This window comes from Lycium barbarum, chromosome 11, assembly GCF_019175385.1.
Source record: "Lycium barbarum isolate Lr01 chromosome 11, ASM1917538v2, whole genome shotgun sequence".
Taxonomy (NCBI): domain Eukaryota; kingdom Viridiplantae; phylum Streptophyta; class Magnoliopsida; order Solanales; family Solanaceae; genus Lycium; species Lycium barbarum.
Window position 1 is genome coordinate 93,714,854 of NC_083347.1, and position 72,089 is coordinate 93,786,942.

Here is a 72,089-nt window from a genome sequence, read left to right on the forward strand (position 1 = left end):
GCGTCTTCAACAACATCCGAAACTGAGCAGGCGCTACTTTGGACCCTTCAAAATCATTAAACGCATTGGTGAGGTTGCCTGCAAGTTGGAGTTGCCCGATGATGCTCGTATACACCCGGTATTTCATGTTTCTTTGCTCAAGCAATGTACTGGAGAACCATATCAACAACATGCACCGCTTCAGCTCACTGGTTTGGCTGATCCGGGTCCAGAAACGTCTCCGAACCTTGAGGACAAGGTTTTTTCATAGGATGGAGGTATTGTTGTGACCCATGTCGCTGACGTGAAGGACACCTCAACCGCTGATGGGGACACACACACTCAGCAGGGGGTTGAAATTAAGAGACGTAGCAAGCGCGTGAGAATTCCATCCACAAGATTAACTGATTTTGTTGTGGGAACAAAGTGATGAAAACGTGGGTGTAGTGCAGCAGAATATATTATAAATAGTTAACAGCAGTTGTATTAGGGTAGGGAATTGTTAAGCAAGTTTCTATTTCTCATCTCTTTAATATCTCTAATCTCATCCCCCTGTTTCTTCTATATTTCTATATATTCCGTTACTATTTGCAAGTTGCAAGTCACTTTTAAGCTTTGTAATTCAGTGAATTGGGTTTATTACAGTCAGTTGATTTCTATTTGTGTGTTGAATTTCTAGTTTGTTTCAAAATCATTCTATTTTTCAATTAGCATGACAATTTCGTGCTATGTTAAAAGCACGCAACGAAATGTTTTTCGCCTTTTTTACCCTTTAAAAATATATTTCACACATTATATAGCCATTTGATTATTCATTTAATATTTAGATATAGATATTCAATTATATCCCTAAAATTTAGTACTTCTTTTGTATCTTTTAGGATTAAGAGTCCTTTTTTCTTCCCCCTACATAAAACAAAACAAAAAAAATTAGTCCCACTTTCAATTTCTTTTAGATGTAGGAGTCCTTTTATTGGTATATTATTGAAATTGTTATGGTATAATTTGAAACAAATTACAAGAAAGAGAAAATGAAAAAAGTGAAAAAAAAAAAAAGGAAAAATTCAGGATCAATGAAACAAGGGAATATTTTTTCATTACAAGTATCCTTACTGAAATTGCAATGAGAAATTTACCTTATATGTAATGAATTGTCAGAAAGTAAATGCTTTAAAAAAGAGTATATGTAGCAATATATAATTTGGCATGTCCCTAACTATAAGTTGAATATACAATAAAGCTTGTCATTTAGTGTAAGAAATTTATTGATATGAGAATTTTCACAAAGACCACAAGATATCGACAAGTTTGAAAAGAAACACTGTGGCGTAATTTGTTAGAATTTATAAAAAAGGAATTCACTCAAACATCATGACAATGGTAAATATGTTTTCTGAAAGTGTTTCAAATAGATTTTCCTCTTAAAACTACAATAAAACTATAGCATTTTAGCAAAGTTTTATTTATTATGAAAAAAGAGAGGAGGACAAGTTTTTTGTTGAATAATTTTTTTAAGCCTGAAAAGCGGCAAAACTAATATGTTGAAAGATCAAGTTTAAGTCCAAATTATTACTTCTATGAGTGAGACTTTATTAACAGTGCATAATACTTAATATTCAGAGGCCATGTAATAAACAATAGTGTTACTAATATATAGACGAAGATATACATCGCCTTCAACTCAACAAAACATGGTGAACATCTTAGAAGTAAATAGTTGATCGACTAAAATGTCTACAAAAATTTCACCCTTTAATCAAACTCTTCTATAATATTTATGCACAAAAAATTAAATATGTATTCCAATAAACTCTATTCCATTTAAATAAATTCTCTAAATCTATCATTATTTTTAAATCGACATCAGATTTTAAAAATATTCACAAATTGGATGTTCAGTAAAATATTGAATTCATCTATCATGTCTGCGTAATAACATGATAGTTTCATCATTTAGATAAATTGTATTATGAAAAATGTATTTTTCTTATAAAAATTATTTATTGATTCATGCGATTACACATAGTAAAATATAAAAGAATACAAAACAAATGAATCCTTGATCAAATGATTAAAATATGAAGGAAAAATTAAATAATAAAACGTCAATTATCGCTAATCCTATATAGTGTTTGTTGTCAAATGAGATACGCGCTTTGATCACGCGCAAAGCGCGTACGCTGTCATTTACTATTTGCTTAAATATTAAATAACTATAATTCTATTCAAAAATATATAGTCTATTTTGGTAAGAAGTGTCATACGAAATAATATTATACAAGTAATTGATTAATAATAGGAGTCTTTACCTTAATTAGATAGGTGGTAGTACTAACTATGGTAATTTAAAAGATATCAAATTTTCTACGTTGATCAGTACGAGTTTTATGAACTTCCAATAACTCCAAATTTACGAGGTAATAACCATTACAGCACATTAATACCTTCTTCTTGCTCTTTGTTTTTGCCCTTCTTGCTCTTTGTTTTTGCCTTCATCTTTTTAACTCCAATTAATATATTTATTATTTTGATGCTCGATTTAATGTTCAATTTTCGTGAATCTTGCTTTGCATAATATCTTATTTTTATTTTATCTACTCTTTCATATTTTCAGATTCTATCACTTTTGTTATTTGTAATCGAGGAGAGTTGGAGATTGGGGAAAGGAAGAGGTGGTGGGTGAAGTGGTGAAAAAAAAATCTTTCTTCACTGAACTATTTTAAAACTAATATTTCCCGTTTTTTCTCTTTTTGTAATCTTTGTAATATCGGGCTTTATGAATTATTTATCTTAATTAAGATATCAATACTCCATCTTATACTTATTTCATTCTTTTTGCTCTATCCCCCAATTTGAACTAGGTAATAAATCCTAATACTTAGGTATTCTTTTAAATTTTGCATGGACTATAACACATAATTCAGCCGCCTCTTACACCTACTTAAAGGAATACATAGTCTCAATAATTGCAGGCTTGCACACAAATTATCTTCTCATTGGTTTAACGAGGGTACGGTTGAGGTTTTTTTTTTGGAGTTTAAGTATGGGTATTTCTCTTTCCTAGTTTCGTACAATAATGCTCATACGGTGTGGTTTTAGAGCTAATTTGTTGGGTTCTGGGTAAGTATGTAATGTTGTGTGCTTGATTCAATTTTAATACCTTTGGTCTAATATGTTATATTGAAATTGTTTAATTTACAGGTATTCTATCAACTGTTGTTGCATGATGCATAGAATATCAGTCCTGCTCGAGGTAATTTAATTTTCTTAATTACATGAATTTTCTTGTTTATTCTAAAGTTGACTAATTTTTAGAAAAATTTCATATGTCCTACCATAAATACTGAGAATAAACCAAACAATGTGCATGGTTTGATCCAAGGTAAATATCAGTAATGGTAGTCAAATTTATGTTTCTTTTTCCTCTTATTTTAATGACAATTTGTTAATGCTGCGTCCGAGAAGCGTGTGCGGATGAGTTTCCGAGCATGAGTACTACCAACTCCATTCAGTAAAGTCATCATTTGCATCCGATCAATGACAACTGGAGATTATTGGGAATAAACCGAACAATACTCAAGGTTTGATCCAAGGTAATTACCAATAATGGTAGTCAAATTTATGTTTCTTACTTTTTCCTTTTATTTTAATGAAAATTAGCTAACACTGTGTTGGAAAGCCGAAGTGTTGTGCAGATGAGTTTCCGAGCATTAGTGCCCCCGACTCGATTCTGAATATATGTAACACATCGCGAGCCAGAAAGTCATCCTATGCATGTGGTAAACGGCAATTAAAAATAACCTTGCACCCTGGTATTCTAGAGATCACGATTTATCCTATCTCAACTTATATCTCAACTTAATCAACTACCTTCGAAAGACCTATGTTGCTAAAGCTCAAACTACCGTTATTATTGGCAAACTAAAAATTTCCGTAGGAATCCTTTATTTGTTATAATTATAACACTAATAAATAGTCGTAGGAGTCCTTTATTTGTTATAATTATAACAATAAACATATATTTCTTGGAAATAAAAACTGCCTTAGGAGTTCTTCCTTGGTTATAATTATAACACTAATAATATAGCCACAAGAGTCCTTTCTTTGTTATAATTATAACACTAAATATATATTTATTTGAAAATTAAAAATTGTCATAGGAGTCCATTTTTTTCATAACACTAATAATATATTTTGACATAATAAAAAACTGCTGTAACTTTAACAAAATAAAACTATCAAGGAGTCCTTTTAAAGCACGAACTTTTTAATCTTTTAAAAATAAATTTCACATTAGGCAATATAGTCATTTAATTATTTTCTTAATATTTAAACTTGTAAAGCAACTAACATATTAATTATTAAGTCTTTTCTTATTTAAACTATATAGGAAATCCGAATATTTAGGATTTTAAAATCTACTAAGATTTTATTTAAACAACAATCAATAAAACGTGACATATATATGGAAAACTCGAATAAAAAGTTATTACTCTCTTGATGAGATTGTAGAGGTAGAACTTGTAGCATGATAAAAGTAATTTTTCCATAATAATTAGTATTCTAAAATCAACTAAGATTTTGCAGAATAGATCATTCCTTATTTAAAAAAAACTACTAAAAGATCCAAACGTTGAAATCGATTAATTTATTATTTTGATTTTAAAATCATTTGAAAATTTCCTTAATTATATATCTTTTCGTTATTTTGAATTATGCAAGGTAACTAACTTTCTCCGTAGATGTAAATATATGGGTAATCTATATATATATATATATATATATATATATATATATATATATATATATAATAGGAGAGGTATAAGCAATGTGGTTAAGCCAAGTGACAAGCTAATAACAAGCCACTTGTCAATTTTAGGACAATATTTAATATGCTTTGTAATAAAAATGAATTTGAAATTTTTATTTGGTAGACAATTTAATTTTGAATTGAAATGAATTATATTCTTTTTGAAATTTGAACGGCAATAATACAAAGTTTTTGAACAGATAAACTTCAAACTTTGAAATTAACTGCGTGAGGTTTTTGAATTGAAGTTGACTTTTAAACAATTATCAACTACTACACCAAAGAGATTGGCTATTTAAAAACAAAATTATATTTTTTTGACTTAATAAAATAACTATTTATATCTACCGTATATCTATTATACTATATTACATATAAGAATATTTAAATTGAAATTAATTAATTTAATATAAAAATAAATGCCATTCAGCAACTTCTAGTGAGAAATATTACACTTCGTCGCGGCTCACCTCCATGAGGAGTGCTTAGGGATAAGAACTCTTATGTTATTAGGACACAGTTAAGACAATTTGAAGAAAGTGAAACTAATCAAATTAAAAGTAGTCTTATCCAATAGGTACTTGACGAATTATATAAATATAATTAGAGTATCATAAGATATCGTTTGATTTTAAAGCCTAATGAATAAGAGATCTTGAAAAGAATTTTCTGACTTCCGTACGTATAAACAAAACAAAAATTGAAATCACAATTTAAAAAATTATTATTCTACATGTATTCAATAAAAAAAATATCTATTAAATTTTGTAAAAAATTGATTTCTTTTTGTAACAAAAGAAAGTAAGAAAGAAAAGAAGATAAAAGAGAGAGAGAGAAATAACGTATGGGAAAGTTTAAAAGCCAAGGATATGGAGTGATAATATCAAATTTTAATTTGAAGGGTCTTATATATTTCAAAAAAAAAAAAAAATTCCAACTAAAATGTATCGATTACAAGATAAGGATTCATGAGAATCTTATCTTTTCAAATATTTATTGTGTTTAAAAAGTTTATTCTTAACAAACTCATTTGAATTTGAATGTAAATTAAATTGAGTTGGCATGAAGTTCTAGCTTCTTAACTCTTATATATATACCCTTTTAGCAAAATATAAATCAATGTTAACCTTTTCCCCTTCCTCTTTCTATTATTATCTAACTAAAGTTGATTTTTTTATATCTGCATATCGCATACTTTCTAAAAGTCCATGATAACAAGCTCTTCATATTTTTTTTCTCAATAAAAAACTTATGTTTTCTTGCGTTACTCTCTATTTTGTAGACACGTTAATTTTCGATAATAAGAACTAATTACTCGCGCACAGTTTTGTAGATTTAGTGAAGAAAAAGTTGCTAATAGTGTATTGTTAATAGGTTTGAACCTCATGTGCTTACATTCTTGGGATGTTTCATGGCGAAGAGGACAGAACCAGAAAAGATACGATATATCGAAGGCAGAAATTTTATACGTGAAATCCCAGGTATATTAGTTTTTGGTCATTTTCTCATATAATGAATCATTATGATAATGTACTTTAAAGATTTAATAGTTTTATACGGGATTTTATGTGTTCATATCTCCTACTTTTATGCAGATTTTCAATTTTGTATGGCACAAGGTAATTAAATAAGAAATCATAAAGGGAATAAGAGTAATACTGAATTCGGTAAAGATATTGATATTTATGTGCATCCGGTAAAGTATACGAAGGTAAAGACTAAATAGCCCAAAGCCTAAATGTGTATAAACTAGAGTGTTAATTTGTTTTATTAACAATAAAGTGCACCTTTTAACAAGTGTGATGAATAAAATAAATATCTAGATTTTCTTACTATTTTTTTTTTAATTTTATGTAATAAAGTTTTTTTTTCTTCTTTTGTTTGTGTGTTACGGAAGAGTAATGACTACAAAATAGTTCGAAGATGAAATGGAGAGACATCTCATATTGACTATTATTTAAGAACAATAGAAGACCACCCCAGTTCTTAGCTACTTAGCTACTCGATGCAATTTTTTAGTTTATTTGCCCCGGTGAAGAAATCGCTTAGATGTTAATTATTTTAATTATTTTAATTAAACTTTTTATGTAGACTGATGGTGTTCCGTAGTTTTTGGTGAGTAGGCCATTGTTATCTATTTATGGTTAAAAATAATAACACTCCTGTTTTTGCATTTATTTCAAAACTTCAGCAGGTGTACCTCTATTGCAACCAACTTTTCTTAACCTCGAATTTAATTTAATTTTTTAAAATTTGTTTGTATTGGATAAATGCAGGGAATAATCAAGACTATAAAGATATTTGTGGACATAGTAAGATTTTATATGTACGTTCTAATTGGAACATGCTTCAAGTCACAAGTACGTATCATTGGTCTTCGTTGTTTAACTTGAATTTTCTTTATTTTATGTTCGACAAAAGTCTTTCTTCCTCATCAAATAATTAATTTTCTTAAAAGTTGCTTATAATATTATATCACATAGCAGTTCATAATTTGTAAGAAACAAAAATCAAATAATTTTATGATGAATTCTTAAAGAAAAAAGATAAACTGGCGGTAGTAGCAAGAGCACACCAAAGACAAATGGAACAAGCAAGGGTGAATGGGACTTCCCAAGGGGCTCTTTAACTTACACGTCTTGTTAGGGTATCTTTCTGGCCGTGAAATCATGATTTGCACTTTGCACGGCTGGTCCGATTTGGAAGAGATAATACTAATTAATCATTCACACGAAGAATAACTGAATGACTAAATATATTATGTATATTTGTACAATAATTTTTTTCTGGCATTATTTACTATCCTAAGAACACTACTCATATAAAACTTGTTTTGTGTTATTTTATTTTGCTTGCTTTTATTTTTCTTTCTGGAGTACTAACTTATATAGCTATTGTGAATGTATGTATCTTTTTAATTGGATAACAATACATGACAGGAAAAAAAAAACATATAGACTTCAAAATAACTTAAATTAGGAGACATGATATGAAGGCTCTTTAAGATATTAAGCACTTGAATGAAATAAATCTTATGATTACATGGTGGTAAACTGCATCAAGAGCAACTTCAACTTCGGTTATTGTAAAGCAGTTATAATTTGTTGATTCTTCGTAAAAGCATAATGTTTTTTTCCTTCTGAAAAGGTATTTTGAAGTTTTATTATTTTCTATTTGATGAGAATTATTTTTGTTAGTGTTAGAAAAATAATTTTTATTTGACCAATCTATTAAAAATGTGCTTTATATCCTCACAAGCTTGACCAAATAAGTCATAAGTCAAGTCTCAAGCTAATAAAAAAGTTCTATCACAGTGTGCAAATATAATGTAGTAACTATAACCAAGAAAGAAAAGAAAAAAATCGAATGATAACACCTATTGAATTGGGATGAGAATTCTTTTCAAAATTGTAATGAGCAAAGTAATTCGGTGGATTGTACCAAGTAACTAATATCTTATTAAATTAGGTAAAGAAAAAGAGTAATGAAAGAATTCCAAGCAACATAATAGAAATATAAAGATACTATTAAATTCTCGTATAAGATAATTTCAATAGTAAAAATAAAGACAAGAGAAACTTCATTGTTAATTGCAATATAACACAAACATAACAAAATAAGAAGAACTTTTTTCATTTCAATCACATCATTAGCGCAATCTGTTAAGCTAGGAACTTGAAGTCAAAATTGTTACCCTTAAATAGAAATTAGGACAAGTATATGAATAAATCTTAACTTCATTATTTTAAATCATATTACTCTCTAAAAGCCATCTTAAATGAAAAATTTTGTTCTACCATTTATCTATTATCACCAATACAAGGAATATAAACTAAATGTGAATGGGAATCGAAAAATTCCAATAGAAGATTAAAAGCACAATAAAAATAATCAAATGCATAATTGCGAAATCTTACAATCAGTTTTAAATTTTTAAAAAAGTAAGTAATCGACGGTTGAAATTAACAAAAAATATTTATAGTAGTGCATGTGTTTTTCCAAACATAGGTGATTTTCTTTAGCTATAACTTTGATAAGATACCATTAGAATATCAACCAAAGATCTGCAGGGAGGTGAATAATGAAATTTTGAAGTTTGAACAATGGTAATCTTACATATTTAATACTTTGACATATAGAATTCGCTGTAATTAATTTTTTTTACATCGACCGTGCATCGCGCGGGTACGAATACTAGTTACATAGTATAAGAGATCCAAACTTTCCACTCCTGACCAGAAGTCGCTACTGAAAAAGAAAAGGCTAAAAATTGTTTATTCCTATTTTCTCTCCAAATTGAATCACACACTAATTACAAGTCCTATATTCATCTTTGCAGGTTCACAAGATACCTAATGTTTTTGAATTCAATTATTGTGTCAATGTAATAATACTTATTTTTTTAATTTAAAATAATGTTGTATCTATCTCGACATCAATTCTTATTGCAAATAATTCGTTCTTATTCTATATTTTATACACTTCTTTATCTTTATTGGTAATCACAGAAGACACGTCCAACACACATACACTAATGCCTCTATACATGTTTATCCCCAAAATTCAATTTTTATCTCCTGAAATGAAGGAATTCCTTTGAAATAAATCTTAATGTGTTTGTTATTTGCAATGATAATAATAAAGCATATTCAATGTTGCATTATATGTGCTACATCATATTTTATACGTGACAAATATATGTTACACTTTCAAAAGTGATATAAAGTTTTATAACAAAAAGTTTCAATCATACCAGAGCACTAAAACAATATAAGGTAACATAACACACGCTAAAATATCGTTATAAAGAGATATTATGTGAGATACCACAAAATAATACATTTGTCTCTCATATATTAAAATATTTGTAGTACAAATAATAATTAATTAATTTTGATTAAATTCACATTTCAGGAAATACTGAATTTAACTATTATGTCCACACTTCAGTTTCATCATTTAGACTATTGTATTTATTTTAATGAAAAATGTATTGTTCACATATAAATTATTTATTGATTCACGCGATACACACGTGCAACGCACATACACTAAAGACTAGTACATTAAAAATTCTCTGAACCGTCACACTTTCGCGACTTACATACCTAAAATATTGTTGTTCTCATTACCCCTTGAATAGCTCCTTATATATTAAAAAACCTCCGATTGAATTATTAGAGATGCATTTAGTACACTCCCAATCTATACTATATTAAAAGCACGAAGGGCTTTAGAAATGTTGATTGAAATTTTTGTCTTTCATTAAAAGACTCCACAATAAACAAAATTGTCATTTACTATTTTCTAAATATATATTCATTTAATTATTTAGGAACTTGAAATCAATTATTATTTTTTTAGTTAAATTCTTCCTTATTTGAATACAAATTCTTCCTATTTGAATACACCATCCTAGATGTTTTAGGTAGAGCTGTTCACGGTTTTGGTTAAAACCAAAACCAAACCGAAAATTTAACCAAACCGGATAAAAAAATCGACATTTGGTTTGGTTTGGTTTGGTTTGATTTGGTTTTAAATTTTAAAAATCGATAATATTTGGTTTGGTTATGGTTCTATTAAAAAATAACCGAATAAATAACCGAATCAAACCGATAAATTATATACATAAATTTTATAATTATTTATATGTATAATATTAGTTTTTCATAAATAATTATAAATATTTTATACCTTTTAATCATTAATTTGATTTTTGGTCTACTTATTTCACATGATTGTTTAAGACCCATGTTTTTAAGAATATGTCCAAGCCCATGTCTTTAAATCTTTTAACTCTTTTAAGTGTTAAGTGTAAACCTACTAACAGAAGCTCACGTTAGAGTCTAATGTGTTTAACTTAAATTTTTAGCCTTTCTTTGTCAGTCATTTGATTTTAGATTGTTTCTTCTCTTTTTTTTTCGAATTTATACCTTTCTTTGTTCTTGTCTGAATGTGTCCTAAACTTCTAATATTTTTCATATGAAAAGGACAGAGGTAATATTTTTCATATGAAAAGGACAGAGGTTGTAGATTTGGAGGTTCCTATAGATGATACTTCAATAACATCAGCATTTGCTGCAACTCAAACACATGGTAATGCCCTAATACTTCTTCTGTGGGTAATCCTCCTAAGAAGCAGAAAAGAACAACTCCTTGTAGTCGAGACCCTACCTTGGGGATAATGATAGAAAAACATCTGAAGTTTGGGATCATTACACAAAGTTTTTGAATAAAATGGGAGAATTGAGGGCAAAATGCAAGTACTGCCCCAAAGTTTGAGACCGTTACAAAAAGTTTTTTTATTTCTAATATTTTCATTTTAATTTTATATAGTCTTTATTTTTAATTAATATGTATGTTTGTAACAACAGCTAAAAGCTCCTGTGCTATACTAACCAATCAAAACTCTTTTTTTTTTTTTTAGAAGCTATGGTTGGTGTGAATCTTTACCTTCATTGATAATCAAATTTCCGTGCTTTAAGATTTTATTAGTATTAAACCTTGATATGGGAGAAATATTATGTGTGTATTCAAGTTTTTTTTTTTTTTTTTTTTGTGGGGTCTGCTACAGTGGGTGTGAATCATAAATTACCTTCGTTGAAAATCAAATTTCTGCGCTTTAAAATTTATTGGGTATTAAACCTTGATACGCAAGAAATATTATTTTTGTATTCAAGTTAAACTCATAGATTTTTTTGTTGGACAGAATAGAAGCTATGATGGGTGTGAATCTTAAATCACCTTCGTTGAAAATTAAATTTATGCGCTTTAACATTTTATGAGTATTAGACCTTGATATGGCAGAAATATTATTGTGATATTCAAGTTAAACTCATGTTAAAATTCTTTTGTCTGCAATTTAGTTCAGAGGTTAAAATTAAAAAGTTATAAATATATAGGAAAATAATGTTCTACTTTTCTTTTACCTTTGTCTTCTTCAATTTATCTATATTAACTATCATTAAAGCACCAAACTTCAAAGAGAAATTGATCGACCCTTTTATCATTTAGAAATAAATGTCACATTGGACAAAATATTATTTAATTAATATTTTCTAATAGTTATGATGTTGAAACTAACTAAAGTTTTAAGTATTAAATATTTAATTCCTGTAAAATTACTCATATAAGTAATTTTCACAAGAATTCGTAATCTTAGGAATTATTATTTCAGCAGGAACAACAATAATAGGAGACGAAAATTTAAACAAATTGTACAGAAATCATACTCAGGAGCTTACAATTATTTTCATAATGCTAAAACTGAGAAGATTTTTAGGTTGCTTATGTTAAAAATGTTAATATCTATTGCCAACTCAAGCTATATTTTTAAAGAAAATGTTAAAATGTTGTGATAAAGTTGAGTGGTTTGTCCTGGTATCGAATATATTAAAAGACGAAATTCCTTAGCGAAGTGGCGTTCGTCATTTTACCCTTTAAAATATTGTTTCACACGAGATTACAAAGCTCTTAAGCGAAATGTCGATCATTTTTTTATCCTTTGAAATATATTTGATATTAGATAAAATCATCATTTAACTATTCTCCTAATATAAAAGACTTTGAAATAAACTGAAGTTTTTACTATTCAGCCTTTTTTTATTTTTACTATATAAAAACTCCTAATATTTTGGAATATTTAAAGTCAAATAGTATTTAACTTATATAAAAACATTCCTTACTCGAATTGGATACAATAACTATTACCCCGTCATTATGAGTATGTTTTTTCCATAAATAGAATAAAGGGATTTTAACTTCTTAAAAAATTAGCTCTCTCACATACGTTAGATAGACATATCGTTTACTTCATAAGTAGGAGCATGTTTCTTCCTCAAAACACAAATAGACCTAAAATCTATAGAACTCTTAAAATATAAGCAAAGCCAAAATTTATTTATTGGAAAACAACCAGGATTTTCGCTTTGAAAATATTATTTAGTGTGGTTTGGAAAATTATTTTTGAAAACTACATATTTGGTTATTGGGTATATCTTAATTTTGAAAAAAATATATATTCTGAAAGTGTAAAAATAACTGCTGAAGTTCTAGAGCTAAACTTAACAAAAAGTAAAAATATTTAAGGTACTTGATACAACCAGGGGCAGATCTACTTGGGGGCCAGGGTGTTCACCCGAACACCTTCGGCAAAAAATTACAGTGTATATATAGGGTAAATTTTCTGTGTTTATGTGCATATATTAACTTTTGAACATCCTCGGCAAAAATTTACAGTGTATATTTAACTTCATTTTTTTTTCGAACACCCTGAATGAAAATCCTGGATCCGCCACTGGATACAACCTAGAAGTTAATGGAGTAATTTATATAAAGCTAATTGTCATATAGTTGAAGGTGGTGGACATATCCACTTATATATATATATATATATAGAATTAAAAAATAATTTTTACAATAGAATTTGTAGTTTGTTAGCTATGAGCAATTTAGCGATGAATTAACGACGAAGTTCGTAGCTAAATCGAATTTTTTTCTGTAATGTTTGTTGTCAAATGAGATACACACGATGAATTAACGACGAAGTTCGTAGCTAAATCTAATTGTTTCTGTAATATTTATTGTCAAATGAGGTACAAACTTTGATCACGCGCAAAGCGCGTACTCTGATCCTAGTTAACTAGAAAAACGTGCCAAGTGGCACTACACGTGGCTAATTAGCTCAACTTAATTTAAATACCACTTAAATTAGGAATTTTAATTAATAATTAAAATTAATTAAATGGGTAAACGTTAACCGGATTAATTTTTCCATCAGACTTGGATTTCAATTTTTTTATTTTTTTATTTCACTATGCATTTTGGTGTATTACAAAATTCGGGATAAAAATTCTAGGATTATGGATTTACCAAGAATACAGGATGAAACAAGGAAACGAGTGTTCTTTTAATAAAATGAGTTAGAAACTAAAAAAGATTAAAACAAGAGAGGAAACATCCCAAGGAAATCAACTCTCCCCAAATATGTCAGATTATGAGGGGCAATTTGCACGATTGTCCATCATACGGGCTGATCTTTAATTTTTGTCCCTCAATTCACTGGTCTTTAATTTTTGTCTTTCGCTTAAAATGGTGGCAAAAAATATCTCGAGATTCTGAGTTCGAAACCCAGTAGAGTCGAAAATTAAAAAAAAAATATTGCAAGGCATAGGTTTCTATGAACCTATGCCTATTCGAGCGAAGTTACATAAAACCTATGCCGGAGACGGCAGACTTTGTCTTGTAAGACAAACTTTTAGTTATGTCTTAAGGCATAAATTAAGGCAAAGTCTGCCGCATAAGGCAGACTTTTTGCAAAAGCCTTGTCTTGCGATTTTTTTTTTTTATTGAGCGGGGTTCGAACCTAGAACCTCGGGGTATTTTCGACTACCTTTTTAATCGAAGGGCAAAAATTAAAGACCAGCAATTTGAGGGGCAAAAATTAAGAACCACCCCAAAAGGAGGACATTCCGCGCAAAAAAAATGGATTATAAGCCGGCTTGGATGGGCTTATGCTTTTGAATTAGGGCAATTCGCAGGAATGCCCTTATTTTGGGGTGGTCTTTAATTTTTGTCCTTCTCCTAATACCATGAGATTTGGGTTCAAACCCCGGCTCAGGCAAAAAAAAAAAAAAAAAAAAAATCGCAAGGCAGACTTTTGTAGCAAAGTTAGGCCTATTCGGGCTAAATTTAGGCCTCAGGCAGAATTTTGAATGCAAAACTCTACCTGTAGGCAGAGGTTTAAATGCAAAGCTCTCCCTGCAAGTAGAGTTTTGCATTCAAAGTTCTGCCTGCAGGTAGAGTTTTGTTTTGAATGCAAAACTCTTAAAGGTAGAGTTCAAAACTCTGCCTACAGGGAGAGTTTTCCATTCAAAATTCTGCTTGCAGGCTCTGCCTTGCGAAATTCTTTTTTTTTTTTTACTGAGCTAGAATTCGAACCCAGAACCTTGAGGTATTAGGCGAAGAGCAAAAAGTAAAGACCCCAATTTGAGGGGCAAAAATTAAAGACCAGTGCTTTTGAAGGGCAATCCGCACAAAAAAAATGTTTGACTTATAAGTCAAAAGCTATAAGTTTGAAAATCTAGCTTATAACTTATTTTTGTTATTTTGACTAAAAATAAATGCTTAAAAGCATTTATTATTTTACGCAAACATACAAAAGTGCTTAAAAATTATTTTAGCTTAAAAGCACCTAAAATAAGCCAATCCAAACACGTCAGATTATTACATCAACTTATTATCGTCAGATACTCACCCCAAATACGTCAGAAAATTATTTTCTTTTTTTGTCAAATTACTATCGTTGAGCTACCTTTTTTCCTGACCAAGCAACACTCACAAAACCGTCGTGTAAAGAGACATAATATGATGCAATAAGCAATTTACTTGGTTCATCGTTCAACTAATACAAGAACTTCAAATATAAACCTGCACCTTCTGTTTTTTTAACGTATACTTCTTTATTTAGTGACCAAATTTTATGTAAAAGCTTCCAATGCTAAGCTATAAAAGGGAAAAACAAAATCCAGACCAAGCATAGAAACCTGAACATTTGTGTCGTCATTCAGCCAAATAAGAAGCTCAAATAGTGTTGTAACATGCAAACCACTTTATAACTGTTCTTGAGATTTCGTTATGTATGCTATTCTCTTCTTTCTCATTACCAAAAAATGACGGAAGAAACATCTGTACAAAATAGGGAATGCAACAACATATTTCACTAGACCAACATTTCAGCCTTGAAACTATGTAAGAGAAAGACAATCCCCCAATATTGACTGAAATTTTCTTAAAGTCCTAGGTCTAGGTCAAAGATCGAATTGTTCTACTATCTTCAACAGATGCTGCCTAGATTTGCAAGTGACCTGTCTCGAGAGAACCAAAAGCCACATGAAGTTGCAAGAACTAGCAAGCGAGAAAAATGAAAATTTACAGACATTATGTAACAGTTGCCAAAGAGATAATTCAACGAAGTTGTTGATCATGAAATGCCTTAAGCTGCTTCACATCATTCAACCATGCAGCAACATTTTGTCCATCAACAGCAACCCAATCAACTACAGTTGATGCTGGTTGTTCCCACCATTCATCTACCTGTAAACATGCAACAATATTACATTTCCATAAGCAGGAAACTTACCAGAACAGAAAAATGAGTATGTGAGAAAGGAAGAAAACAAAAGAACACAGCATCACCAAGATATTCTAGTTACAGAGCTTGAATGTTTGTTTCTTTTTTTCCCCCCATTTTAGACCCTTGTTTATGCTTTCCCCTTTTTGTGCCTAACAGAATTGAAATATGCTGAGTTATCCTTCTAACACCAAACACACTCAGAACAAAACCTTTGGATCAATTAAGATAACTCAATGTTTTCCCAGATATGCGTTCTTGGCCTCACATAAAGTACTTTCTGTTCATGCAGTTGTGCAGAAAGATCTTAAAATTCACCCATGAAGATATGGCCCTTGGGCCTAACTCCAAATGCTAGCTCATGAGGCGAGGACTACCCAAAACTATATAAGCATACCACAACCCATTCCCTCAACCAATGACTTAACATCACCAAAGGAGGCTACGTAAAGATTTCATTTGGCTGACATGAAATGATAAAATACGAAAGAAAATGATTTACAAAATAAACTTTTATCAAGTAAAATAGTCTTGTGTGGCGCGTCCTACATTCTTTTTGGACACTCCCACGACTGTGTCCAGATAGATGCTTGACAGCATGTAATACACAGTTGGTTATTGACAGTTCATCTCAAAGTATAAACCGGTCGAACTTACGAAGACTGAAAGAAATGTGTAGTTCCATTATTTTATCCAACTAAGTTCTAAGATACCGAAGATAACCTTTAACAAACTGGTAAGCAAATAAACAGCGACGAAAATTACTCACCAGGCCCCGAACATACTTGCATTCCTCGTTAAGGCAGTGTTTAGCATTACCAATAGCTACATCCAGTTCCTGTAGCCAATTCTCCGTAGCTGTCTTCTCTTGCTCCGCAGCCAGGTTTAAGCAGTAGTTTGTCGTCCTATAAAGCACAAGCAATAAACCAATCAATCTAAATATTGGTCCAGCCAAATGTCCAACAATCAGGAATACAATATTCAAGGCACTAGAGTCCAATCTAATTTTGGAAAGGCACCCCGGTTTTTGATTTGAATAAAAATTAGAAAAATTTGTGCATTGCAAATAAGCAAGGATCTGACCCAGGAAGAAAAAAAGGAAATATTGATGTGTGGCATTTGTCGCACCTTTCATACTCATTTTGTGCCTTGTTAGCATGATCTAATAAGGCACGACCACTTTCAACAAGATCTCGCCGTGTGTGAACCAAGTTGATTGCCTTTTCCAAGTCTTCCAATATGGAAGCTTCAGAACCACAAAGCTTCACACAAAATCCCAAAGATTCTAAAACTGCTGCTAAGCCAGCATCCGAGGCATCCAAACCTAAATACACAAGTTCAAAGGACAAAAAATAAGATTTACATACCATCATAATTACATGGTATGAATATTTTTGAACCAATAAAATCCAAGAAAGTCATGGTATGAGTATTTGAAGTTCAATAAAAGCAATTGTCTAACAAATCTCGTACATATTACCAAAAGAAACATAACTAATAATGAGCTCAACTATTTATGTACCTTATTGCATAAGTTGGTGACAAGGAGTTCAATCCAGTAAAATGGGTTAAAGAAAAGCAAACGAAAATGCCAAACTTAGATCCATCTCAACAGTGGCGGAGCCACATGTAGTTGAGGGGTGTCAAGCGACACCCCTTCGTCGGAAAATTACACTGTGTAGCTAGATAAATATTTTATTTTTATGTATATATATTACATATTGACACTCCTTTGCTTCTTCGTGAATTTACTTCTTTATATTCTGACACTCCTTAGTGAAAATTCTGGCTCCGCCACTACATCTCAAGACTCATTGATATAGAATTTACTCAGATTGATTAACCATAATTTTAGGTCATCTCTACTGATTCTTTTATGGGACTGAATAATCACAAGCATGCCATAAACCTACACGAGTTTAAGGTGATTCTATCGCCTTAATTGTTTAAGGCTTCACAAAATTATCATCCTTCTTGGTCTCTCATTTTTCTACTTGCTGGTTATATTTTCATGTTGTCTCAAATGGTTTTTAAGGGCATCGATAGAAGCTTAGATGTCTGGAAATCCAATCAAGTCAAAATTCGCCTTACTGCTTCTAACACTCAGATGGCCCTTGGTCCACTTAGGCAACTATAATTGAAACTGTATCCATCCTAAAGTCCCTTTTAACCTGCCAGCTGCACCAGAGACTATTGGCCCATAGCTGTTCTGACCAAAACAGACAAGTCAGAAGACTCAAACTCCGATTAACAGAAATTGAACTTACCATCTAAAACACCACCTCATCTATACAGTTAGGTTTAAACACAAATCGACAAGATTAACTTCCAAATGAATATAAAGCCTAAAGGTCCAAGAACTGGAAACAAGAAAGGAGGATGTATTCACGGGAACAAGTCAATAATACTTATGCTATCTGCTACTGATTTAAAGCCTCCACACGATCCCAAATGCATATTTTGCTTTACATAGAGTTATGACTAGAATAAATGATTAGATTCTTCTAGAACACTAGCTAAGCTAATCGTATTAGTTCCCTTCAATAAAATCAATAAGCTTCTTGATTGATTCTCTACACCTGCAGCCTTCAACAATAGAAAATGATTGTCTGGGCTTCTAACCACTCTTCTCCTTTTTCCACTCTCCGGCTCAAAAAAGCAAGACATGTACATTATGATCTATCATATCCTTATAAAGCAAGGAAGCAAAGTAGCGCCTCTCTGTAGCCCCTCTATACTCTATAAGTCATTAGTGTCAAGTGCATGCACGAGAGAGAGAGAGAGAGAGAATGGGGGAAGTCAGTTCAGGTTTCCCCGAGGAGGCAAAAGATACTAGGTGATGTCTTCTCATCCATCTAAGTCTTGGTGAATACAATTACTCGATACTCGTGCTGGTGGGAGGTAGCAGGTACCCATTGGAATTAGTCGAGGTACGCACAAGTTGGCCCGGCCACCACGTTATCAAAAAAAATACTTTTTTTTTAATAAGTACAGTTATCAAAAAATACTTATGTTAATATTTTCATAATTTGTGGGGAAATTCAGAGGTCTAAAACTTGTATTCATTCACAGTATGAGTTTAGGAGAGAAAATGACAAAGATGGACCCTTATGTTTGATGGTAGGTTCACAATAGTCCTTTAAGTATGCACTGAACAATTTTGGTCCTTTAAGTTTGTCAAAAGTAACACTTTCAGTCTCTGGCAAATATTTAACAATTTATGTTTGTTAGATTTGATGGAAATAGTAGAATAAAAGATGTAACCATAAACACCAAGAATGTCCCATCAAATCCTATGATATGCAACACAAAAAATTGCACTAGACACTAAAAAAAATTAAAAAATAAGCAAAAATTGCACCTCAAAAAGCTACACTAGACTCTAGAAATAAATTGAAGTAGCAGAAACTACAAAATTGTACCTCTAAATGTGAGTTCCCGCTAGTTTCCTTTTTTCCTAGTTCTAGACTTCTAGTCAAATCTAAGAGACAAAGTTCGGTAAATATTTGACGAAGACTAAAAAAGTTAACTTTTGGAAAACTTAAGAGGAGCAAAACTGTTCAGTGCATACCTTAAGGGACTATTTTGAACCTATCTCGAGTTAAAGATATACAGATTTGGCACAGTTACAGCTAAAAGAACGTATTTTCTTTATACTCACTCTGCCACTACTCCCATCTCCATTCTTAAGCCTAAAGCTTAACAAGAATAAAGAGAAAGTTCAACTCCCTGACAACCAAAAGAGAGGCACTCTATCAGCAGGCAAACATAAGCAATCAACAATTTCCAGGCTTCCAGCAAATCTAGATAAATAATAGATCAAGTTTGCCTCAACATCTTCTTGGCTTTTGTTGTGGCTCAGGGGTCATATTCTTGTCAAACTAAAGGGGCTATGGTGGCTAAGGTGGCCGTGGAAAATAATCTAAATTCCAGGTCCATATAAACAACATCTAAGCTCAAAAATCCTTATTCTTAAACAAGTTCGCTTATGCATTTTAACAATGGCTAATGCAAAACTATAGCGGTGAAAACCGGTTTAGAAGTTGGGGAAAAATAAAACTCGCTGCCTAGCAACTGATTCAAGTGAATAATAACACATTGAAATGAAGAAGAAAACTCACCTGCAGGATATTGTAGAGCAGCAGAAATACGGCATATAGATGGAATTGCAGACGGGTCTCTGGCACCAGCCCTAGCCGTCAATATAGCAGCATTCTTTTCAGCAGCAGCAACAGCTTCTGGTCCAGTAGATCCACTGACACCCATAGATTCCAACAGAGCCTATTAGCATGAACAAGGCACCATGAGTCCATGAGAGGAGACAACGCAAACGTAAACTGCAATAGGTTAAGACCATAATATAAAACAGAATAGCAACTGATATTTATTATTCATTTCGTTTGACAAATTTTGAATTTTAGAATAGTGATTACGGGCAGTAGGCACCTTTTTTGGAAAGCTAATGCAGACACACCCGCTCTTTCTCTCTCCTCTGCTCTCTCCCAGATCTGCCCACCCGCCACTCCGTCCAGCGACCATACGTCACCACTGTTCAGGTGACGCCGGCGACCAGGTAACGCCGGCCACTTTTCCGGCTAGATTTACTTTTCTTCTCTCTTTCCTTTTCTTCTTCTCCTCTTCTTCTTCTCTTCTCCTTTTTTTCCCTTTTTTTTAATCTGCTCCTGGCGCTGCCAGTACGCAGCTGCGCCATCGCCGGCGACTTTTTCCGGCCAGCCCTCTCTTTCTCTCTCCTTTTTCCCTTTTTCTTTTATTTTTCTTTTCTTCTTTTTTCCCTCCTATTCTCTTCTCCCTTTCAGGTATTTGTGAACAATTTTCCGGCAGTGAACAGTAACTCGACCGTGAACAGTATTTTCCAGCAACAACCAGGTTCAGTTCGACTGGAGTTGGTACCTCCGGTTGTCATATCCGTAATTTGTCCATACACTTGTAGTTATATTTTGCTGACTTTAGACTTTTGAATAATTTATTAGTTCATACTTATTTTCATGGCTTTGGTTAATGATGGTAGACTAGGGTCATGTTCTCGTTCGGGGACGGGGGCGAGGGTTAGGAGGGGTAAGTGGGCTAAAGGAGCCTCTAGGTTGAGAGTAGGGTCTTGGAACATTGGGACGTTAACGGGGAAGTCCATAGAGCTAGTTAAGATTCTTAAGAAGAGGAAGATTAATATAGCTTGTGTCCAAGAGACTAAATGGGTAGGTCCTAAAGCTAAAGAGGTAGACGGGTATAAGCTGTGGTTCTCTGGTAGGTCGAAGTATAGAAATGGGGTGGGCATTTTAGTAGATAGAGATTTAAGGGACCAAGTGGTAGAGGTTAGGAGAGCCACTGATAGGATGATGTCGATTAAAGTGGTCGTTGAAGGGCTCACTTTGAACATTATTAGTGCATATGCGCCGCAAGCGGGCTTAGGCGAGGAGGAGAAGAGGCGCTTTTGGGAGGATTTGGACGAATTAGAGGGAGGCATACCGCCTACTGAGATGTTATTCGTGGGAGGTGATTTCAATGGGCACATCGAGCCTATTTCGGGAGGTTATGATGATGTGCATGGAGGCTTTGGCTTCGGGGACAGGAATGGAGGAGGAGTCTCACTTTTGGATTTTGTAAGAGCTTTCGGGTTGGTGATAGCCAATTCGAGTTTCCCAAAGAAGGAGGAGCACTTGGTAACCTTCCGTAGTTCAGTGGCTAAGACCCAAATAGACTTTTTACTCCTTAGGAAGGACGATAAAGGTCTGTGCAAAGACTGTAAGGTCATTCCGAGCAACTATCTTACAACCCGACATAAGCTCTTGGTGATGGATTTAGGGATCAAGATGACGAGGAAGAAGAGGGTCGTGGATGACCGACCTAGGATCAGATGGGGGAGTTTGACCACGACTAGTGCCGTGGAGATGGGAGAAAAACTGAAGGTTATGGGGGCCTGGGATAGTAGTGGGGATGCGACAAGTATGTGGGATAGGACGGCTAGTTGCATTAGGGCGGTAGCAAGGGAAGTGTTGGGGGTCTCGACAGGTAGTCGTGGCCAGCATCGAGGGGACTGGTGGTGGAATGGAGAAGTTCAAGGGAAGGTGGAAGCAAAGAAGGTGGCGTATGCGAAGTTGATAGAAAGCAAGGATGAGGTGGAGCAGTAGACGAATAGGGAACTTTATAAGATGGCGAGGAAGGAGGCGAAGTTGGCGGTTGCGACGGCAAAAACGGCAGCTTTTGAACGCCTTTATGCTGAACTAGAAGAGAAAGGAGGGGATCAGAAATTGTTCAGACTAGCCAAGGCGAGGGAGAGAAAGGCACGAGATGTGGTTCAAGTGAAGTGCATCAAGGACGAGCATGGCAAAGTATTGGTAGAGGAGACTCTTATTAGACGGAGATGGCAGTCATACTTCTTCAAACTCTTAAATAAAAAAGGGGACAGAGACATTGTGTTGGGAGATTTAGAACATACAGGAAGGTGTCACGATTTTGGGTATTGCAGGAGTATTAAGGTTGAGGAGGTTAAGGGTGCTGTTCGTAGGATGCGCAGGGGAAGAGCGACCGGACCTGACGAGATTCCTGGGGAATTTTGGAAGAGTGCGGGCCCGGCAGGTTTGGAGTGGCTAACTAGGTTGTTTAATGTCATCTTTAAGACGGCAATGATGCCTGAAGAATGGAGGTCGAGTGTAATGGTCCCTCTATACAAGAACAAGGGAGATATCCAAAGTTGCAACAACTATAGAGGTATCAAGTTGCTAAGCCATACTATGAAAGTGTGGGAGAGGGTGGTGGAGATAAGGGTGAGGAAAGGCGTGTCTATTTCAGAGAATCAGTTCGGATTGATGCCGGGACGCTCAACTACAGAAGCCATCCATTTTGTGAGGAGACTGGTGGAGCAGTATAGGGAGAGGAAGAGGGACTTACACATGGTATTCATCGACCTAGAAAAGGCTTACGACAAAGTTCCAAGAGAGATCCTATGGAGATGCTTGGAGGCTAAAGGTGTACCTGTGGCGTACATTAGGATAATCAAGGACATGTATGAGGGAGCCAAAACCAGGGTAAGAACAGTAGGAGGAGACTCAGAGCACTTTCCAGTTGTGATGGGGTTGCATCAAGGATCAGCTCTTAGTCCGTTTTTATTTGCCTTGGTGATGGATGGATTGACGCGGCAAATTCAAGGTGAGGTGCCATGGTGTATGCTTTTCGCGGATGACATAGTCCTGATCGACGAGACTCGTAGCGGAGTTAACGCTAAGCTGGAGGATTGGAGACAAACTCTGGAGTCTAAAGGGTTTAAGCTGAGTAGGACCAAGACAGAGTACTTAGAGTGTAAGTTTAGTGAAGCACCTCAGGAGGCTAGCTTGGAAGTGAGGCTTGGTACCCAAGCCATCAAGAAGAAAAGTAGTTTCAAGTATCTTAGGTCTATTATGCAAGGCAGCGGGGAGATTGACGATGATGTCACACATCGTATTGGGGCAGGGTGGATGTAATGGAGGCTTGCTTCCGGAGTGCTATGTGACAAGAAGGTGCCACCACAACTTAAGGGCAAGTTCTACAAAGCGGTGGTTAGACTGACTATGTTGTATGGGGCGGAGTGTTGGCCAGTTAAGATTTCTCACGTTCAAAAGATGAAAGTTGCTGAGATGAGAATGTTGAGATGGATGTGTGGCCACACCAGGAGTGAAAAGATTAGGAATGAGGATATTCGGGACAAGGTGGGAGTGGCCTCGGTGGAAGACAAGATGCGAGAAGCGAGATTGAGATGGTTTGGGCATGTGAAGAGGAGAGATACAGAGGTGTGAGAGGTTGGCCATGGATGGTTTCAGACGAAGTAGGGGTAGGCCAAAGAAGTCTTGGGGAGAGGTAATTAGACACGACTTGATGCAGTTACAGCTTACCGAGGACATGACCTTAGATAGGAGGGTTTGGAGGACCCACATTAGGGTAGAAGGCTAGTAGATAGTCTCATTATCCTGTCTTATTAGTAGTCGCATTATCATAGTATAATTTCTTGTGCTCTGATTTATGCTATTATTTGTTATTTCCTGTGCTTAGATTATTCTATGTTATATGTGTCACTTGCGTTACTTCATTTCCATATCGCTTTGAATCTCTTAGCCTTATCTGACCTCCTTTTATGTTTTTTATTGAGCTGAGGGTCTTTCGGAAACAGTCGTCCTACCTTGGTAGGAGTAAGGTCTGCGTACACTCTACCCTCCCCAGACCCCACGTTGTGGGATTTCACTGGGTTGTTGTTGTTGTTCGTTTGACAAATTTTAAATTATCATTTTAGGTAAGACCACCATCTTTGTCTTCCATCTTTTGGCTTATCTTAAATATCCAGAGAAAAAAAAAATAGAAAAATCCTTTACTTTATTGTGTGCTTGGCAGGGAGGTTCATTATTTCCAGGTGGACGACCCACACATACATTCATATATACATTTATCTATATATACAACTTTCAGAAAAGAAAGAAAAAACATATATCCACATATCCTACATATATACACATTTTTTTTGTATGTATATACCATGACCTCGTACAGGATGCCCCTATTATTAATAAATATTTTGATAATTACTCATGGTAGGAGTTCTCATCATGAGATATACGTCACAGTGAATAAATATCAAGGCCAATGCTGAGAAAATGGAAAAGGTCCCCTCATAGAATTGTTAAAGGATTGTTTGAAAAGCACTTAAACCCTGTAGTTCAGTTGAAACCGGGTTTTGAACTCCGCCTCACTTAGGTGGTGCTTTACTTCAGGAGTTAAGGCAGTGTTGTCAAAGGCACGCTTAAGCCCTGAAGCGAGGCTCAAAACATGTAGAGTACTTCACCTCGCTTAATGTGCGCTTCAGTGTTGTCATCAAGGCTCTAATACATACTTTTCCTTGCCAATGAGCGTTTCTTGAACAGGCAACACTAAAAAATTGATATTTCACTTTACGTATTTGTTTTTTCAACTTCTTTGTCCATATATTTGTTATTCATGCTTATACTATTAGTCTTGGACTAAGCATGTAAATATTTATACTTTTTCTCCATTTGCGCCTTTTTTCATCAAAGGCCACACTTTATTTGTGCTTTGCACTTAAAGCCCCAAAAGACTTAGGGTTTTTAGGCCTTTCGCTTTTGTTAACACTGAGTTAAGGTGCTACAGCGCATGCAAATCACCTACGAACTATGTCTTTAAAAGCACAGAGAATAATAAATACAATTGATAAAGTGATTTTAATTGTTAAAAATCTGTTTAAAAAATTTAAATTTTAGTGTTTTTGAGATGATTAGCTCTGGAAAATTTAAACCTACATCTTGTGATCTCAAAAAAAAAAAAAATTGTTCTTAAACTTGATTGACATGATTTTGCTTCATATGGTTTGATTTGTCCAAACAGAAAAAGCTAATTGTGGCCTAGAATTTTAAGGAAAAGAATCACAGGGGTCTCCATTTTATCAAGTTTAATTTGTAGTAGTATTAGCACTTGCATCAATTGTTGACAAAGATCTATCTTTCTTTTTTTTTTTTTTTTGAGAAGGTAACATGTTGTATGTATAAAACACAGAACAGTACATGGGTTGTACTGAAACCATATTTACAAGTGAGCAGAAGAGAGCAAAAACAGTCTACAGTTCTAACAGGAACCTATTGAGTCTAGGATAGATATAGTATCCTCTGGGTAGATCTGGTTACACCAAAAAGAACAAAGCTTAATACAGTTAAGTTTGATCTCCTGCATTGTGTTGCTGCTGTTCTCAAAGCAGCTAGAGTTCCTTTCTTTCCAAATTGCCCACCAAATGCAAGCAGGGACCATCTTCCATCTGTTTATGTCATCTGCTCCATCTCCAGCTGCCTCCCAACTAAAGAGAGCTTCAGTAATCTTTCTAGGCATTGTCCAGGCTATGCCTCTGAGATTAATGAAGATCTTCCATAGCTGATCAGTTATCCTGCAGTGCAAAAATAAGTGACCAACTGTCTCTACTTTTTCACAAAGAAAACATCTTGAGCACATAGTCTAGTTCCTCTTCTTTAAATTTTCATGTGTGAGCACAACTTCCTTTGCCAGTAACCATGAGAAGCATGCAACCTTGCGTGGTATCTTGGTCTTCCAAACATGCTTCCAGGGCCAGTTGGTGACTTGAGGTGTTGGTTGGTTTATCATTTTATAGGCTGCATTAACACTGAATTTTCCACTACTATGTCCCTGCCATCTCAATGTGTCATCCCCGTTTTGAGTTCCTGTGAAATCATCCAGTTGTTTGTAGAACTCAACCATTCAACTTATCTACCAATCATTCAGGTCTCTTCTGAGTATCAATTCCCAACCTTGAGGTGACCACATTTCAACTATAGATCTCTGTTGGTGATGAGCTAAAGCATATATGTCAGAGAATAGATCCTTCAAAGCTCCATTCCCCAGCCAATTATCATTCCAGAAGGATGTCCTGTTACCATTTAGCACTCTGATTGAAACTTGACTCTTTAGAGCTGGCCATAGTACCCTTATAGACCTCCAAAGACTAACTCCATAAGTTGAGTTCACTGGTTTAGTCATCCAGTTGTCTTCTACTTCATATTTGGCTTTGATTACCTTGCTCCATAAGCATTGAGGGTCTTGAGAGTACCTCCATAACCATTTCAACTTGAGGGCTTTGCTGTGATTCTTCAAATTTCTAATTCCCAATCCACCTTGAGCCTTGCTGAGAATTACCTCTTCCCACTTGACCAAGTGATAGGCTTTTTTTTCTTTTTCACCTTGCCACAGGAAGTTCCTTCTTATGCTGTCCAATCTTTGAATGACCCCCACCGGAATGGGAAAAAGGGATATCATATAGGTTGGTAGAGAGTCTAATACAGAGTTAATCAGAGTGAGCCTTCCTCCCATTGACAAATATTGACACTTCCATCTTGAGAGCTTCTTTTCACATTTCTCCATTTCTCCAGGACATTGTTCCATATACCAGTAGATTTTGACTTGGCCCCCAGTGGCATGCCAAGATAAGTAGTAGGAAGAGTCCCCACTTCTCCCCCCAAGATCAGTGCTAGATCTTCCATGTTTGTTACTTCATTAATTGGGAAGAGAAGACTCTTTCTCCAATTAATATGCAGCCCAGAAATGCCTTCAAAAAGGACCAGTATAATTCTCAAAATTCTCAGTTGTTCCATTCTGCATCACAAAAAATTAAGGTGTCATCAGCATATTGAAGATGTGTAATCTCCTGAATGTTGTGTCCATTCATAGCTACCTCAAAGCCTTTAATCCACCCATTAAGTTTGGTTGTTTTGACCATGTTGTTTAAACCTTCCATGGCTATTATGAAAAGAAAATGTGACAAGGGATCACCCTGCCTGAGACCTCTCTGAGCAGAGAAGAATCCTTTTGGAGAACCATTGATGATGACTGAGAATCTGACAGTCGATATGCAAAATTTCATCCATTTAACCCATTGTACTCCAAATCCCATTTGTTGTAACATGCTTAGTAAGAAGTTCCAATTCACATAGTCAAATGCTTTCTCAATATCTAGCTTGCAGAGGATGCCAGGCTTCTTCTGTTTCTGTCTTGAGTCTACTGCTTCATTGGCTATTAGTATGTCATCCATTATTTGTCTTCCTTTTATGAATGCCATTTGTTGAGAATCTACCAATTTTTCCATCACCTTTTTCAGCCTCTCAGTCAAGACTTTTGCAATAATCTTGTAAATGCTGCCTATTAGGCTTATAGGTCTGAAGTCCCTCAGCTCCTTTGCACCATTCTTCTTAGGGATCAAGGCAATGTAAGTTGCATTGAAACTCCTTTCAAATAGGCCATGGGAATGGAAGTTGTGAAACACCCCCATGATGTCTTGTTTAAGTACCTCCCAACATTTGATAAAGAATCCCATGGTAAAGCCATCAGGTCCTGGTGCCTTGTCCGTAGCACACATTTTCAAACACCCCAAAACTTCTTGTTCATCGAATCTGCTTTGTAGCAAATTCTTATCTTGCTCAGTTATTGTTGGACAATTCCCAAAATTGCTTGCAGGTCTCCATTCTTCAGTCTCCGTGTAGAGTGTTTTGTAGAAATCTACTATCTCATTCTTGATTCTCTATGGTTCTGTGATTAATTCTTCCTGGATCATTAAGTGATCAATGTTGTTGCACCTTTTGTGAGCATTGGCAGTCTTATGAAAGAACTTTGTATTCTTGTCTCCTTCTTTGAGCCAGATGGCCCTGGACCTTTGTCTCCAGGCCACTTCTTCATTCTTCAGAAGATCTTCATACTTCAGCAATAGTGATGCCTTCTCCACCATTTCCCCTTCAATTAGAATTTTTACTTCTAGTACTCTGTCCAGTACTGCCAATTCATTAAGCATGTCTGATTTTTGTACTTTTAGGTTGCCTTGGCTGCTTTTGCTCCACTCTCTTAGTTTACCTTTCAAAGCCTTCAATTTACAAGCTAGAACATAATCAGGTTTCCCTTCGAAGTCAAATGTTGTCCACCAACTAAGATCTATCTTTCTTCATTGATACCTCTTGTGAAAATAGAAGAATTTCCCATTGACTTAATTAAAAATGTAGAAGAGGTGCTCCTTGTATGAGAGTCTTAGACTATGTATAACATGGTAAGTAATCAATGCCTATACTAATAAGGTAAGTAAATACTATACATTTAAATATAGAATATCCTCAAGTACTATAGAATATTCAATATGATTTTCTTTTTCAAGTACAATGAACTAAACACATATTCACTTGATGCTCCCCAAATTCAAAGTGGGGAAGCTTGAGCTTGGTTACTTTGCTAATTCTTGATTCATGAGTTGCTCCTCATCTCCAAAGCATTAAAATATAAATATTTAAAAAAAAAAAATAGAAGTAAATAATTAGTAATCAACGTAGCAACAGATTCTATTAACATATCGTAAAAAAAGCTGATTTCACAAATCTTCCTTAAGCCTAGCAGTGTAAACAATTCTTTTAAATTACTTTCTCACTGGAAAAAAAAAACACCTTTAGTATATTTGAGGATTAGTGAATATCAACAAACCTGGGGTGTTGATGGAAGCATGTAAAGCGTATTATCAGGAGTTTGATAAAATGCTGAAACTTCTTGCTCAATAAGATCTTTTGCAATGTGTGATAAATCTACAAGAACAGTGCAAGCAGGAATTATAGAACTTGATGAATACTCCCTTGCAGCTAATGGCTGCTGACTCCAAAATGCTGCAGCATCCTACATAGCAACAAGGAACTTTTATGTAATCAAACAATCAATAAATTTCACCTAAATAGTTCAGGATTCAGGCATAGTTGTTGTTATCATCATTGTAGTGGTAAACAATCAATAAATTTACCATATTCTCCAGCTTTAAAGCATAAATATATCAGTAGAACAGCTAATTTCTTAGCAATTGGAAAATGTTCAGTGAAGACTCGGTTAGATGTACATATATTGAGATGGACATACATCAAGTTGCACATCAATGCAAAAACCTACTCGTTCCACCCCATTTTGTTAAACCAAATGCTGACCAATATTTAATCCAGTAAACTTTTCAAACTAGGTCAAACAACGCATATGTTAAAACTTCAGTATTCTAACATGTACACCATTTTTGTACTGCACCTTTATACATATCAATCAGAGTCTTAGATAAAGGATACATGTCTAAAAGAGTCTTTGATGAAAAACTTTTCACAAGCCTCATACCTATCGTAACTCATTTCTCACACGTAAAATGGGACAGAACTAGTACTTTACAACTAGGTTGGGCTGCTGAAGCCATGTTAATTATGCCAAAAACTTCATCATACGGTCCCTTCGCTTCCATTTAGGGATGTCCTAGAATATTTACACAATTCCATATCTATACACTTTTTAAAAGTTCAAATTCATTGTACTATTCATTTAGCTTTTCAACCATAACTTTATTTTCTTTCACTATTGATAATATAAAAATGAAAGTCAAATTAACATCTTCGACTTTGTGACCAGTCAAATGTTGTCATACAGAATAGAATTGACTATTGAGAGAGCAATAGATAGTGACCATCTTGGTAAGTGATCATCATAATTGTGAGCCCTGGGAAATTTCACTTCAGTTACCAACAAAAACTATTTAGACTATGTATGAGGCTACATATGATCATATAGTAAACTCAAACATGATTAAGGAGTCCCATTGCATGACTATCTGGTTAAGTGGTCTAAGAGTTCATGTCAAACATAGCCACAGATCAAAGCAATTCAAGTCAGTAGTTCCAACACACTCATTAAATAAGTTGGAATGGATTGGTGTGTCATGACAAAAAAACATAGTCCCTAGTGGGATTTATTTTATACTTACCAAAAGGTCCTAAATACTTTGGAGAAACCCCGCAAAAAAGAAACAGAAGACTGGTATATTATTGCTCTGCATAGACACGCATAATTTTCAGTCATACCATGCTTGCCTTAAGTAAGGCACTATAAATAGATTCCAGCTCTGATCTGCGAGCATCAAACTCTTCAATTTTCTTCCATTTCTTTCTCAAAGAATCTTCAGCTTCTTTTCTCTCCGCGCACAATTTATTTAAACGTTGTATTTCAGACATCAGTGTGTTCACGCTACCTTTTAATCCTACTGCTTCTCGTTCCTTTGTCCAGACCTCCAACTACAAAAAGAAGAAGAAAATTACATCCCACACTACAAAATCATTAAATAGGTTTCATACAGGTAAGTTGAGCCAGAGAAGATTATCAGATTACACACAAGACCAGCATGTTTGAAACTACCAAGAGAAAGCACTATATAAGTACACAAACTAAAGGATCACACTGTTTTTTCAATGGTGGTGTCTGGACCAGCTTGCCAAACTATTTCACAGGGTACCTACTACCTCCCACCAACAAAGGTAGGGGATAACTCCACCAAGGGTTAGGTAGATGGGGAGAATTCTTTTCCTCTGTGAGAACAAAAGGATAGTGTCTTCTAAATGTAAAGCAGCATTTTTGGAATAATTGAAAAGCACCGGTTGTTGAATACCGAAACACTCCTTTTAGAGTACTATTCCTCCAAAAATAGATTTCATAAACCTACCTTTAAAAGAAAAAATAGATTTAGCCTTGTTGAAGTCTGTGACCTCATCTAAAAGATTAAGCTATTAGAAAGAGCGTTCAAATCCTATTGGACGCAATTTATTTCCATATATTTTTTTTTTAAGATTGCGATAGCAAGAAAGACTGTTTGGATATTTCAATCCAAGACGCTTAATTCCTTTTTTTATTAAGATTAAGACAAAAGTGATCAATATTTCTTTAATACTTTTACTTAATTATGCCTTCAACACACCCCTTCAGGTAAAGCTCTGATTCTTTTTATGGGAGTATAAATTCTTTCTGATAATGGGTGGCAGTGAGACTCGAACCTAGGATCTTTGTCTGCTCTGATACCATGTCGAAATTTGTGACCATCTCATTTAAAAGCTTAAGCTATTAGAGAGAGCACACTTTTATTTTTTTGATTACATCTGCAACAAATCTAAACCTCTTTAACAAGCTTTTCAAAGAAAAAGGCAGAATATTGGGGAACAAGTTAGAATAAAAATTTCATCCTACACTAAAACATAATCTAAACCAAAATGTGAAAGAATCTGACAAACCCAAAACCTTAAGGTCATGGGTAGAGTAGCCCACGACATTATAAACACCTTTAAACCCTTACACAATCGATGAGGGGCAAGTACTTCACGAACACCTTCTTGCACGTGTAACCCAGCTCTTAGATTTACAAGTGGACTGATGGACTGGAGATCTTTTTTTTTTCTTCCTTTTTTCTTAGAAGATTGAAGAGTGGACGGTAGAAAGAGAGATCAAGCTCAACAATTTAAGTGGGCCTAGAGCTAAGAGGAGAGTAGGCTCAATAAGCTAAGGCGTGGCCCGGATCAAAGTTTCTGGCTCGATGGGCTGAATTGAAAGAGAGAAGGTCAGTGAAACTCTATGGGAGAGCGAAGCTCAGAGCAATAGAACATGAAGAGATAATGTGGTTGTGCACGCAGTTTCACCAAGTCTAGCTCTAATACCATACGAAAGAATCTGAGCATCCAACCCAAAACCTTAAGGCTATGGGTGGAGTAGCCCAGGATATCATGAATCCTTTTGGAAACCCTTGCACAACTGATGAGAGACAAGTATTTCTCTAACACAAGAGATCGTAATTTTCTCCATTTTCTATCTACCCTACAAGTCTATTACGTCACCTCTTTCGAAGTTCAAAAGTTAGCTATGTACGTTCTCTTGGAAGAGAAGATACATTTGCCGTGAGTTTATTAGATATAAACTTGGTACAAGATTTCACAAAATTTCTCAGTTCTAACCATAAGCTAAAATGAATGTTACCTGGATCTTCTTTCCTTAGAGATCATCAATATATAATTATTTAAGTCATTTCTCTTGTAAGTTGTCTACTCCACAATATTCAGAGTCTCATATTTAGTGCTTAAAAGATTTACATTTAACCAGCAACAACCAAGTACCATATATAGTAAGCTAATAATTTGAAGCATACATAGTACCTGTTGTAAGGGTCATAATAGCTGTTCTCTACAGAGAAATGTGTGAAAGAGGAAATAGCAGTAGCAAATATCAGTACTGAGGCAACTATTTAACACCTCGAAAAAGACAATATGCTCAATATTTACATCTATAAATTTAATCAAAAAAAGAACACTAGTGTAACGACCCGTTTGGTCGTTATTGTGTTTTTGGCCCATTTACCCCCGTTGACCATTACCCGAGCCCTGTTAGTATGATTTTGACCCGCGATGATGGGTGGCATGGTTCCCGAGGTAATCGGGGCGAGTTTTATGATGACTTATGAGAAACAGAACCTTAGATTGAAAAACGGTTGACCGATAGTTGACTTTTGGGTAGATGGACCTTTTTCGGAAATCCGTCGATTCCGTGAGGTCTAGAGGGTCGATTATGACTTGGTGAGATGTTCAGTTCAGTTCCCGAGGCACTCCGGAGTACTTTGGGTTAATGGTTGGAAAGTTGATATTTGGCCATTGAGTGTTGACCCAGTCAAATAAACCTCTGATGGAAATTCCGAGACCACGAGTGAGTCCGTAGCGTGATTTTATATGTGTGCATGTCTGGTTTGTACCTGGGAGGTCTCGGGTGATTGTCGGATTTGGGAAGGACTTGGTGAAAAACTAGGAAATTTTGGTTCCTGGTGTCTCGACCCAGCGAGACTGGGTGCGCCCCAGCGGACCTGCCTCAGCGAGGCCTGATCCGCGGGCCCGAAAATGTGGATTCCATGGGAATCCGCCCCAGAGGATGAAATTCCGCTGAGGCGGATGCGCAGTTGCAGACCGTCTTCCGCTTGAGCGGAAGACGCTATTACAGAATCATTAAATGCTTAAGTTAAACCCTTCAATTCCCATTCCCAAAATTATTTCTCCAAAGTGTCTCTCTCAAGGGCGATTTGAAGTGTTTCTGAGTGGATTCTTCTTGGGGTAGGTCTCTCTAATCTTGCTATCCATTATTTATCTTTCCTAAGCTTGAATCAATGGTGGGAATCTAGAAAACTAATGGAAGAAGATGGGTCTTAACCATAACTTTGTTATTTGAATTCTAGGAAGATGAGTCTTAATCTTAACTTTGTTATTTGAATTCTAGGAAGATGAGTCTTAACCTTAACTTTGTTATTTGAATTCTAGGCTTCAAATGTGAGATTAATTGATGGATTTGACTAATCTAAGCATGGAATTTCATTAATTAGTAACCAATAGGCTTGAATCTTCCATTTAAGTTAAGAAATTGAATATGGATAAGCTAGGGTTTATGCCTAATTAGGGGGTTTTGCTTTGAATGATAAAATTGATCAATACTTGAGCTAAATTAGCAATTGGAGAGTAGAATTGGACTTCTAGAACGGGTTACCTTTTCCATCTTTGAAATACCCGTTTTACCCTTGTGGGCCCGATTTCCATCTTTTCCTTAGTTGATTTTGATTCAAACGAATGTATAGCAATATGGGTACCATTGTTTCCCGTTTCTAACTTAAGATTCGATAATGGCTAGACTTTGAGTATTCGGAGGCTCTTTGGAAGGTCAAGGCTCAAATCTGATTGTTCGTGGCACCAGTAGGTTACAGCTTACCTTTTTGTTAGACTCCAGTTAGCGAAGCATATGTAGAGTTAGTTATTGACGGAGAAAGCATGTTACGCCTTCGGGTATGAAGTTGGGATGGAATACTTAGGTTGGTATTGTTGTTGATTTTGTGGACTGTGTCGTGATTGTACTTGATTGCTAGCATGCCTATCTTCAGTTCCTTTCTCTATATATGTTATCTAACTGTTGTCGGCCTATGATACCTACCAGTACATAGTGTTTGTACTGATACTACCTTGTTGTACTCTTTTTCTGAGTGCAGAGTTCGTGACAAGCTCCACATCTATCCCTCGAGAGTGATCCCGAGGCAAGGCTTACGAGTGTCCAGGGTGAGCATCTGCTGAGTCTGCTGCCCGGAGACTTCTCTATCCTCTGTCTTTATTATTCCTATTCTCAGACAGATACTTATTTTAAGACTTGTACTTCCTAGACATTTGTACTTAGGTGCTCTTGTACTATTCAGACCAGATTCAAGGGTTGCATATTTAGCTTCCGCACTATTATCTATTTATGATTTTAGACTTCTATTACTTCTTATTTACTATTTATGTTGTTTGGATGATTGAGTAAAGGACGGGCTCGCCTACCAGGTGGGAAAGGGTAGGTGCCCGCACGATCAGTGATTTGGGTCCTGACACTAAGCCTTTTAAAAAGAACACAATTCGATTGATAGTTGCCAGGGCATAAGTTCAGGATGTTCTCCAAAGAAATACAGAAAGGTGTGGCATCTTATTTTACCACAGGTCCACAGCCTAGACAGTATTTTAAAGTTTAAATGAGAGAAAAGTCAAACCTCAAGTTGCCTAAGGCTGCTCATACTCTTTGATGTTCCTCCAATTACTAGTGACTGTGAAGAGAGTGCATCACCAGTTCCTTGCAGACGCTTTAAAAGCTGTTGGCTCATATTTCTCGCCTCTGCGGCTTTATTCAATGCATCTTCAGTAGCCATGAATTGCTGAACATGTGCTTTCTGCATAGGACAAAAAAAGCAGGCCGTTCAGAAAATATACCAAAATAACCAAATCTTCCTGCATTAAAAAAAAAAAAAATGAAAGGTCTTACATATGTAAACACAATTCCATATCTAACAATCAATTCATACCATCCATATCAGGTTGACAGGTGTGAAGGAAGTGCAATAGACAGGAAACACTCAACTAATAACCAAGTTAAATTGAAGATTCAATTCAGATCGAAGGGAGCAACAGTTTACGAAGAGTTCCGAAAGGGTTTTAAGAAAAAGAAAAAAAAAACCACAAAAAAGTCCAAGGAACTTTGCGAAAGTAACAATTTGAAGGTGGCAAACTATTATAAGGAATGAAATAAAAAGGACCTGTCTCTCAAGAAGTTGATTTTGACTCCCTTTTGAAGGCGTATCACCTCCAATTTTCCCATTGCCATAAAGCTGATAGTGTAAAGGTGATGTTACATCAGGAGAAGAGGCATCCATTACTCTCTCATTCTCATACTTGTACCTGTTTCGAAGGGTAAAATTGACATCAATGAATAGGTGCATCATCATGCCACAATTATCATAAACTGAGTTCATGCAGATAAAACAAAAACCAAGTGGAAGCAAAAGGCCTCCATCCCTTTCAAATCGGTTGCCTTGTCGGAAATTACATGTTTTATAAAATACATAAATTGAATTAGTTTTTCCGGCAGTGAACAGTAACTCGACAGTGAACAGTACTCGGACGTTGAACAGTGTTTTCCGGCGGCGACCAGGTTCAGTTCAACTGGAGTTGGTACCTCCGGTTGCCATATCCATTATTTGTTTATACACTTGTAGTTACATTTTGCTGACTTTAGACCTTTGAATAATTTATTAGTTCATACTCATTTTCGTGGCTTTGGTTAGTGATGGTAGACTAGGGTCATGTTCTCGTTCGGGGACGGGGGCGAGGGTTAGGAGGAGTAAGTGGGTTAAAGGAGCGTCTAGGTTAAGAGTAGGTTCTTGGAACATTGGGACGTTAATGGGGAAGTCCATAGAGCTAGTTAAGATTCTTAAGAAGAGGAAGATTAATATAGCTTGTGTCCAAGAGACCAAATGGGTAGGTCCTAAAGCTAAGGAGGTAGACGGGTATAAGCTTTGGTTCTCTGGTAGGTCGAAGTATAGGAATGGGGTAGGCATTTTAGTAGATAGTGAATTAAGAGATCAGGTGGTAGAGGTTAAGAGACTCGCTGATAGGATCATGTCGATTAAGGTGGTCGTTGAAGGGCTCACTTTGAACATTATTAGTGCATATGCGCCGCAAGAGGGCTTAGGCGAGGAGGAGAAGAGGAGCTTTTGGGAGGATTTGGACGAGTTAGTGGGAGGCATACCGCCTACTGAAAAGCTATTCGTGGGAGGTGATTTCAATGGGCACATCGGGTCTATTTCGGGAGGTTATGATGATGTGCATTGAGGCTTTGGCTTCAGGGACAGGAATGGAGGAGGAGTCTCACTTTTGGATTTTGCAAGAGCATTTGGGTTGGTGATAGCCAATTCGAGTTTTCCAAAGAAGGAAGAGCACTTGGTAACCTTCCGTAGTTCGGTGGCTAAGACTCAGATAGACTTTTTACTCCTTAGGAAGGATGATAAAGGTCTGTGCAAAGACTGTAAGGTCATTCCGAGCGACAACCTTACAACCCGACATAAGCTCTTGGTGATGGATTTAGGGATCAAGATGACGAGGAAGAAGAGGGTCGTGGATGACCGACCTAGGATCAAATGGGGGAGTTTGACCACGACTAGTGCCCTGGAGATGGGAGAGAAATTGAAGAATATGGGGGCCTGGGATAGTAGTGGGGATGCGACTAGTATGTGGGATAGAACGGCTAGTTGCATTAAGGTAGCAAGGGAAGTGTTGGGGGTCTCAACAGGTAGTCGTGGTCAGCATCGAGGGGACTGGTGGTGGAATGGAGAAGTTCAAGGGAAGGTGGAAGCAAAGAAGGTGGCGTATGCGAAGTTGATAAAAAGCAAGGATGAGGTGGAGAAGTGGAAGAATAGGGAACTTTATAAGATGGCGAGGAAGGAGGCGAAGTTGGCGGTTTCGACGGCAAAAACGGCAGCTTTTGAACGCCTTTATGCTGAACTAGAGGAGAAAGGAGGGGATCAGAAATTGTTCAGGCTAGCCAAGGCGAGGGAGAGAAAGGCACGTGATGTGGATCAAGTGAAGTGCATCAAGGACGAGCATGGCAAAGTATTGGTAGAGGAGACTCTCATTAGACGGAGATGGCAATCATACTTTCACAAACTCTTGAATGAAGAAGGGGACAGAGACATTGTGTTGGGAGATTTAGAACATTCAGGAAGGCGTCACGATTTTGGGTATTGCAGGAGTATTAAGGTTGAGGAGGTTAAGGGTGATGTTCGTAGGATGCGCAGGGGAAGAGCGACCGGACCTGACGAGATTCCTGGGGAATTTTGGAAGAGCGCGGGCCCGGCAGGTTTGGAGTGGCTGACTAGGTTGTTTAATGTCATCTTTAAGACGGCAATGATGCCCGAAGAATGGAGGTCGAGTGTAATGATACCTCTATACAAGAACAAGGGAAATATCCAGAGTTGCAACAACTATAGAGGTATCAAGCTGCTAAGCCATACTATGAAAGGGTGGTGGAGATGAGGGTGAGGAGAGGCGTGTCTATTTCAGAGAACTAGTTCGGATTCATGCCGGGACGCTCAACTACTGAAGCCATCCATCTTGTGAGGAGACTGGTGGAGCAGTATAGAGAGAGAAAGAGGGACTTACACATGGTATTCATCGACCTAGAAAAGGCTTACGATCAAGTTCCAAGAGAGATCCTATGGAGATGCCTTGAGGCTAAAGGTGTACCTGTGGCGTACACTAGGATGATCAAGGACATGTATGAGGGAGCCAAAACCATGTAAGGACAGTAGAAGGAGACTCAGAGCACTTTCCAGTTGTGATGGGGTTGCATCAAGGATCAGCTCTTAGGCCGTTTTTATTTGCCTTGGTGATAGATGGATTGACGCGGCAAATTCAAGGTGAGGTGCCATGGTGTATGCTTTTCGCGAATGACATAGTCCTGATCGACGAGACTCGTAGCAGAGTTAACGCTAAGCTAGAGGGTTGGAGACATACTCTGGAGTCTAAAGGGTTTAAGCTGAGTAGGACCAAGACAGAGTACTTAGAGTGCAAGTTCAGTGAAGCACCTCAAGAGGCTGGCTTGGAAGTGAGGCTTGGTACCCAGGCCATCCAGAAGAAAAGTAGTTTCAAGTATCTTGGGTCTATTATGCAAGGCAACGGGGAGATTGACGATGATGTCACATATCGTATTGGGGCAGGGTGGAGGACATGGAGGCTCGCTTCCGGAGTGCTATGTGACAAGAAGGTGCCACCACAACTTAAGGGCAAGTTCTACAAAGTGGTGGTTAGACCGACTATGTTGTATGGGGCGGAGTGTTGGCCAGTTAAGATCTCTCACATTCAAAAGATGAATGTTGCCGAGATGAGAATGTTGAGATGGATGTGTAGCCACACCAAGAGTGACAGGATTAGGAATGAGGATATTCGGGACAAGGTGGGAGTGGCCTCGGTGGAAGACAAGATGCGGGAAGCGAGATTGAGATGGTTTGGACATGTGAAGAGGAGACACAGATGCCCCAGTGCGGAGGTATGAGAGGTTGGCCATGGATGGTTTCAAACGAGGTAGGGGTAGGCCGAATAAGTATTAGGGAGAGGTAATTAGACACGACATGGCGCAGTTACAACTTACCGAGGACATGACCTTAGATAGGAGGGTTTGGAGGACCCAGATTAGGGTAGAAGGTAGTAGATAGTCTCATTATTCTTCCTTATTAGTAGTCGCATTATTGCAGTATAATTTCTTGTGCTCTAATTTCTGCTATTATCTGTTATTTCTTGTGCTTTGATTATCCTATTTTATCTGTGTCGCTTTCGTTATTTGCATTTCCATATCGCTTTGAATCTCTTAGCCTTATCTGACCTCTTTTTATGCTTTTTATTGAGCCGAGGGTCTTTCGGAAACAGCCGTCCTACCTCGGTAGGAGTAAGGTCTGCGTACACTCTACCCTCCCCAGACCCCACGTTGTGGGATTTCACTGGGTTGTTGTTGTTGTTGTCGTTGTTGTTGAATTAGTTTTTTTTTTGTTATAAAGATGGTAGGATAAATTTTATTAACGAAGTACCAAGCTGGTACACAAATTACAGCAGAAAGAAAAACTCGGACACATAAATTGAATTAGTTTACCTTTTCATTTCATCAATTATTCAAGTACTTGTATTGTATTACTTTGGGTTAAGAGTTAAGACATCGGGCTAGCGATCCCACACACCTTCTATAGCTGGTCATATATGCCACATAGCAGATAGTGACTCTAAATTATTGAGTGCTTAACGGATAAGATGGTTGGTCGATGCACTGCATCAGGCGGGTCAGACAGGTGGCCAACGTAGAGAAGATGGGTAAGACATGTGGAACTACACTTCAAGACCAAAAAAATTGGATCAGCTACATGAATCTTTAGTATGCATTCTGCTCTCACATCCATCTAACTCTAATATTAAATGATTTATCTTGCAAGGCAACCCAGGGATCCTATAAATTAGATTTCTAATCTTGCACTGACCCCTAACGGGTATACAAGTCTAACCAGAATAAAAAAACACCACACAACTCCGAACCTAATATAAGCATAAGATCAACTAATTATAATTCTAACTAGTTTGTATCGACTATAGTTGGTATGAAGTATATCTCTGATTGATTTGCCTTTTGATATGTTAAAAAATATGAGGAAGTGCAACATCTAACCAATTAAACTAAAAAAAAGGGCAGCCCGGTGCACTAAGCTCCCGCTATGCGCGGGGTCCGGGGAAGGGCCGGACCACAAGGGTCTATTGTACGTAGCCTTAAATCTAACCAATTAAACTATTGGTCATAAATAATAAGAATCAGAATTCCCATTCCTGAAAGTGGACATGTATTTCCTATAGAAACAAAATTAACCAAATCAGGTAACAACTGAAAAAAGAAACTCGAAAGGAAAAATACGAGTTAAAGTAATTTCAGTTGTTCATTCATATTAGCTGAGAAAAGAGCGATCAGAAACCAAGGTAGATGGAATCCATAAATGTAAATTTAGAGATATTTCTAAGAAGATCAGATTACCTTAGAATCTCTGCATCAGCTCTAACGTCAACTTTCTCTGTTTCTCGAGTAATTGTAGTCTTCAGCTTTTGAGCATAGGCATTGATTGCCTGTAGCAACTGCGGAGGACTTTTCAGGCAACCTACAATTGCTTGTCTTACTTCATCGGGTAAATCACCATCAAGGTCAATACCCAACTTGGCAGCTTGTGACAGAGAATTCATATGGATTCCGTTTCCTTCATAAGCAGGAAAAGAGTTGCGAATCTTTTCAGCCATCTGCATAGCAAGACACTCACATGCCTTCCTGATATTTCTTTCCCAGGTTGTTTCAATGAGAATGACATCTTCCGCACTTTTGGTTCCTTTAAAAGTTGAATAAACATCTTTCTCATTTGCCTGAAAAGTAGTAACCACCTCAGCAGAAGAATCAACACTAGACCGCTTAACATTCCTTGCTTGGTTAACATAATAACTTAGACGTTTATGGTACTCGGAAAATATTTTTGCAGCTTCATCACACTGTTGATCATAAGCCTCCAGCATTACTTGTTTATGTCTGCATTTAAAAGTATTAATATCAGCTGTACTTAATGCCACTCATGCTAACCAATCTAGACACAGGTTCTTGTTGCTTAGGGACAGAAAATGCCAAGTTTAAAAATGAAAAAAGGAATAATCCAACCCATTATTCCCGCCATCCACACCTTCAGTGAATCAGTTGTTATAGTTTAGAGTCAATGAAATTGGAGTGAATCAAAAGGTTAACTCGGATTCATATCATCAAAGTGAATCAAAACTTTAGAGTCGATGAAATTGGAGTGGGTATAGTTTATTATATATACACGTTTCCTTTCTTCTTTTTTTCTGGGTAATGTATACATGGTCCGAGCAGAATATAGTGGATTCAGTTAACTTCTAGAAGAGCTATATTTACCACAGTGAAATACCTCAGTTTTAGTGAACAGAAGTCCAGTTGGGTTCTTCTCTCCACAAAATGGTATTAGACAGGGAGATCCCTTATCTCCCTTTCTTTTTATCTTAGCAATTGAAGGTTACCAAAATGCTTGACAAAGCTAGCCAGCTGCAGTAGATTCAAGGTTTTAAGGTGGGCACATCATTAGGTGGTTGTAAAACAGTGTCTCATTTGCTATATGCCAGATGACGCATTGATAATTGTGAAGCAGACAGGTCACAAGTGCTATAACTCAACCTCACACTTCTTATCTTTGAAGCCATTTCTGGGCTACATATCAACATGTTAACTTATATACAGTAAAAGAAGGATACAGCTATCTTTGTACACAAAACCAGATTATAGAGTTTTGCCCATGGAAACTAATCTGGAAAACTAAGCTACCCCCAAAGATCAAATGTTTTGCTTGGACAGTCCTAAATGAAGCGTGTTCAACTCAAGACAACCTTAGTAGATGAAGGATTCAACTGGTGAACAGGTGCTACATGTGCTTAAACAACTCAGAGAGTATTAGTCACCTTTTTCCCAGTGTTATCAAAAGCGAAAAGCGCAAAAAAGCTCTAAGGTTAGCTGGGGCTTTAAGCGCAAAGCGCAAATAAAGCGTGGGCTTTAAAGAAAAAAAGCGCAATGGTGCAAAAATACAAATATATATATGTTTAGTCCAAGATTGATGATAATAAGCATGAATAACAAATATATGGACAAAGAAATTGTAAAAATATTACGATAAAGTGAAATATCAATCATCTAGTGTCACCTCTCCAAGAGAGGCTCATTGGCAAGGAAAAGTATGTCTTAGAGCCTTGATGATGACACTGAAGCGCACATAAAGCGAGGCGAAGCGCACATAAAGCGAGGCGAAGCGCTCAACATGTTTTGAGCCTCACTTCAGGGCTTAAGCGCGCCTTTGATAACACTGCTTTTTCCTACATTGCACTGTCGCAAAAGATCTGTGGAATATGTTCTATTCTCTCTTCGGTCTAAATTGGGTCGTGCCTTTTAGAGTCAAAGATACTTATGAACGTTGGTTTTCATGGAGAGTTAAAAGAGCCATCAAGAAAGTCTGGATCATGATGCCTGCAAGTATTTTTTGGTGTGTTTGGATTGAGAGAAACCGCAGATGTTTTGATGGGATATCATCTCCAAACCACTCACTAAAAGCTAGGTGTCTTCTTAAATTATTTAGCTAGAACAGTTAACTCCTGTAAATAGTTCAGTTTTTGAATTTTGTTGGCTCTCTGATTCTGAGAGTCTACCAGAAACAGTCTCTCTACCTCCCAAGGTAGGGATAAGGTCTGCGTACACTCTACCCTCGCAGAAAACAAGTAAAAAAAACCCACTTGTTTTCCAAGAAAACATTTTCCTTCATACCAAACACAAACAAGTAAAAAAAACCACTTGTTTTCCAAGAAAACATTTTCCTTCATACTAAACACACCCTTGAAGTAACATATTCTTTTATACATAAGCTCATCACAAGAATCAAAATAAAGAACAACACAAAGCTTGTAGTTGCTAAAAGATGAGAGATATTCAGTACTATTTAGAAATTATGCAATGTATGTTATTTAATACAACAAATCAGGCAGTCGATAAAAAGTTATCCCAGTATAACTGATCTCAGCATTACTAATACACTCTATTAGATATTATTCTTATACACCCTACCAAACGACCCCTTACAACTTTAAAATGAAGAATTGAAGTACGACTTTCTTCTATAAATAAGCTCATCACAAGAATCAAAATAAAGAACAATGTGAAGCTTGTATTTTCTAGTAGATGAGATATAATATTACAATAGGCTGATTCTAGTTTGAAGAACCTGTAGTTAGACCTCTCATCAAATTGCTGATATGTAACGACGGAAAACGATACAATCTATCAAAATGTTGCATCAATCAAAACAATACAGTACAACACAACACAATATAATACACGCATTACTCTCCTTCCTCCTAACATTTCCACTGCCATTTCCATTTTCATTATCTAATAATCCTATTTTATCTTTTAATATACTTCTTTTATAATAGCTCTACCCCGTACCCTACTTTTCTTGTAGGTTTAACCTTCAAATTACTGATGCACGACATTATATAATGATAAAAAACGATACAATAAAAAATACAATACAACACAATTCAATATAATACAATATAATACAATACATTATGAAACAATACGTAGCAACCATCCAAACAATATGTACTAACGAAACTGCAGTTAGACCTCTCGTCAAGCATGCGTTTACGCTCACCCTCTATAATAACTCTACCCCCTACCCTACTTTTCTTTATAATATTGTAGGTTTATCATTCCGATTGTTAATGTGTGACACTATGTAACAATGGAAAATGATACAATCTACCCAAATATTGTATTCATTAAAGCAATACATTATAATAACACATTATGAAACAATATGTAACAACCATCCAAACAAGCTGACGTACCTGCAGTTAGACCTCTCGTCAAGCATGCGTTTACGCTCACCCTCCTCCCTCGACACCTCCAACATTCTCGCCTTCAACTCTTTCCTTTGACGCCTCACTATCTGCCTTAGCCTTTCCACTTCTTTCTCAGCCAAATCTCTCTCTTGCAAAGCAAATTCCCTACTATTCTCACCACTCGACGACGCCCCCAAACCCGAACTACCGCTCTCCTTCCTCCTAACATTTCCATTATTACTACCATTATCGTCTCGACCGTGTACGAGGATATTACGGTGGACTTTTTCGACAGTTTTCTCAGATTTAACTCTATTTAAAAGAAAATTCCATATAGGTATCATGTTACCACGGCAAATTTTGCGAAGCGAATCGATTGTGGGCATTGTTGCTTTGCTTGAAGCTGCATATGAACCTAATGGTTGGTATCCCATTTCTTTTTGTAGCCATTCTAGTATTGCTTCTGGTTGTATGGACGACGATCCTGCCATATCAAAACCTAGGGTTTCCAATTTTCACAATAAATTGCAATTAATTGATTAACTACTCCAGTTTGAAATTAGGAATAGTTAATTGATTGATAGCCTCAAAACAAACTGATCCGAACTTGGAGATAAAAGCATAAGTTAAAAAGTATGTTTTAAAATGAATTTTGAATATAAATATTGACAGATCTGAAGAATGAGATTGATAATGGAAGGGTGGTTAGAGTAGAACTGTAGAATTAGTGTGGCTGCAAGGGATTTGTAGCTCACTCGAAGTGTACACAAATTGGGAAATTTGGAAAGGGCAGTGGATCCACACTCAAAAGACAAATTAGGCAAAGTTCAAAAATCAAAATAGAAGGTCCCGCGTCCTTTAAGGACTTGTTTGCCATCAGAATTTTTCACTTTTTCCGAAAAATTATTTCACTTTAATTTAAAAATCAACATTTGGCTATAAAAATACAAATACGACTTCTAGTTTAGCCACGAAAACTAAATATTTTTCACTTTATTTGGAATTCTAAAGTTGGAATTGGATTTTGGTTATAGTTTTTGCAATGAATATTTGGTTGTTTAAATGTATTAAAAGTGAAAAAAGTAAAAAAAAAATATATGAAAACAGGTTTTTTAAGTGTTTTTCAAATTTCAAAGCAATTGTCATAGCCAAACGCTGATTCAAAAAAAAAGTGAAAATAATTTTCGGGAAAAAGTGAAAAATTCTTGTGGTCAATTGTTAGAAAGTTTTTGAAAAATATTTTGAAAACAAATTCTCACATCCCCACCCTCAACACACCCAACACTCCATTTTACCAACAACAACATACCTAGTGTGATTTTTGGTTACTAAACATAAGAAAATAAGTAAGATACTCACTTATTTTTACTAGGAAACGTTTTCTAAAAAAGCATTTCTCATGAAAAATATTTTCCTTCATACAGAATACACCTAGAGCCTGTTTCAATTAGCCTATTGTAAATGACTTATAAGCTTTTAAGGATTTGTTTGGACAACCACGTTATAATTGGATTTGGTGCAATTACTAAAATAGTAATCTATATATATATATATATTATAAAGCTAGGGATGTGGCATCTCTCTATGGCCTCCATTCCTATTTATCTTTTTTCTCCATTTTTTGCATTTTTCTTCATTTTTATGCATAATATAAACTGCCTAAATGGCTCAACAAAAGCCTCAGAATATAAATGATGTAGTAAAGCTAGCCCACGTAGTAGTATCTTTAAGACACAATTACCTTCCCAAAAATAATTGTCAGGTGCATTGATATATATTGTAATTGCTCAATCTAAATTGTCTTAATTACACCTCCCTCTCTTCCTCTTCTATTGGTTTCTTCTCCAAAAATTGTAACCGTTGAAAGTTAGTATTTATAAGATAAAAACCCACTTGCCTACTACCAACAAATTCGTGTGTGAGATTTGTTACAAAAGAACCTGCTACATGAAGACTCGTGGTACCAGATCATTGTTTCGATTATGAAACTGTATTTTCAAGGTAATGATTTGTCCACTTATGTCCTCTTTTGGCTATTTTAGAAGTAGCATAGATATGTATTATGTAACGTTGTGGACAATGTTTTGAAAACGAAAAATTATGATCTTTGGTTTTATCTTTTGTGCATTTAGTTCATGAAATACTATGCACGTGCGCTTGCAATTGAAGTTTTAACTTTTATTTTGGGAAGAGTATTAAGGTAAAGAGTTGATGTTTTGTTGTATTTATACTTCGTTGAATTCAAACAATTCAACGTAAATGGACATTTTGAAAAAACTTATCTTTCTTGAAATGTGAGTCTCTTAAATGATCAAATACTGAAAATTAATTCAATTATGTATAGACTTAAGTTCCCTTTAGAAATACAGATATACTTTATTTATTCTTTTTACAAGGGTACTTTTGTTTTAGAGGCTGCACCAAGCAGGATCAAATATGCACAAGGCAAAAAGTCCGAACTTACTTTTTTAATAATTATCTAAAGAGTTGAGTAACTATATAAGAGAAAAATAGATATAATTTTTGGACAATCCAAACTATTATTAAATGGCGAGAGGTGAAGTATTTTTATGTTTCACAAAAAAAAATAAAAAATTATGCTATGTCATACTAATGGTACTGTTTGAAAAGAGTTAAGTATGTTAATTGAATTGCATCTATTTGTCATGAATGTTTACCTTCGTACCATATTGTTTCTTTCCATTTTTTGTCATTTTCTCATTTCGTAAACTAATGTATTCAATAGTTTAATATAAATTTAAAATTGATGAAAACTTTTCCAGGTTATAGTATCATGTGATTTGTATTTATTATATGTTCTCCGACAGAAAATCATTCCTATCAATTTGATCAAGGTGACTCCAGGAAACGAGAGCACTACCACTATTACTTTTGTAATATGATCTATTATGTGACACACTAATGCCCTTGGATATTTTAGTGGGATCAAATTAATTCAAAAACTCTACTTACAACCTCTAGACTTCTAGAGCCATTGCTTGCTGTAATCTTGGTTGGTGATGAAAAGTTCGGGAAAAATATAAAACTGATGAGGTTTATTGAAGACTACAAAGATCTTTAATATTTGAATATTAAAAAATAGTGTAGTTTATAAATTTGATTAGGTTTTTTATGACCACGCGAAGCGTGACCAAGTGGAAAATAGAATAATAAGGAATCCTTGAGGGAGTCATGAGCGGTAGGATGATGAGGATTGAGGACTGTAGCCCGCGGAAGGGCGAAGTAAGATTTAAGGAACTCCTTAAGGAAATATATGCGAGAAGATTTGAAGTTGAAACGGACTTTACCAGAGTACCCAGGTGGCTTATTAACTTTGTTCTGGTTATAATGGTTTGGATTATCTTTATTTCCAAGGCTAAGCACGGGAAAAGAAAAACTACACAAGGTATGCTTAATTAAATTTTTATTCTTTCCCTAGAAGGATGATATCTAAAATTTGCCAGCTCATCTTTTATATCTTTGTTAATGTTTTTAAGTCATGCGCGAAGCGCGGGCAAATTCACCGGTTAAACATAATTACCAAGACTTTGTGTGTCGTAATTACATTGTAATTAAGGCTGATTGCACAAGTGTAATTACATAGTTAGATCTTTTAAAAATAAAAGTTAATTTTCAAAACATAAAGGTTAATATATGATACTAAATTTATTTATTGCTATTCTAGATACGTATTATCTTTTGAAAATATAATATTAAATAGTTATATATTTGTAACTAATATTGTACAAAATAACTAATATATTAATAAATAATATTTAGTTGATCTAACTAATTAAAATTATAACTAAGCACACATTTTTCAAGAAAATCATGGACTACATCTTGATTTAAAATATAAAAAATTACCGCCATAATTTCATAAAATTGTTCAAATGTTTGATAAAATGTAATCAATTAATTCTGACATTACTTAGTATAAGTCAAGTTTGTCTATAACTTCACTTAACCAGAAAATCCAACTGTAATAACATCACTCTTTGTAAGACGAGTTTGTAGATTACTTGTTCTTTTTATGATTAGGAGGTATAATTTAAAAAGTATTCGTTAATTAATAACGGAGTAGTGGTTAATTGATTGGACAATAGACCCAAAACGAATTGATCAGAAATTGGAGATAGCATAAGTTAAAATTATGTTTCAAAATGAATTTTAAATACAATATCAACATAGATCTGGACAAAATTACAAATTGGAAAGGGCAATGGCAATTGGAACAAAGACAAACTAGTGAAAGTTTAAAATAGAAGGTCCCGCTCGAAAGCTACGTGGTACCAAATCTTTAGGCGTGCTTTATTGCCGCCCGGCCCGAGAAAAGCTCCAGTAAAATTCCAAATAAACCTGTTCTTTTTTCCTAAAAATGAAAACAAATAGTTGTACCCTGTTAATTCAAATTGAATAACTTTCAAACAGTTCAAAGAAAATTTTTTCAGCAATTTCATTTATTGAGCAGTCTTTTCTCCCTTATAATTTGTCTCATTTAAAATCGATTTGAATTCCTGTTTCTTTGTTCGGAGATCCTTTATCTTTGTTTAATTTTAAATCATTGGGTTTAGACATTATTTTGGTGCTTTTTAATTCTTTCAAAATGGCCGAAAAATACCCTTTTGCGGTTTCTACAAAAGAATCCTACTAGATGATGGGTTCCCGCGTGAAACACTTTGGATCAAAAAGTTTGAGCCTGTTTGGTTGCTTGAATTGGAGAATTAATCTCTCTTCCTTTTTTTTTTTGGGTAATTAAATATTTTTATTTTTTTAAAGTAATTATGTACAAATTTCAACTAGAAAAAGTTAATCTTGGACAACTGCCTCAAGTATAAGGAGGTCTTTGTATTTTGCACCCTTAGGGTCGTTTGATACGGAAACAAGTTATGTAGATATATACGGGGATTAGTTATACAGAAATTATTTTTTATCATGTGTTTGATTCACTATATTAAAATCGAATTTACTTCACATTAATTTTGCAAGCCTTGAGTAGTGTCATTTCCTTCGTGAGTTCTAGTTAGGGGTGGGCGTTCGGTTCTTCGGTTCGATTTTTCAAACTTCGGTTTGGTTGTTTCGGTTTCGTTTTTTTTAAAGTGGACACCGAACACCGCACCGAATTAATTCGGTTCGGTTCGATTTCGGTTTTTCTAATTCGCTTTTCTACTTGTAAAATGAACTTTCTTTAACAGACGGCATGCCATTAAGCTCCTCAATATTCTGCTTTCATTCTGCATTCACCTTCTAGCTGGCCCTATAACATTGTTCCTCAAATGATATGGAAAATTATGACCTGCTGTACATATCGTGATAAGCAACACTAAGCCACTAACAGTAGCCAACAATTCATTTTTTCTAGTGATGGGCAAAAAATCATTTTTTTTTCTAGTGATAAGCAACACTAATACAACAATGTCACTATGGAATATCCCAGCCTTCTGTTCTTCCCGATCGTTATTTACCAGACATCTAATTATGGGAGAACTGAGAGTGTCAAAAAGGAGGAACAGGAACTACGACAAAAAAAAAAAAATCAGTAGCAGCAGCCCACCCGAAAATTCACTCTATACATGCCCACCCGAAAATCTATACCCTCTATACACGCCGACCCGAAAATTCAATAATTGTGCCCTGCTTTTTTCTAGAACTGGAACAATAAAGCCAACAACATTAAAACACTAGCAGCCAAGTTGGCTGAAAAATCAGTAGCAGCAGCTAGCAGCAGCAAAACTAAACCATCAGGCTCAAAGCCTTCAACTTAAAACAATAACAACAGCCAGCCAGCATCAGCAAAACAACGCACAAGGCAAACACAAGCAACACAAATAACATAAGCTTAAAACAAGCAGCAGCCAAACTGCCAAACAACATAAATAAACAACACAAATGTCTTAAAATTTAGCTCCAAATACAAAAAATTAGCTGTCACAAACTATGTCTTAAATCCATTGTCTTAACACAAAACTAGCAATCACAATTCGGTCCGAAATTCACCAAATTCAAAAGACATGCTCAAATTTGAAGGCGAACTTTCCTCTCTTATTGACGCTCAAGACATTTCCCAATATGTTTCATCAAGGAACTTGTGTCATTCACTCTTAAATTATATTTAAGTATCATACCACATGTCAAGCACCTTAATTTACGCCCTTCTTCATTGTCTTGAACTACCGCAAAATATTACCAAACATGTGAACGAGCATTAGAAGGCATTGTTGAACTTGAACATAATAAAAAATAAGACAAAACCAAAAGTTAGAATATTACTTTCAAGGTAAAAGAATAGAAATACAAAATAAAATATTAAACTTACCACTAGTAGCAAATTGCAATCAAACTCCCTAAATCAAACATCAACAATGCAAGGATCTCTTCCACTATTTGCTATCTCTAAAGGAAATTTAATCAAATATGTCATACAACATAAATAAGTATATGATTTTTGCACTAAAAACCACAAAGAAATATAAAATCTTGCCAAGCTCAAGAGTCTCAAGATACTCCAAACTTTCTTCCATATTAACGGATTTAGTCTCCTCTATAAGCCAATCTTGGGCACAAATAAGAGATTGCCCACATTTAGGAGTCAATGAACTTCTAAATGGATCAAGAATACGTCCACCGGTACTAAATGCACATTCCGATGCCACACTAGAAGCCGGAATAGCCAACACATCACGAGCCAACTCTGAAAGAACAGGAAATCTAGGAGCATTTATTTTCCACCAATCTAAGACCTTAAAGTCAACACATTCATCTTCAGGCCCTTGTTCTTCACTAATGTATCTATCCAACTCCGATTTAGCACCCCTACATCCAGAATCTTCCTTTTGTTTCTTCAACTGAAGCTTAGTTCTCAAAGCTTTTGTTCTCAAAGAGGTGTCAGAACTAGAAGATACATCAGATGAGCATTGAGATGAAGAAGATGCAGATGGAGATGATTTATGATGAAATTCTCTTGAATAATTTTTTAGATACTCTCCAAACAAAGATTTCATATAATCATACACTCCTTTGCTTACTTTCTTTCCTACTTCCTCCCTAAATAGCTCTTCAAGCCCAAAGCTAACATACACACACTTTATTACGAGGATCCAACACGGAAGAAATAAAAATCATTTTGTTCATCTTTTCAGGATCACCCCAATACTTTTAAAACTTTTCTCTCATCCGCTCAGCCATTTTACTCAAATTAAGATCTTCACTTGCTAAACACACTTTCAAATGCACATCAAACTCACATATATCCTCAAAATGAACATTAGAAGTAACATAATGTGAACCTGAAACCTTTACGGTGAGCTCGTGAAATCTTTCAAGAAACTTTATCACATTCCTTACATTCACCCATTCATCAGATTGGAGAGGACCTGCAACACTTCCATCTTCAAGAACATGAGTAGAAAGATAATTATTAAAATTCTCATAAAAAAGATCAAACCTATCAAAGGCCTTCTCAAAGTGTTATGCCGTATCCAATATAAAGTAGGTGGAATTCCACCTAGTAGGCACATCTAGCTCTAATGTTTTAGAACAATCCACCCTTTGAACTTCACAACATTTCTTAAAGTGACTTCCTTTTGCCGAAGATGATCTAACATACCTCACCATTTGCCTAACACGTTTGACAGAAGCATCAATTTCCTTCAAACCTTCATGCACAATTAGATTAAGCATGTGTGCCATACATCTCACGTAAAGATGCTTACGATCCATTATATTAGTTCCCCATATATTTAACTGTTTAGACAATTCTCTAACTGTAACATCGTTGGAAGAAGCATTATCAATAGTAACAGAAAAAACCTTATCCAAGTTTCAATAAAGCAAACAATTACTAATAGCCTCTGCCATATGCTCACCCTTATGACTATTGATAGGGCAAAAATTCAGTATTTTTTTATGCAACATCCAATCTTTATCAATATAGTGAGCAGTCAAACACATATAATTAATTATTTTCAATGATGTCCATGTGTCAGTAGTAAGGCAGGTTTTTTATTTTGCTTCTCTAAAATTCTTCTTCAAATCTAGTCTCAATTCGCCATAAAGTTCATAACAATCTCTTGTTATTGTTCTATGGGAAGGAACTTGAAATAAAGGTTGGGCTACATTCATAAACTTCTTGAAGCCTTCCTTTTCTACAAAGCTAAATGTTAGTTCATCCGTAATTATCATCTCAACAAAAGCCCTCCTAATTAATTGTTGATCAAATTCCCAAAGCGGCTCATCCTTAGATGCAAAATTTATCTTTTTCTGAGTGCAAGTTTCAATCTTGGCTTTATATACTGGGCACCTCAAAGTTATATGTTGTCTCAATCTCGTTGTCCCATTTACAGTTGTATTAGTGGCATAAAGATTTTTACAATGTCTACACCTCGCTTTACCAATACCATTCGCAACAACCTTATCAAAATGATCCCAAACCGCTGATCTAGAACTTATTTCTTTTCTTTTCTTTGTTACCTAGGTCTGGGTGTCAAATGACTTGTCAATGTCATTGCTATCATCTATATTAGGTACGCTATCAGTTGAACCAGCCGCACTTAGTCTAGTTTCATCCGCCATCTATGAAAAATTAAAAAGAGAAACTATAAGATAGAAGCTCTATAGCAACATTTACTAGTTTCAAAGAAAAGAAATAGAGCTCTATAGCAGTAGAGTAGTTCAATAAACACTCAACAAAACCGAACAAGAAGCAGCAAATATGAAGTTATGCACCTAAAGAAAATCTAGCAATTACAGTATAAACAATTCTTGCCCAGATTTCTCCAAAACTACAAGAACAAATGTTATCTTCTTCTTTTCTTTAAAATTCTAAAGATACCCACTGATAATTTAAGAAAATTTAACACCCCATAATAAAGATTTAAACTTTACTGAAAAGGAAAAGAATTTGAAACAAATCCAACCCAATACTTACAAATTCAGTGATTCTTTATCCAAACCTAGTTAGGATTCGGTGAAAAAAGAAATTAAGGTTCAAACTTATGAAAAAAAAAGAACAATCAAACAAAGAAATTATAAGGAGAAAATGAAATTACCACCGTTGTTGGTGCCTAAGAACTCCCGCCGCCGTTGGTGTGAGGACTGAGGACTGTTAGGTGTGAGGAGTCGAACAGAGCAGTGTGAGGACTGTTAGGTGTGATCGTGTGAGGACTGAAGAGTCGAACTGTTAGGTTAGATGTGAGGTGGAGAGCAGAGGAAATGAAGTTAGGGTTGGTCCGTTGGATTTGGATAGCTGGTATACTAATTTGGGTCAGTTAGGGATGGGCTTGGATAGTTCATAGTTGGATATATTAAGTTGGGCCTTAGAAAGTGGAGTGGGCTGAGTGATCTGAGGGTGAGGGGTGTAAAAATTATTTACTAAATTTTTGGTTTAACCGAATATTGAAGAACCGGTGAACCGGAACCAGAACCGAACACCGAATTTGTTATTTAAACCGACCCGAAAAATCAAAAAACTGAAATAAGTTGGTCCGGTCTGTTTTTTCGGTTTTCGGTGTTTATGTCTACCCCTAGTTCTAGTCGAGGTAGAATTCTTGGGTTCTTGATTCTGGTGCAACTTTCCATATGTGTCCACATAAGAATTAGTTTGCCACTTACAAGCAGGTGAGTGGGACTGTCTACTTGTGTGATGATAATCTATTAGCGGTAAAGGAGATTGGTAACATCAGATTGAGAATGTTCAATGGCATTATCAGAAACATTGAGTGTTGTCATGTTCCTTGAATGAAGAGGAATTTAATTTCTCTTTCGACTTTGGATGATCAAGGGTATAAGTTTCACTTAGAGAATGAGACACTTAAAGTGTGCAAAGGCTCCATGGTGCTCAGAAGGGTAAGTTGCATTCTAGTATATATTATGTTCAAGCTAGTGTAGTTGAAGGAGAAGTAGTTGTAGCTTTTGGAAAAAGTGATTTGAATCAGTCTCAGTTGTGTCACTTGCGACTTGGTCATATGAGTGAGAAGGGATTGTCTTTGTTGGGCATGCAAATTTTCTGGAAGGGTACAAAAATCAAGCTTTGAATTTTTGTGAGCATTGTGTGTTTGGTAAGAATACTAGGATGGAGTTCTGCAAGAAGGCAGAGCACAAGACCAAAGACAAGTTAGATTATATACATTCAGACTTGCGGCGTTCAAAACCGTTTCCTCCAAGAGTGGCGCCAGATATCTAATGCCTTTGATTTACTATTACTCAAGAATGGTATGAGCGTATTTTCTGAAAATATAAAGATGAGGCATTTCCTACATTTGTTAAATGGATGACGATGGTTGAGAGGTAGGGAAAAAGATAAGTGAAGCGTCTTCAGACCGACAATGGGTTGGAATTTTACAATTCAAAGTTCAATAATATATGCAGCAGAGAGGACATAGTGAGACACTGCACTTGTGTCGGAATACCACAACAGAATGGTGTTGCAGAATGTATGAGCAGAACGTTTTGTGATGGGCACGAATCATAATTTCACACATGTGTTAGCAAGGTTTTAATGGGCTGAAGCAATCAATACAGTTTTTTATTTGGTCAAAGATTCTATCCACAACTATTGAGTTCAAAACTCCTTTTGAAGTATGGTCTAGTTTACTTGTTGATTTTTCAAATTTGAGGATATTTAGTTGTCTTGCTTATGCTCATGTGAGATAGGGATGGAAAACTTGAGATGAGGACAAATAATTGCATATTTCTAGGGTATGCAACTAGAGTAAAAAATTACTGGTTGTGGTGCACAGATCATAAGACTCTAGGGTTAATTATAAGTAGATATCTGACATTTAATAAATCTTCCTCAGTGGCAGTCTGAGGGAAAAGGCAATAGTCATTGACTGTGTAGAGCTAGAAATTGAATCTCCACTAACTCAGCCCAGTAGTTTAAAAGTAGAGGAAACGGATGAGGTGCAAAACCTTAATCATGATGATAATATTGATGCACCTATTCAACAGCAGCCATATAGCATTGCAACAGGAGAGAGTGATAAACCGACCATAAAGGCTTGCAAACATAATTGGCGTGAATCTTCTTGGATATGCAAATTTTATGGAATTTGTTTTGTAAGACTGTTAACGTGTTTGAGCCTAATAGCTATAAGGAAGTTATAATTATAGTTAAGAAGTAGATCAGTTAGTTAGTGTTATGGGTGAAGAGACAGAGTCTCTTCAAAAGAATCAAACATGGAAGCTTGTTTCATTGCCAAAAGGATAAAAGGTTGTAGGCTGCAAATGAGTTTTCAAAAGAAAGGAGGTCGTTCCGATGGTTAAAGCACCAAGATGTAAGATAAGATTGGTGGTTAAAGGTTTTACATAGAGGGAAGGGATAGATTACAATGAAGTGTTTTCACCTGTAATGAAACATAACTCTATCTGGGTCGCACTAGCTTTGGTGGCTCTTCATAACTTAGAGCTAGAACAATTAGATGTGATAATTGTATTCTTGAATGGTGACTTGGAAGAATAGATATATATGAGTCAACTTGAGGGATTCATCATTCCATGTACAAAAAACCATGTTTCTTGGTTAATAAATCTATATATGGTCAGAAATAATCGGCTAGGCAGTAGTATAAAACATTTAATACATTTATGATTCAAGATGCCTTTCTCGAAGTACATATGATAGTTGTGTGTATTACAAGAAGCTTGAAGAATGCTCTTTTGTGTATTTATCTTTATATGTGGATGACATGGTTATTGATGCTAAAAGCATGTCACATATTGTTTGATTGAAAAACAACTAGGTAAGGAGTTTGAGATGAAGAATTTAGGTTACAAAAGTAAGATATTAAGGAAGGAGATCATTCGAGATAGAAAAGTTCGACGCTATTCTATCTCAACCGTCCTATATTGAGAAGGTTATCAAAAGATTTAATATGACAGGTGTTAAACATGTGCCTTTGTTCCTGTGCTTCCAATTTAAACTTGTCTGCAAACATGTCACCAAAATAGATAAGGAGATGTAATAGATGTCTAGTGTTCCATATTCGAGTGTTGTTGGTAGTATTATGTATATTATGAATTTTAATCGCTCCGACATTTCACATGTTGTTAGTATTGTGAGTAGATACATGACATATCCTGCTAAAGAACATTGGTAGGCAGTGAAGTAGATCTTGAGATACTGCTATTGAAGATGTGGGCTTAACTTTTTGCAAAGACAAGCTAAGCGAATCAATAGTATCCTATGTTGATTCAGATTATGTAGGGGACTTGGATAAGAGAAGATCTATGAGATTTTCTGGTATGTCATCAGTTGGAATACGACTTTGCATTATGTTGTTGCTTTGTTTACCATAGAGTCTGAGTATATGACAATTACGGAAGTAGTGAAAAAGGTTATTTATTTATCTACAAGGCTTGGTAAGTGATCTTGGACTGGCTCATAAGAAGACTTCAGTGTTTTGTGTTAGTTAGAGTGTCATTCATCTTACCAAGAATCTGATTTTACATGAGGAGATGAAGCATATTGAAGTAAGACATCATTTTATGTGAGACATTGTATCAAAAGGGGTGGTTGATATGAAGAAAGTGTCTACACATGATAATCCAACTGATATGATGACTAGGACAGTCCCTGTTAATAACTTTAGACATTGTCTGAACTTGATTAGTGTGTGCATTACTCAGTAGAGACCTTTTGAGGGTTGGGGCAATACAGAAAGACACGGTTCCTGTTGATGAAGAGAATTCAACCCTTGGGAAAGATTTGTCAATTATATCTAGAATTTTTCTTTTGTATATTTAGGAAACTCGTAATCCTTATAGGTTTAAGAAACCCATTATTCTAAGAGATTTGGGAAAGGAAAACATATCGTCCTTGTAGGATTGGGATAACCTTCTCTTATAGGTTTGGGATTACTTGTAATCTATATATATGGGTTATTTGGGATTCATTATATTATACACATCTTCTCTTTCATAGTGGAAAAATCTCTTTACTTTTGCTTCGAGGATTAGTGTAAGGGCCTGCTCGGTCATTTTGAGCATTAGGTTTTTTTTTCCTTAAAAGACCCTTCCTAATACAAGAATGGATACGCGGAAACAATAAAATAATAAGGAAAAAAAGAGATAGATTGACACAAAAATAGGCACAACTAGACAACCAAGATTCTATAATAATAATCAAGACCTCCTAATTACACTCTATTAAGCACCTAATCTCTTAAGATGACCTCAAGGGAACTAATGTCCCAAGCAGTCAACCCTCTCAACAATGTGGCAAGCATAATCAATGTCTTCAACAAGCCCTCAAACTCTTAAAAGAGTATCAAAATATCATTTATCAAAATAGTCTAATGCAATGTTTAGTCAACTATTTATACTAAGATAGAAAATGAAGACTAGCTAGCTATTACAATTTTACCCTTAATAAAGTAAGGGCCTTGTTTTGTTGATCTTCGTTTGTGAAATGATGGCTTTGCATTTAAGTAATAACCCCTTTTTCATGCATAACTGTTACACCTTGAAAATTTTCGCGTCGATTACGTCGTAAGCAAACTAATGTAAGTCCAGAGAGGCTATGATACCCCTATCAGGTTAAAGAAAGACTTTTGACAATTATTAAGCATGTACCCTAAAGGTTACGAGGCTAAGATAATCGAAGAAAGTACTTTTCATGAAAGTTTGTTGACTGGGCAGAGATACGGCCCAACATATGGACCGTAAAAGTGACATACGGACCGTCTGTCATGCCTGAGAGGCGTAAAACAACATCAGAGAGTTGTGCAGAATTTTGACCAACATACGGTCAGACATACGGACCGTAAGTATGACATACGAACCGTATGTCTACCGTAAGTTTTTGTCGGTGAAAAAGTTCCAAGTCATATATATATTTGGCCCACTTCATTTTTCTCCCATTTTTTCATCACCAACAGACCCTAAATACTCCTAAAACCCCTCTCCACACCTCTAGAAACTTCTCCACACTTCGTCTACAAGAATCCAAGGTAAATCAAAGATCAATATCATAATTTAAGTGAATCAAGCGCAAGGAAGCTCCTTGGGGTTGCTAGAAGTCAAGAAATTCTTTGGAAGAGGAACTAGGGTTTTCTTCAAGTGGATCCTTTCTATCCAAAACCCAGTCCTACGCAATCAAAGGTGAGTCTTATGATCATTCCATGCTATTTAGAATATTGAAGGGTTGAAAGACTTAGATTATGGAAGAAAGTAGAATATGGAACTCAAATGTGAAAAAATGGTGTTGTTGAGTAGTAGCTTCACATGATTTATGATTCTTGACATGTTACGGGTATAATTATGTTATAAATGCTATTAAGAATATGGGAGAAACATTATATGAGGATGAATGTGATGTTGTATTATGACCATGATTATGGATGACCTTGAGAGGAAATTGTGGGAAGTGGATAATGTCGAACTTGACAAAGTTATTGATTATGATATTATGAATGTTATTATTGATGGTTGGGAGTTGTTATATGATATGGAGAAAGTTGTAGAAACAAAGGAGATGCTGCCTAATTTTCATTAGCTTTAGTTCAAGCATACTTATGTTATCAATTATCTAATTTTAGTACAAACTCTTTTGAATGTAGAAATGTGAATATTGGAGGGAAGTGTTCAAGTGATAGAGTTAACGAGACGTAAAGGTATGTAAGGCTTGTCCCTTTCTTTCATAAGGCATGACCCCCTGTATTGTATCTCCCATGTATTCCATGACTTTCTTACATTCCAAAAGCTAAAATGTTCATGATTATTAAGAGTTTTCATATGAGCCAGATATGAGATATGTTCTATGATAATGATGATGATTCCATAGTTGTTAAACTACATACGACACTCATAACGCTCCTAAGCCCAGAAACACTAGAGATCCACAATTTTCATAAATCTTGCGATATAATTGACAATGATTCTTATGATGGAAATTCCTATGTTGTGACCCCACACTTGTTTTCCATATTGCCCTCACTCCTAAGATGCTAGGTTTCCATGCTTCTTAAAGCCCTCATGATGATGTTGATGAATGCTCTTCATGACAACGATTACGATAATAATTCCCCTCCTAGTGGTACCCAAAGACTAAAGTTCCACATGTCCTCATGGGATGATTGAGCTTACCTTATGAGTCTCCATCACATTCATGATAGTTGGCCTCGTCTTATGTCATTGCTTTCTTCAAAAGTGAGACACGACAGTAATGATGATCATGATAGCGAAAATGATTGTGCCTTCCAGGTGATATAGAAGCATAATTCCCTATTTACGAATTCAGTTAGGATGTCTGAAATATCCTACTCCTAAGAAAAGCTAGAATTTATGACTTCCAAGACTCTTAATATGATATTGATAAAGGACTTCCATAGTGATGATAATGATGATGACGAGATATACCGAGCCTTGTTATGGTCGGGTACGAATGACATGTATATGAATCTATCGAGCCACTATGTGGCCGAATACGGATGCTGTCGAGCCACTATGTGGCCGAATACGGATAATGTCTAATGTGCAAGAGCAGATACAGTATCATTATATGTATATGCGTGTGCATTCCTTGATTCTTGAGAAAAGGTAAAGTAAGTATGACGAACACCTCAAAAGGTATACTTGGTCTTTATTTTATGCTGTCCTTCACGTTTTATTTATGTTACTACTCATGCCTTACATATTCAGTACATATTTCGTACTAACGTCCTTTTCTTTTTGGGCGCTGTGTTCATGCCCACAGGTAGACAGGGAGGCGGCCTAGATTCCTAGGAGCCACTCAGTAGGCTTACAGGAGCACTCCATTACTTCGGAGATGCCGTTTTGATATATTATTTTGTGCATATATTTGGGCACGATGGGGTCCTGTCCCGTCTTTATGTCTAGTACTCTAGTAGAGGCTCGTAGATACATACGTGTGGTAGTAGATGTCCCATGATGACTACGTTGTAATTTTGTATATCATTTTCATAGCCGGAGGGCTTATGTATATAAATGTAGATATGTTTTGAAAGTGAAAATGATTCCTCCTCATGGCTAGCTGTGTCAGGAATAATAAATCAAGGCCGGTTAAGTATGATGAGGAGTATAATGAGTGGTGCTCGGTAGTTTGCTCCGGGTACCCGTCATGGCCCCTAGTCGGGTCGTGACAAAGTGGTATCAGAGCAGTTCCGTCCTAGGGTGTGTCTATGAACCGTGTCCAGTAGAGTCTTGTTTATGGGTGTGAAGCGCTCCACACTTATAAACAAGAGGCTGCGGAGCATTTAGGAATAATGACCGTCTTTCTTCTTCATAGATCGTGCAATATCTCATGCGTTATGTTTTCAGCAAAGTCGATGAAAGGAAAAGCTACAGTAGCCCAGAAGGGCAAGATAGTGGTTGAAGAAGGGCTTGAACGGGAGCTGTCTATGGATATAGAGGAGAGCAAACCCCAGAATAAGGCCCTATCTCGGTTTTCCCATACTTCGCCCATTTTGGAGGATCAAAGGGGAGCCTTAACTTTAGCTCCAGCACCCCCAGTTCCTCCACCAGATGCCTTGGGCCAAGAGATGAGACAGGCCATTCTTTTGCTTACTCAATTAGTAGCCGCTCAAGCTCAGCGGCAGGATGTGGGCCACGGTAACAGGGGTTGGAGAAAGAGAGTTCTTCAGGGTTTGATCATGAGTTTAGGGGCGCTCCGAGGCAACAATTCTCCTGGCACTCAGTTTGTTCAACAAATAGTGCTCCTCCACAGTTTCCTAGACCCAGGTTTGATAGATCTATTTTTTCTAGGCCACCCCAGAGTCTCAGAGTTTCCAGTTCTCGGATTCGGAGTTGTTCCAGTCAGGCGAGGTCACCGGTACCACGATGTACTCAGTGTCGTAAGTTACATTCTGGACCGTGCCGCTTGGGCTCGGATGTTTGTAATGCCTGTGCTCGGCCAGGCCATTTTAGGCGCGATTGTCCATCGCTACGTGGTAAAGATAAGGTTCGCTCTACGGGAATAGTAGTTGGCTCTTCATCATCGGCACGCCCCCCGAGGCAAAGGCCACAGATGTTAGTAGGCAGTGATAGAGACCGAAGAGGAATGCCCAGTCCAAGTGGATCCCAGCATCATACCTATGCAGTAGCTGGGCGACAGGATCTTGAGTCTCCTCCTGATATTGTCCTAGGTATATTGTCAGTATCCCCTTATGATACGTATGTATCGATTGATTTGGGTTCTACGCTGTCATATATTACTCCTGATGTTGTTGACTGTGTTAAGGTGAAAATCTGAGCAAATCAAGCAATTTGAGATTTCTATGCTTGTTAGTGACCCAGTGATAGCTAGAATCATGATTTGTGAGTAAATAAACCTCCCCGAAGGGAGTTGATTGACATAGTGTGTGGAATATATATATATATATATATATATATATATATATATATATATATATATATATATATAATGGAATTGTAGAAAGAGTGGGCAGGTACAATTTATGAGACAAGCTTTATTACTTATGTCCTTTTATGGTAAACAATTTTGTGCTGCCGAGTTGCGTGTTATATGTCTTTCGATGTGTGTCCTATTAAGGCATGGAATGTGTTTTCTGGGCTATGCGCAGGTTTGGGATTGTTATGTTTACAAGGGAAACTCTACCGAAATTCTCCCAGGAATCTAAAGGAAATTGGGGGAAATGTAGATAGAATTGCCGTGGGAAGAAGAGAGGACCAGCAACGAGTGATTAAGGAGGGAGCGAGTAGTTAAAATGCAGGGTAAACATAGCAAGTATGTATTAAACTAAGGGAATGACGAATAGGTTAGGATGGAATAAAGACCATGGGAAGGGAGAATGATGTGCCTGAAATAGAAAGATTTTTTTTTACATACTAAGGAGAATCAAAGAGATAGGCATTCTAGAAGAAGTCGTAAGTTAGAAGAATTTGGTTAGCCCTTTATGCTTTGGGAGAGCGAATTATTAAATGAGCTTGATGTATACGTATAGGCCAATGCATGTAATACCGAATTTGATTATTAAGCTAGGCTTTACCTGATGATTATAGTGGGAGAAAACTTTTATGCCACCATCAGCTAGCCTTATTGACCTCGGTAAGACCTCGAGGAAAGATATTAAAAGAGATGTGTTCACAAAAGCTCCTTGTCGGGAGATTGGTCGATAGTATGACCATAGTTGTATTCTGCGTTGTAGTTCAGGTTATTTATCCAGGAATTTACTCGAACGGTTACATGGTAGAAGTTTGTTATTACTGATATGAAGGGAAGCGAAACCAAAATAAGGTTGATCAACGAAATAAAAGAACTATAAATGACGAATGCCCAGTATGTGTGATGTGTGTATAGTAGGGAGAAAAGATAAGAAAGACAGACATGTTGGAAACAGAGAAGGAAGGGCATAAGTGAGGCAAATAGAAGAAAGGTCTACTAGAGCAGAAACCCGATAAACAGAGGGTGGAAGAAGATCAAACTTTGTGGATATCCTAACATTAAGTAGGAATGGTAATAGGTGTCATGAAGTGATTGAAATTTTGGATCTTACCGTGGGAATGGTGTGGCTAGTTATGTTATGACGGGAATTATAGAACCATTTGTTGAGCAAGATATCTTATGCGTGAGGAGCGAGTTTACGTGACATCCATATAAAGAATTTTAAAAGGGCCAAGCGTTACCCTATTATTAAAATGTTGAGGTGGCAGGGGACAATGCTCCTATAGCGGTGTGAACTGATCAGAGAAGAGGAGGGGTAGTCAATGGTACTCTGAAATATGCTTAGAACGATTGTCCTGTGGATGGAATCATCTAAGGAAGGGGATGAGAGGTAAGACGGAAGAAGAAACAAGGTTTGATTGTGAACGATCAATGGACTGACTTCATATGTATCTAATTGCACCCCCGGTGAGTTACACGGTAAAGGTCCCAGGGAGTGACTATTGAGGAAAGGTGAGCCAAGAGAGGGCGAGTTTATGGATGATGCGGTATAGGGAATATAGAGCGAATATGAGCTATATTAGTGGAAATGGCGAACATACAAGATGGTCTATGGGTATTGGTAGAGGTATTGAGAGAAATACTGGGGTAAAGACAATCCTCTTATGGTCTGATAGTTGTGGCAACTAGACGGTAACCAAAAGAGACCATCAAAGGAGTAGTCTTCGACTTTTCGAGGCAACATGGCCACCGGAGGCATAAGGATGAGATAATACAAGATATGGACCATAGAATGTAAGATAGACGGAGGATTCAACATGGTAGTCGTACAACAATAAGGTGGATTATGAGGTAGAATTAAAAGATAGGTGTAAAAATGGAAGAGCAGTATTAACTTTAAAAAGATACCTCATGTGAGTATTATGGATTCTGTTCAGACGTAAGATGAATAAGGATGAGACGGTATTCCCATACAACAAAGGGTTTATACAAATGATTTCGTAATGGATGTATACCGGTAATAATTCTATGATTAAGATCAAGGGAAGAAGTAAATAATGGGCTAAGATAAGAAGTCAGGTGAAATAGCCGCCGCGAGCTAGTTGGATGAATGCGGAGCTCCAATGTCGCATACCGGTTGGGGAAGCATTGTACAGGGAGAGCCTTAAAAGCAAACGCTTGAGTCGGAATTTTGTAATGTCTTTGCTAAAGAAGGGATGCAGAGTTAACAATAGAAGAAGATTGAAATGGAAATGGATTATTTGAAAGCATGGGAGTACTTGACAGTGTCAACCTACGGTGAAGAAGAATAAATGTGTAAGATTACCTAGAAGAGGAAGCTTATAGATGATATGAGAATTTCGGACATAGAATAGTTAAGATGTAAAAGGAATTAAGGCCACGTTACAAGTAAATGGAGTAAGATGGACTATAGTAAAGGATCATATAAAATATCTATGAAATTCTCCGGTTAAGATATTCAGTTCCCTACTAGCGCCCGAGGATCAGCGCATTCAGAGAGACTTGGAGAATATAGGTTATCCCAGTAAAGCCCTCCATAGTTGTACCAAGTGATGAAATTCAAACTACAGAACAGTTATCGTATGAGAAGTTTCTACTGCCCTCTCAATAACTTCGAGGTGGTGAATCAAGAATTAGAACTGTTAGCTTGATGAAGGTATTATGAAAGGATGCAAAAGTAAAAGAGATGACTTGGGAAGTAGAGGAAGATGCGAAGTATGGGTACCCGTAATGACCCCTAGTCGGGTCGTGACAATAGCCATCATCTTCACTTATTTGGCCTTCTTGATGCTCCCCTTTCTCCACTTCATCCTTCCATGCAATCAGCCACAATTGGAATCCCTAGGAAGGTTCTCGAAATGTCCTCGAGGACACTCGGATTGCATCATTCTCTCCTTCTTGAAAAAGATTCGTTCTCGAATCTAAACCTCGCAACACCATAAGAAAGACAAACAACAACAAAGTCCTCAAAAGAAGAGGGTTAATGTTAGAGTGGACCAATCTACCACCATGCCAAGTAAGCACAAATTTGTGATATAAACAAGTATCAACCATTTTAATAAAGAATACGCGCTCAAGTAAAGCACCAAGAACTTGGCTATCCCAAAGATCATGAAATGAGGATATATTAAAGGAACCAATGGCTTCTAAGTACTGTTACACCCCTCGTGTTCATAGTAGTAGAACCTATGGTTTTCTAGTCGGGTATGCCCATGGAATAGAGACCCGAGCCCGAGTTTGGAAGTAGAAAGTGCCTCACCCCGTGTACGAGGGTACCAACAGATATTCCTGGCAGTTTATAGAGTTAGAAGTTGAACGAATCGAATCGACGCGATCTGAACTGAATTAGAAAAATCTGCAGAACACCAGTCATCGGAGACAGGTCGTCGACATGGTCGACGGACCGTCGATGTGCAGCATCGATAGGGTCCAGCAGCCTTGCATCTGCAGGCGCAGGTCGACGGAGTAAGTCGACGGACCGTCGACACGTCGATGGGCCGTCGACCCGCTCGTCAAACCGGACCGCTGTAGCCTTTTTGGCTTCCAAGTATAAATAGGTGGTGCACGACCCTATTTCATATTTTCCTCATTTCCAAATAAGAAAAATCCTAATATATTCTCTCCCAATATTTTCCATCATATTAGTGGAGATTTGACAAGATCCGGACCCCGTAAACCCGAGCTTGTGAAGGAGAAGGTTGTTTCTAGGGTTCAAGTTTATGAAGCTTAGGGAGTTAAAGTTGAAGTGATTCTTGGGATTTTGACCCCTCAAGGTGTGTAAATGATTTCTACTCTTGTATTTGAGTTTATTATCAAGAGTTTTAGTGAACTAAGTAAAGAGAAAGTATTTGTGGTAGTGGTAGGTTGATGAAGGACAAGATGGTGACTTGGGGTTATTTTAAGAGATGATTGGGAATGGATATAGGTATATTTTTGATACATATATATATGTGTTGTCATCATGTTGTGAGTATTGTGGTTGATGTTAGATCGAAGGAGAAGTTGAAGAGTTGTTAAGCTTATAAGGAAAATGTTGCCCATAAATTGTCAAGCTCTATTCGTGTTTAAAATGATTAGTAAGCGAGGTAAATAGCCTAATTAAGACCTATGTTATCTTAATTGTAGACTTGCAAGTTTGAGAGGTAGAAGTTGGACGATTGAGTATACTTCAAGGTATGTTAAGGCCATTCTTTACTTCTTTTGGCATGATCCTATGATATGATCCAACAAGCGAGTAAGCGAGCTTCCATATTACTCTACTCTTAGAAGCATTAGAAGTACTTCAGTCTTTGATGTTCGTGTACCCCGTTTATGAGTGATCCTTCTATTCATGGGTCCAGTCTTATGTATCCAACACTGTGCGTACAATTTATTCAAGCATTACATTCATTATATATTTATGTTCATTGATTCGTGACCAGAATGAGTTATATACGCGAATATTAGATATATGTAAAGTATGAGAAGAGATATAGGCGTTATATACGCATTACCACTATGATGATGATATTGATTATGGCCACAGAGGAGCTGATATGATATGATAAGATGTCATAGAGGCTTTACAGGCGTTATATACGCACATACATAAGCGTTATATACGCACATATATCAGGCGTTATATACGCACACATATATAGATGAATGACCATCATTGATAGGCACGAGCATGCATATTTTGTGCCCACAGAGGCGTTGTCAGTTATACAGATTTATGTAAATTTAGGCAGATACTAGTTCATACAAATACATGCAGTCAGTCATTTCAGTTTATGAGTTCAGATCTTATCCATGATTCTTATGTATATATGTTGTTCTTATGCCTTACATACTCGGTACATTATCCGTACTGACTCCCCGTTTCTAAGGGGCTGCGTTTATGCCTGCAGGTACAGGGAGACAGACAGGTGGTCTAGCTCAGTAGGACGTCTAGATCTAGTAGTGGTCAGTATGCTCCATTCGATCCGGAGCTACAGTCAGTTTTTGTATGCCACCCTTTTGAGATGTGTATGCATATGGGTATGACGGGGCCCTGTCCCGTCCTTTCTATAGCTTTCATTCTAGTAGAGGTCTGTAGACAGTTGCTTGTAGTAGTTAGACGATGTAGCCTTGTCGGCTTCTATTCTTTTGTGTACAGTATATGTAGCAGCCTAGTTGGCTTGCACTGTTCTTCCGCATGTTGTGTATATATATGCAGATTATACAGAGTTCCGATGTTTCCCTCTTATGAGATCAGTTTATGCCATTTATGGGCCTTTGATGTTCAGTATGTTTCAGATACGAGTTTAGGGGTGTTTGGTCGCTAGAGGTCAGACACTCGTCACAACTCATCGGTTTGGATCGTGAAAGAAGTGGTATCAGAGCAGTTTCGTCCCAGGGTTGTCTACAGACCGTGTCTAGTAGAGTCTTGTTTATGGGCGTGTTGTACACCGCATTTATAAAAAGGAGGCTACGGGACATTTATGATGATGTCATTCTTTCTCTCTTAGATTGTGCGACAGAGCCCTGTGTTAAGCGTTCGCTTTCTAATAAATTGTTCTGATTTTAGCGATTCCCCACAAGAAAGCTACAGCTGCCCAGAAGGGCAAGAGAGTGGCCGGTGAGGCCACTAGCCGTACTCGGCAGGCCAGGAGGGCCCAGGATGAGATTCAGAATAGGAGGCCGTCTGAGACGTCACATACCCCGCCCCCACCACCTGCTCCAATTCCTCAGCCGGATGCAGAGGGCCAGGATGTATGGGATGCTGTACGGTTGTTGACCAGATTAGTAGCCGCCTAGGCACAATAACAGGGAATTGGTGTTGACCCAGCAGACAAGGCCAGTAGTTCGAGGGTTAAGACCTTCCTTGGGTTAGATCCTCCCGAATTTTCTGTGGTAAAGCAAAATATGGACCCCCAGGATTTCATTGATGGTATGCAGAGGACCTTGAGGGTTATGCACGCGGATGAGGTTGAGACGGTGGAGTTGGCTTCATATAAACTCTAGGATATTTCGATACAGTGGTATCAGGCATGAGAGTTATCTAGAGGAGAAAATGCCCCTCCAGCTGTGTGGCGAGAGTTCTCAGATGCTTTTCTTCGCCATTATCTACCTCCAGAGATCCAACGGGCCTGAGCAGACAGGTTCCTACGTATTGAGCAGGGCAGTATGAATGTGCAAGAGTATTGTGTACACTTTGATTCCTTGGCTAGATATGCCCCAGCCATGGTGGCTGAGATGGAGGATAGAGTTCATCGCTTTGTGGCCGGTCTTGGGCCACACTTGATAGATGAGTGTACGACTGCTGCATTACAGCCAGGCATGGATCTCTTCCGTATACAGGCGTATGCACAGAATTTGGAGTATCGTAAACGTCAGCGGAGAATAGAGCGCGAGCGTGACCGGAACCGTGGTAAGAGGGCTAGATCTTTTGATATGGTTGGTGAGTTCAGGGGAGGATAGAGGCAGCAGCATTCCAGATATTGTTATCAGCCGGCAGGGAGTGCACCTCCGCGGTTTCCAGGTCTGAGGTTTGACCGGTCTTCTTATTCCGGAGCGTGCCAAAGTTTTAGAGCGTCAGGCGCTCAGTACCGACTAGAGTCAGGACCGATGAGGCCCCCTTTGCCGTGATGTACCCAGTGTGGAAAGTTACATACAGGTCAGTGTCGGCTGGGCTCAGATGGTTGGTATACTTGTGGGCAGTCAGGCCACATGATGAGGGAGTGCCCGATGGGAGTTGGTACAGGTATGGTTCAGCCTATAAGGTCTGTGGCTGGCTCTTCTTTTGAAGTGCGCCTTTCAGGGCAAGTTTTTCAGACGCCAGCAGGGCGAGGTAGGGGGATGAGTGGAGCATCTAGCTCGAGCGGTCCTCAGTATGCATTAGCTGGTAGGCAGGACCGCTAGACGTCTCCTGATGTTATTACAGGTATATTATCAGTTTCCTCTCGTGATGTTTATGCACTGATTGATCCAGGTTCCACTTTATCGTATGTTACACCCTTTATTGCCGGCAAGTTTGGGATAGAGCCCGAGTTGATTAAACCTTTTGAGGTGTCTATGCCAGTTGGTGATCCGGTTATAACTAGGCGAGTATACCGAGACTATGTTGTTATAGTTTGTGACCGCCATACCGTAATAGATCTGATTGAGTTAGATATGATTGATTTTGATGTTATTATGGGCATGGACTGGTTGGCTTCTTGTTATGCTAATGTTGATTGTAGAGCAAAGATGGTTCGATTCCAGTTTCCAGGCGAGCCAGTCCTAGAGTGGAAGGGTAATGCTGCTTCGCCTAGAGGTAGGTTTATTTCCTACCTTAAGGCAGAGAAAATGATTAGAAAAGGGTATATTTTTCACCTAGTTCAAGTTCAAGATGTGCAAGCAGAGTCGCCGGCTCTTCAGTCTGTTCCGGTGGTTAATGTGTCACACCCCGACCTTACTAGGGTGTGATGGGCACCGGACCCCATATACGGAGCCGAGCGAACCCGCTGACTCATATTACATACTTAACCTCTTTAGACTCGTACATCAACAAGAAATAAAATATAGCTAAACCTTCAGATTTTCTTTTCTTTTCTTTGTACTCAATTCAAACAAAAACTGTAATCATATGAAACTTATATCATAACACAAATGACACATCGGCTGGTAGAGCCACTTCAGAACTGACAACCAACACCCACGACTCTGTCTGCAAAGTCTCTAACATCAGTCCAGAAATCCTAGCATACAAGCTCGGACTCGGCAACACTCCAGGAGCAAGTGGAGCTTGCCAAATTCGCTGGAATATCCTCTAGAATAACTTCAGCTCATCTGGGTGTACCTGCGCGGCATGAAACGCAGCCCCCGAAGAAAAGGGGTCAGTACGAGTAATGTACTGAGTATGCAAGACATGAATACTAACTAATAAAGGGATGTACAGTATGAATAATGACGGAATAGACATATAGAGCTTATCCTGGGATAGAAGTAACCTGTATATATGAATGCCTTTTAGGCGGATGCTATGCATGCTTGGTCTCTTTTTCAGAAAACGGTACTTCTTATTCACATATATAGAAAACAGAACATTTCAGAAAACGGTATCCTTTATTCACATTTTACAGACGCCGAGTACATCGGCTCTCCCGCCCCCTCCCCAACGGTGTCCCAACATATCATATCATATCATACATATCATACAACACATATATAGACGCCGTGTCCGGCTCTCCCATGTCCCGCGTCCGGGCATCCCGCGTCCGGGACGAAATCCAGCTGAATCAGGTGGTAATATAACAGTTGCCCTTTCCCTTTTCCCCATATACATATACATATACATATACATATACATATACATATACATATACATATACATATTCATATACATATTATATACATAGACATATATCATATAAACAGCATGCATGAGAGCCCAAAGAAAGTCATATACCCATCGGAGTGACGTAAGGTCGGTAACCTCCGATTACATTATGGAATAACCATGGTCACTTTGTCTCACCTTGAAGGGACAATTCTCATAAGTTGAGACTATCAAGGAAGAATAGCATTGAGAGGACATAAAGTAAAATAATCATCCCATAGGGCATCAATTCATACGCTTGAAACCTTTAAGAAATAATTGTCGTTCATGAATAAAACTGAGAAGTCAAGAAAATAGCCCCACATTCTTGTATCGTCATTGAAACGTAAACTTGGAACCTTTCAAACATAGAATCATCATCATATCCATCATAGGAAAACACTCTCATTCTTAGCATTCACTGTTATCATGATCAAACATGTCCATCATCGTTATCATAAAGCAGTACAAAATCGTAAACCTCCGTTTTGGAAAAATATAGACATTTTGGAAAACATTAACGATTTTTGGAAAGGTAATCATGCCTTGTAATTATAAATGTCCAACGTTTGAACACAAAGAGGATTGTGGAAACGTTCATGGAATTAAAGTCGTAGGAATCATGCCTTTGAAAGAAAGGGACGAGCCTTAACATACTTGTTCCGCCTCTTATTAGCTACGCTTATTTGTCCGAGCTCGTAAGTCTACATTTAAGATAATTCACACTAATGTTAGCCCCTTCAATGCACATTTATACCATATTCCAAATTATACTATTTTATATTCTACCAAAAATCGGGCAGCATCTCCCCTGTTTATATGCCTAGCCCGAATTTTCAATTCAGCAACCAACAACACAACAACAACACCAACATCAATAATATCAATTTTCGTATCAACATATCTCATAAAACAGCCCACACGCTGTTTTCCAATTTTCCACAGCTAAGTAACTCGGTATACAATCATTTAATCACGCTTTCTTCGTAAATAAACCGGTATTTGCACAAATAGAAAGAGATTCATACCTTTCTCCCTTTAATACTGCTTAATCTCCACCTTTTCACGCTAACTTTTGGCCACCACACGCCCGTCATATGATTCTGCAGCGAAAACTATACGGTATCTAGACCGGAATTGGGAGATTATACCTGATCCGGGCTAAAATTTGATGTTGTAGGGTTGTGGAAGGTTTTTTTCAGAATTTTAGGGGTCTTTGGGCATTTTTGGATGAAGAATGGAGGTTAAGCCCTCCTTAAATAGAGTTCCAGAAGCTGCCCAGACCGACATAAAATTTGGTCAGCGCGTTCGCGCCACCTACAGGCGCGTTCGAGCTGAGTTGGCCAGTGGCCTCTTGCGCGTTCGCGCCTAGATGGGCCGCGTTCGCGCTGGCTTAATTTTCTGCCTGCGCGTTCGTTCAGTAAAAGGGGCATAACTCTCAATCCCGATATCGTATGAGGGCCCACGACCTATGGTTGGAAAGATAATTCAATTATCTACAACTTGTATTTCTGGACATTTTCCCAAATTCAAAACTTATAATGCCGTTATTGCCCCTCCAAGTCGGATCGCCCAAAAACGTTTTCTTAAATTGTCTTTTTGGAGGGCCTACACTTATTTTTAGCTTATGGGTCCTTCTTAGGACTTGCTCAACTTTCCATATACTACTCATATGTCTATTCATACGTCCTTTATGAAACCCCGACGTGTGGGCCCCACTTGGCGGCGAGAATTTCCCGTTAAGTACTATGTGAACCGATTCACTCCATATGGTCTCCAAATATCATATATAGGTTGTTATTACACTCTTATAGTATAACCTTCATCTCGAACCTGGTCCGCAGATTTTTGTTCAGCGCGTTCGCGCTGTTCTGGCCCTTGGTCTTTCTCAATATTTTTTCATACTAATAAATAGCTTGTATATTAAAATAATTTTGGAGATAGTCTTGCCCTTAACTTCTCGCATTTATCTTGAATTATCCGAACGTACAAAGTACGGGCTATAACATAATGAGTTCCCAGAAGTATTTCCAGATGAGCTTCCAGGCATTAAGGGAGATTGATTTTACTATTGACCTATTGCCAGACACTCAACTAATATCTATCCCTCCTTATAGGATGGCACCTGCGGAGTTGAAAGAATTGGAGGAGTAGTTGAAAGATTTGCTCGAGAAGGGCTTTATCAGGTCTAGTACATCACCGTGGGGAGCGCTGGTGTTATTTGTAAGAAAGAAGGATGGCTCTTTGTGAGTGTGTATTGATTATAGGCAATTGAATAGAGTGACTGTAAAGAATAAGTATCCGCTCCCGAGGATCAATGATTTATTCGATCAGTTGCAAGACGCTAAATATTTTTCGAAGATAGACTTGAGATCAAGATATCACCAAGTCAGGGTCAAGGGAGAGAACATTCTGAAGATGGCATTCCGGACTAGATATGGCCACTATAAGTTTCGTGTTATGTCGTTCGGGCTAACTAATGCCCCAGCGGTATTCATGGATTTGATGAATCGTGTATTCAGGCCTTTTCTAGATTTAATCGTGATTGTGTTCATAGATGATATTCTGGTTTGTTCGCCGTCAGAGGCTGATCATGTAGAACATCTACGGACAGTGCTTGGAATTCTTCGAGGTAAAGAGTGGTATGCCAAGTTTTCTAAGTGTGAGTTCTGGTTGAACTCTGTGGCTTTTCTGGGTCACATTATTTCGGAGGAAGGCATTAGAGTGGATGCCCAGAAGATTGAGGCTGTGAAGAATTGGCCAAGGCCCACGGCACCAACGGAGATACGCAGTTTCTTGGGCTTGGC

General features: G+C 36.8%; 1 protein-coding gene across 1 annotated transcript; it reads right to left on the reverse strand.

Moving 5' to 3' along the window:
• Window positions 1-15,398: 15,398 nt before the first annotated feature.
• Window positions 15,399-44,408, reverse strand: LOC132616652 (AUGMIN subunit 5). Its single transcript, XM_060331205.1, has 10 exons — window positions 43,589-44,408; window positions 40,179-40,715; window positions 35,374-35,515; window positions 34,834-35,010; window positions 30,332-30,541; window positions 28,935-29,120; window positions 20,042-20,201; window positions 17,049-17,244; window positions 16,690-16,825; window positions 15,399-15,883 (listed from the first exon to the last, which is right to left on the reverse strand). Exons 1-10 carry the CDS (start codon window positions 44,071-44,073, stop codon window positions 15,755-15,757), a joined length of 2,358 nt encoding a protein of 785 aa, XP_060187188.1. The 5' UTR covers window positions 44,074-44,408; the 3' UTR covers window positions 15,399-15,754.
• Window positions 44,409-72,089: the final 27,681 nt, after the last annotated feature.

Coding starts and splice junctions, on each gene's coding strand:
- LOC132616652 (XM_060331205.1), bottom strand. CDS start 44,073: ATGGCAGGATCGTCGTCCATACAACCAGAAGCAATACTAGAATGGCTA. Junction 35,516..40,178: donor GCTGATGCAGAGATTCTAAG/GTAATCTGATCT, acceptor CCTTCGAAACAG/GTACAAGTATGAGAATGAGA. Junction 30,542..34,833: donor GCAGCCTTAGGCAACTTGAG/GTTTGACTTTTC, acceptor TTCTTTTTGTAG/TTGGAGGTCTGGACAAAGGA.